We start from the raw sequence: 72,089 nt of genomic DNA, 5'->3' as shown, positions 1-72,089 counted from the left end.
TTATTAACCTCTGTCTCTCTTCCACAGCATGTCTTTATCCTGTCTTCCTTCTCTCACCCCAACCGGTCGCAGCAGATGGCCGCCCCTCCCTGAGCCTGGTTCTGCCGGAGGTTTCTTCCTGTTAAAAGGGAGTTTTTCCTTCCCACTGTCGCCAAAGTGCTTGCTCATAGGGGGTCATATGATTGTTGGGTTTTTCTCTGTATCTATGAAGCGCCTTGAGGCGACTTTTGTTGTGATTTGGCGCTATATAAATAAAATTGAATTGAATTGAATTGAACAGAAAAACCCCTCTGAGCAAGCACTTGGCGACAGTGGGGAAGAAAAACTCCCTTTTAAGAGGAAGAAACTTCCGGCAGAACCAGGCTCAGTGAGGGGACAGCCATCTGCCGCGACCGTTCCAAGGGGTTATCACAATTTTTTCTACAGTGCATCAGGGGCGATCGTGGCTCAAGACACTTCACCCTACGCCTACTGGTGGTGGTCAGAGGGCCCGGCGGCGCCAGTGTCCGGCAGCCTCGCCTCTGTCAGTGCGCCCCAGGGCGGCTGTGGCTACAACGTAGCTTGCCATCACCAGTGTGTGAATGTGTGTGTGAATGGGTGGATGACTGGACGTGTGAAGCGCTTTGGGGTCCTTAGGGACTAGGAAAGCTCTACACAAATACAGGCCATTTACCATTTTACAGTGCATCAACCTTGTTTTGTCTCCTGGTGAAACAAAACAGTCGGCCTATAGATGAGAAAAACCGACGTATGCAACTTGGCTTCTTCGAGAGTTTGGCTGCCTCTTCTGTGAAAATTTTAACAATCGTATTGTCGACTGTTGGTTCATTTAATTCCATGTTTCGCAGAACTACTTCTGCCTCTTGCCACTGTTTACACAGGGCTTTGAAAATCACCTTCTCAAAGTTTTTGAACTTCCTTAAGGGGATTTGATCAATTTCATCCCCGATCTTAGCCCAGATCTTTTTGCTAAGCCTCTTGTAGATGGCTAAAACTCTTTCTGGACTTATGACTTTACCTGATTTTTTTATAACCCGCTTAACTAGTTCTTCCATACATATTTCCACAAAAAATCTGTATTTTTCTTTGTTTTGAGGCAATTCATCCTTTGCTGCCAAAGGGTGTTTTTTGAATTGATTTTGCATGCTGGCTTCATGTTGAGCAGAGGAATTCTTTGGGGTTACATTATTTTCCAAAGAGGTTCCTGCTTTATCTACAGCCTGCGTGGTGTCACGGTTTTTCTTGTCTATTAGAGTTCTGGGCTCGTCAGTTGTATCAATGATATTTGTGGCAACATTTTCTGCTGTGTTGTTCATGTTGTCTGTTGTTTTCTGTTGTTCAGGAGCTGTCTGTGTCTCCTTTGAGGCCACTGATGTTGAACAAATCCCTTGTTTTCTGTAGAATCACAGCCTGAATTTGATCTGCCAGCGATGCATTATCCTCTGAGTTTTCAGGTCTTTCCGTGGTATTTTGGACATTAGTGATAAGTGTGGCACCAGCGGAATTTTCTGCTGTGCTGTTCACGTTGACTGTTGCTTTCTGTACAATAACAACTGGCACACAGATTAGATTTTCCATGATGCGGTCAACTGTGTTAGAGGTCTGTGCACGTTCAGGAGCTGTTTCTGTCTCCTTTAAGGCCACTGTTGTTGTGCTATTTTCTGGGATGTTTAACAAATCCATTTCTTTCTGTAGAATCACAGCCTGAATTTGATCTGCCAGCGATGCATAATCCTGTATAACTGAAGAAATCGACTTTCTCCCTGGAAGGGCAGGAAAAGTCTCCTGTATCGGTTACCTGTGTCCTCTGGGCTTTGCTGCATGTATTTAGTGATTTCATGCGAACACGAGGATCAATTATTGTCCTGTGAAGGTCTCTGTAGCTTACAAAGAAAAATGAATTAAAGAGACACACACACACACACACAGAGGCAGCTAGACGAGGTAAAAACACTCCTGACTTCCTCTGTGATTTGTGGACAGCTGCAGTGAAGAGCAGCGCTGTGTCTGATCAGACCACCTCAGTCGAGTTCAACACAAGTCCAGATCTGGAGTCGAGTATGAAGACCGAATGTATGAATCTCTACATGGCACCTCTCAGCGGTGCCTTGTAGAGATTTCTCAGTGGGGCTATTTTCCTGCTTTTTGATTGGACTGAACATGCTGAATGTTCACAAACTGTTTGTTTAGTCTGCTGCACAAATATCAGTAGCAGCTTCCACCCTAATAAAGACATGCAGAGACTCTGCTCTGATTCCAGTCATCTACAAACATGGGGCAAAGCAAGTTGTGGCTTATAGCAGAGCTTAGCATGAAGAAGGAAATGTGATCAGACCTGTTTGTGTTTCTGTGTCCAGGTGACCCTCAGCAGCTGTCAGGTATGCTCAAGTATCACCTGGGTGAGAGCATGCTGTTGAGCGGTGGCGTCTCTTCTCACACCAGATTCCAAACTCTGCAGGGGGAGAAGCAAGATGATCAGCCGGAGGCAGTAATGCTGCCAAGTGGGGGGACGAGAAGAAGAAAAGCAGAGGTTCTCTAGAGAGGGTCAAAGGTCATGTGTTAAATCCTCTGCTGCATTGCCATGAGAGGATCTGAAAGTGATTTTCTGGTGTCATTCATGTCTGGAGAAAAAGAAATGTGTGTGAAAACTTTTTAAATTGTTCCTTTTTTTGTTTAATCAAACCAATGTTGGTGTGTGTGTGTGTGTGTGTGTGTGTGTGTGTGTGTGTGTGTGTGTGTGTGTGTGTGTGTGTGTGTGTGTGAACAGGTCACATGACAGCACAGCATTTTCTACCCACAGTTTGAACTGAGTAAGAAATAACAAATGTATTTATTCAACTTATAGACAATAAAAAAACAGAAATCAGTGTAAAATTTAATAACTTTTATTGATGTTAACTTTTTTAAAAGTTATTAAAAAGAAAACCCCAACAGAAAAACCCCTCTGAGCAAGCACTTGGCGACAGTGGGGAAGAAAAACTCCCTTTTAAGAGGAAGAAACTTCCGGCAGAACCAGGCTCAGTGAGGGGACAGCCATCTGCCGCGACCGTTCCAAGGGGTTATCACAATTTTTTCTACAGTGCATCAGGGGCGATCGTGGCTCAAGACACTTCACCCTACGCCTACTGGTGGTGGTCAGAGGGCCCGGCGGCGCCAGTGTCCGGCAGCCTCGCCTCTGTCAGTGCGCCCCAGGGCGGCTGTGGCTACAACGTAGCTTGCCATCACCAGTGTGTGAATGTGTGTGTGAATGGGTGGATGACTGGACGTGTGAAGCGCTTTGGGGTCCTTAGGGACTAGGAAAGCGCTACACAAATACAGGCCATTTACCATTTTACAGTGCATCAACCTTGTTTTGTCTCCTGGTGAAACAAAACAGTCGGCCTATAGATGAGAAAAACCGACGTATGCAACTTGGCTTCTTCGAGAGTTTGGCTGCCTCTTCTGTGAAAATTTTAACAATCGTATTGTCGACTGTTGGTTCATTTAATTCCATGTTTCGCAGAACTACTTCTGCCTCTTGCCACTGTTTACACAGGGCTTTGAAAATCACCTTCTCAAAGTTTTTGAACTTCCTTAAGGGGATTTGATCAATTTCATCCCCGATCTTAGCCCAGATCTTTTTGCTAAGCCTCTTGTAGATGGCTAAAACTCTTTCTGGACTTATGACTTTACCTGATTTTTTTATAACCCGCTTAACTAGTTCTTCCATACATATTTCCACAAAAAATCTGTATTTTTCTTTGTTTTGAGGCAATTCATCCTTTGCTGCCAAAGGGTGTTTTTTGAATTGATTTTGCATGCTGGCTTCATGTTGAGCAGAGGAATTCTTTGGGGTTACATTATTTTCCAAAGAGGTTCCTGCTTTATCTACAGCCTGCGTGGTGTCACGGTTTTTCTTGTCTATTAGAGTTCTGGGCTCGTCAGTTGTATCAATGATATTTGTGGCAACATTTTCTGCTGTGTTGTTCATGTTGTCTGTTGTTTTCTGTTGTTCAGGAGCTGTCTGTGTCTCCTTTGAGGCCACTGATGTTGAACAAATCCCTTGTTTTCTGTAGAATCACAGCCTGAATTTGATCTGCCAGCGATGCATTATCCTCTGAGTTTTCAGGTCTTTCCGTGGTATTTTGGACATTAGTGATAAGTGTGGCACCAGCGGAATTTTCTGCTGTGCTGTTCACGTTGACTGTTGCTTTCTGTACAATAACAACTGGCACACAGATTAGATTTTCCATGATGCGGTCAACTGTGTTAGAGGTCTGTGCACGTTCAGGAGCTGTTTCTGTCTCCTTTAAGGCCACTGTTGTTGTGCTATTTTCTGGGATGTTTAACAAATCCATTTCTTTCTGTAGAATCACAGCCTGAATTTGATCTGCCAGCGATGCATAATCCTGTATAACTGAAGAAATCGACTTTCTCCCTGGAAGGGCAGGAAAAGTCTCCTGTATCGGTTACCTGTGTCCTCTGGGCTTTGCTGCATGTATTTAGTGATTTCATGCGAACACGAGGATCAATTATTGTCCTGTGAAGGTCTCTGTAGCTTACAAAGAAAAATGAATTAAAGAGACACACACACACACACACACAGAGGCAGCTAGACGAGGTAAAAACACTCCTGACTTCCTCTGTGATTTGTGGACAGCTGCAGTGAAGAGCAGCGCTGTGTCTGATCAGACCACCTCAGTCGAGTTCAACACAAGTCCAGATCTGGAGTCGAGTATGAAGACCGAATGTATGAATCTCTACATGGCACCTCTCAGCGGTGCCTTGTAGAGATTTCTCAGTGGGGCTATTTTCCTGCTTTTTGATTGGACTGAACATGCTGAATGTTCACAAACTGTTTGTTTAGTCTGCTGCACAAATATCAGTAGCAGCTTCCACCCTAATAAAGACATGCAGAGACTCTGCTCTGATTCCAGTCATCTACAAACATGGGGCAAAGCAAGTTGTGGCTTATAGCAGAGCTTAGCATGAAGAAGGAAATGTGATCAGACCTGTTTGTGTTTCTGTGTCCAGGTGACCCTCAGCAGCTGTCAGGTATGCTCAAGTATCACCTGGGTGAGAGCATGCTGTTGAGCGGTGGCGTCTCTTCTCACACCAGATTCCAAACTCTGCAGGGGGAGAAGCAAGATGATCAGCCGGAGGCAGTAATGCTGCCAAGTGGGGGGACGAGAAGAAGAAAAGCAGAGGTTCTCTAGAGAGGGTCAAAGGTCATGTGTTAAATCCTCTGCTGCATTGCCATGAGAGGATCTGAAAGTGATTTTCTGGTGTCATTCATGTCTGGAGAAAAAGAAATGTGTGTGAAAACTTTTTAAATTGTTCCTTTTTTTGTTTAATCAAACCAATGTTGGTGTGTGTGTGTGTGTGTGTGTGTGTGTGTGTGTGTGTGTGTGTGTGTGTGTGTGTGTGTGTGAACAGGTCACATGACAGCACAGCATTTTCTACCCACAGTTTGAACTGAGTAAGAAATAACAAATGTATTTATTCAACTTATAGACAATAAAAAAACAGAAATCAGTGTAAAATTTAATAACTTTTATTGATGTTAACTTTTTTAAAAGTTATTAAAAAGAAAACCCCAACAGAAAAACCCCTCTGAGCAAGCACTTGGCGACAGTGGGGAAGAAAAACTCCCTTTTAAGAGGAAGAAACTTCCGGCAGAACCAGGCTCAGTGAGGGGACAGCCATCTGCCGCGACCGTTCCAAGGGGTTATCACAATTTTTTCTACAGTGCATCAGGGGCGATCGTGGCTCAAGACACTTCACCCTACGCCTACTGGTGGTGGTCAGAGGGCCCGGCGGCGCCAGTGTCCGGCAGCCTCGCCTCTGTCAGTGCGCCCCAGGGCGGCTGTGGCTACAACGTAGCTTGCCATCACCAGTGTGTGAATGTGTGTGTGAATGGGTGGATGACTGGACGTGTGAAGCGCTTTGGGGTCCTTAGGGACTAGGAAAGCGCTACACAAATACAGGCCATTTACCATTTTACAGTGCATCAACCTTGTTTTGTCTCCTGGTGAAACAAAACAGTCGGCCTATAGATGAGAAAAACCGACGTATGCAACTTGGCTTCTTCGAGAGTTTGGCTGCCTCTTCTGTGAAAATTTTAACAATCGTATTGTCGACTGTTGGTTCATTTAATTCCATGTTTCGCAGAACTACTTCTGCCTCTTGCCACTGTTTACACAGGGCTTTGAAAATCACCTTCTCAAAGTTTTTGAACTTCCTTAAGGGGATTTGATCAATTTCATCCCCGATCTTAGCCCAGATCTTTTTGCTAAGCCTCTTGTAGATGGCTAAAACTCTTTCTGGACTTATGACTTTACCTGATTTTTTTATAACCCGCTTAACTAGTTCTTCCATACATATTTCCACAAAAAATCTGTATTTTTCTTTGTTTTGAGGCAATTCATCCTTTGCTGCCAAAGGGTGTTTTTTGAATTGATTTTGCATGCTGGCTTCATGTTGAGCAGAGGAATTCTTTGGGGTTACATTATTTTCCAAAGAGGTTCCTGCTTTATCTACAGCCTGCGTGGTGTCACGGTTTTTCTTGTCTATTAGAGTTCTGGGCTCGTCAGTTGTATCAATGATATTTGTGGCAACATTTTCTGCTGTGTTGTTCATGTTGTCTGTTGTTTTCTGTTGTTCAGGAGCTGTCTGTGTCTCCTTTGAGGCCACTGATGTTGAACAAATCCCTTGTTTTCTGTAGAATCACAGCCTGAATTTGATCTGCCAGCGATGCATTATCCTCTGAGTTTTCAGGTCTTTCCGTGGTATTTTGGACATTAGTGATAAGTGTGGCACCAGCGGAATTTTCTGCTGTGCTGTTCACGTTGACTGTTGCTTTCTGTACAATAACAACTGGCACACAGATTAGATTTTCCATGATGCGGTCAACTGTGTTAGAGGTCTGTGCACGTTCAGGAGCTGTTTCTGTCTCCTTTAAGGCCACTGTTGTTGTGCTATTTTCTGGGATGTTTAACAAATCCATTTCTTTCTGTAGAATCACAGCCTGAATTTGATCTGCCAGCGATGCATTATCCTCTGAGTTTTCAGGTCTTTCCGTGGTATTTTGGACATTAGTGATAAGTGTGGCACCAGCGGAATTTTCTGCTGTGCTGTTCACGTTGACTGTTGCTTTCTGTACAATAGCAACTGGCACACAGATTAGATTTTCCATGATGCGGTCAACTGTGTTAGAGGTCTGTGCACGTTCAGGAGCTGTTTCTGTCTCCTTTAAGGCCACTGTTGTTGTGCTATTTTCTGGGATGTTTAACAAATCCATTTCTTTCTGTAGAATCACAGCCTGAATTTGATCTGCCAGCGATGCATTATCCTCTGAGTTTTCAGGTCTTTCCGTGGTATTTTGGACATTAGTGATAAGTGTGGCACCAGCGGAATTTTCTGCTGTGCTGTTCACGTTGACTGTTGCTTTCTGTACAATAGCAACTGGCACACAGATTAGATTTTCCATGATGCGGTCAACTGTGTTAGAGGTCTGTGCACGTTCAGGAGCTGTTTCTGTCTCCTTTAAGGCCACTGTTGTTGTGCTATTTTCTGGGATGTTTAACAAATCCATTTCTTTCTGTAGAATCACAGCCTGAATTTGATCTGCCAGCGATGCATAATCCTGTATAACTGAAGAAATCGACTTTCTCCCTGGAAGGGCAGGAAAAGTCTCCTGTATCGGTTACCTGTGTCCTCTGGGCTTTGCTGCATGTATTTAGTGATTTCATGCGAACACGAGGATCAATTATTGTCCTGTGAAGGTCTCTGTAGCTTACAAAGAAAAATGAATTAAAGAGACACACACACACAGAGGCAGCTAGACGAGGTAAAAACACTCCTGACTTCCTCTGTGATTTGTGGACAGCTGCAGTGAAGAGCAGCGCTGTGTCTGATCAGACCACCTCAGTCGAGTTCAACACAAGTCCAGATCTGGAGTCGAGTATGAAGACCGAATGTATGAATCTCTACATGGCACCTCTCAGCGGTGCCTTGTAGAGATTTCTCAGTGGGGCTATTTTCCTGCTTTTTGATTGGACTGAACATGCTGAATGTTCACAAACTGTTTGTTTAGTCTGCTGCACAAATATCAGTAGCAGCTTCCACCCTAATAAAGACATGCAGAGACTCTGCTCTGATTCCAGTCATCTACAAACATGGGGCAAAGCAAGTTGTGGCTTATAGCAGAGCTTAGCATGAAGAAGGAAATGTGATCAGACCTGTTTGTGTTTCTGTGTCCAGGTGACCCTCAGCAGCTGTCAGGTATGCTCAAGTATCACCTGGGTGAGAGCATGCTGTTGAGCGGTGGCGTCTCTTCTCACACCAGATTCCAAACTCTGCAGGGGGAGAAGCAAGATGATCAGCCGGAGGCAGTAATGCTGCCAAGTGGGGGGACGAGAAGAAGAAAAGCAGAGGTTCTCTAGAGAGGGTCAAAGGTCATGTGTTAAATCCTCTGCTGCATTGCCATGAGAGGATCTGAAAGTGATTTTCTGGTGTCATTCATGTCTGGAGAAAAAGAAATGTGTGTGAAAACTTTTTAAATTGTTCCTTTTTTTGTTTAATCAAACCAATGTTGGTGTGTGTGTGTGTGTGTGTGTGTGAACAGGTCACATGACAGCACAGCATTTTCTACCCACAGTTTGAACTGAGTAAGAAATAACAAATGTATTTATTCAACTTATAGACAATAAAAAAACAGAAATCAGTGTAAAATTTAATAACTTTTATTGATGTTAACTTTTTTAAAAGTTATTAAAAAGAAAACCCCAACAGATTGAAGAAAATAAGAACAACCCTAGGTTTCTCTTCAGCACTGTAGCCAGGCTGACAAAAAGTCAGAGCTCTTTTGAGCCAACCATCCCTTTAACGTTAACTAGTAATGACTTCATGAACTTCTTCACAAATAAAATTTTTATCATTAGAGAAAAAATTACCAATAATCATCCCACAGATGTAATATTATCTACAGCTACTCTTAGTACCATTGATATTAAGTTAGACTCTTTTTCTCCAATTGATCTTTCTGAGTTAACTTCAATAATTACTTCCTCCAAACCATCAACGTGTCTTCTAGACCCCATTCCTACAAAACTGCTCAAAGAAGTCCTGCCATTAATTAATTCTTCGATCTTAAATATGATCAACCTATCTCTAATAATCGGCTATGTACCACAGGCCTTCAAGCTGGCTGTAGTTAAACCTTTACTCAAAAAGCCATCTCTAGACCCAGCAGTCTTAGCTAATTATAGGCCAATCTCCAACCTTCCTTTCATATCAAAAATCCTTGAAAGAGTAGTTGTCAAACAGCTAACAGATCATCTGCAGAGGAATGGTTTATTTGAAGAGTTTCAGTCAGGTTTCAGAGCTCAGCACAGCACAGAAACAGCTTTAGTGAAGGTTACAAATGATCTTCTTATGGCCTCTGACAGTGGACTCATCTCTGTGCTTGTCCTGCTAGACCTCAGTGCAGCGTTCGATACTGTTGATCATAATATCCTATTAGAGCGATTAGAACATGCTGTAGGTATTACAAGTACTGCGCTGCAGTGGTTTGTATCATATCTATCTAATAGACTCCAATTCGTGCATGTAAATGGAGAGTCCTCTTCACACACTGAGGTTAATTATGGAGTTCCACAGGGTTCAGTGCTAGGACCAATTCTGTTTACATTATACATGCTTCCCTTAGGCAGTATCATTAGAAGACATAGCATACATTTTCACTGCTATGCAGATGACACCCAGCTCTATCTGTCCATGAAGCCAGATAACACACACCAATTAGTTAAACTGCAGGAATGTCTTAAAGACATAAAGACCTGGATGGCCGCTAACTTTCTGCTTCTTAATTCAGATAAAACTGAGGTTATTGTACTCGGCCCTGAAAATCTTAGAAATATGGTATCTAATCAGATTCTTACTCTGGATGGCATTACCTTGGCCTCCAGTAACGCGGTGAGGAACCTTGGAGTCATTTTTGACCAGGACATGTCCTTCAACGCACATATTAAACAAATATGTAAGACTGCTTTCTTCCATTTGCGCAACATCTCTAAAATTAGAAATATCCTGTCTCAGAGTGACGCTGAAAAACTAGTTCATGCATTTATTACTTCCAGGCTGGACTACTGTAATTCATTATTATCAGGATGTCCAAAAAACTCACTGAAAAGCCTTCAGCTAATCCAAAATGCTGCAGCAAGAGTCCTGACAGGGACTAGAAAGAGAGAGCATATTTCTCCTGTTTTGGCTTCCCTTCATTGGCTTCCTGTTAAATCCAGAATTGAATTCAAAATCCTGCTCCTCACATACAAGGTCTTAAATAATCAGGCCCCATCTTATCTTAATGACCTTGTAGTACCATATCACCCTATTAGAGCGCTCCGCTCTCGCTCTGCAGGCCTACTTGTTGTTCCTAGAGTATTTAAAAGTAGAATGGGAGGGAGAGCCTTCAGTTTTCAGGCCCCTCTTCTGTGGAACCAGCTTCCAGTTTGGATTCGGGAGACAGACACTATCTCTACTTTTAAGATTAGGCTTAAAACTTTCCTTTTTTCTAAAGCATATAGTTAGGGCTGGACCAGGTGACCCTGAATCCTCCCTTTGTTATGCTGCAATAGATGTAGGCTGCCGGGGGATTCCCATGATGCATTGAGTTTTTCCTTTCCAGTCACCTTTCTCACTCACTATGTATTAATAGACCTCTCTGCATTGAATCATATCTGTTATTAACCTCTGTCTCTCTTCCACAGCATGTCTTTATCCTGTCTTCCTTCTCTCACCCCAACCGGTCGCAGCAGATGGCCGCCCCTCCCTGAGCCTGGTTCTGCCGGAGGTTTCTTCCTGTTAAAAGGGAGTTTTTCCTTCCCACTGTCGCCAAAGTGCTTGCTCATAGGGGGTCATATGATTGTTGGGTTTTTCTCTGTATCTATGAAGCGCCTTGAGGCGACTTTTGTTGTGATTTGGCGCTATATAAATAAAATTGAATTGAATTGAATTGAACAGAAAAACCCCTCTGAGCAAGCACTTGGCGACAGTGGGGAAGAAAAACTCCCTTTTAAGAGGAAGAAACTTCCGGCAGAACCAGGCTCAGTGAGGGGACAGCCATCTGCCGCGACCGTTCCAAGGGGTTATCACAATTTTTTCTACAGTGCATCAGGGGCGATCGTGGCTCAAGACACTTCACCCTACGCCTACTGGTGGTGGTCAGAGGGCCCGGCGGCGCCAGTGTCCGGCAGCCTCGCCTCTGTCAGTGCGCCCCAGGGCGGCTGTGGCTACAACGTAGCTTGCCATCACCAGTGTGTGAATGTGTGTGTGAATGGGTGGATGACTGGACGTGTGAAGCGCTTTGGGGTCCTTAGGGACTAGGAAAGCTCTACACAAATACAGGCCATTTACCATTTTACAGTGCATCAACCTTGTTTTGTCTCCTGGTGAAACAAAACAGTCGGCCTATAGATGAGAAAAACCGACGTATGCAACTTGGCTTCTTCGAGAGTTTGGCTGCCTCTTCTGTGAAAATTTTAACAATCGTATTGTCGACTGTTGGTTCATTTAATTCCATGTTTCGCAGAACTACTTCTGCCTCTTGCCACTGTTTACACAGGGCTTTGAAAATCACCTTCTCAAAGTTTTTGAACTTCCTTAAGGGGATTTGATCAATTTCATCCCCGATCTTAGCCCAGATCTTTTTGCTAAGCCTCTTGTAGATGGCTAAAACTCTTTCTGGACTTATGACTTTACCTGATTTTTTTATAACCCGCTTAACTAGTTCTTCCATACATATTTCCACAAAAAATCTGTATTTTTCTTTGTTTTGAGGCAATTCATCCTTTGCTGCCAAAGGGTGTTTTTTGAATTGATTTTGCATGCTGGCTTCATGTTGAGCAGAGGAATTCTTTGGGGTTACATTATTTTCCAAAGAGGTTCCTGCTTTATCTACAGCCTGCGTGGTGTCACGGTTTTTCTTGTCTATTAGAGTTCTGGGCTCGTCAGTTGTATCAATGATATTTGTGGCAACATTTTCTGCTGTGTTGTTCATGTTGTCTGTTGTTTTCTGTTGTTCAGGAGCTGTCTGTGTCTCCTTTGAGGCCACTGATGTTGAACAAATCCCTTGTTTTCTGTAGAATCACAGCCTGAATTTGATCTGCCAGCGATGCATTATCCTCTGAGTTTTCAGGTCTTTCCGTGGTATTTTGGACATTAGTGATAAGTGTGGCACCAGCGGAATTTTCTGCTGTGCTGTTCACGTTGACTGTTGCTTTCTGTACAATAACAACTGGCACACAGATTAGATTTTCCATGATGCGGTCAACTGTGTTAGAGGTCTGTGCACGTTCAGGAGCTGTTTCTGTCTCCTTTAAGGCCACTGTTGTTGTGCTATTTTCTGGGATGTTTAACAAATCCATTTCTTTCTGTAGAATCACAGCCTGAATTTGATCTGCCAGCGATGCATAATCCTGTATAACTGAAGAAATCGACTTTCTCCCTGGAAGGGCAGGAAAAGTCTCCTGTATCGGTTACCTGTGTCCTCTGGGCTTTGCTGCATGTATTTAGTGATTTCATGCGAACACGAGGATCAATTATTGTCCTGTGAAGGTCTCTGTAGCTTACAAAGAAAAATGAATTAAAGAGACACACACACACACACACACAGAGGCAGCTAGACGAGGTAAAAACACTCCTGACTTCCTCTGTGATTTGTGGACAGCTGCAGTGAAGAGCAGCGCTGTGTCTGATCAGACCACCTCAGTCGAGTTCAACACAAGTCCAGATCTGGAGTCGAGTATGAAGACCGAATGTATGAATCTCTACATGGCACCTCTCAGCGGTGCCTTGTAGAGATTTCTCAGTGGGGCTATTTTCCTGCTTTTTGATTGGACTGAACATGCTGAATGTTCACAAACTGTTTGTTTAGTCTGCTGCACAAATATCAGTAGCAGCTTCCACCCTAATAAAGACATGCAGAGACTCTGCTCTGATTCCAGTCATCTACAAACATGGGGCAAAGCAAGTTGTGGCTTATAGCAGAGCTTAGCATGAAGAAGGAAATGTGATCAGACCTGTTTGTGTTTCTGTGTCCAGGTGACCCTCAGCAGCTGTCAGGTATGCTCAAGTATCACCTGGGTGAGAGCATGCTGTTGAGCGGTGGCGTCTCTTCTCACACCAGATTCCAAACTCTGCAGGGGGAGAAGCAAGATGATCAGCCGGAGGCAGTAATGCTGCCAAGTGGGGGGACGAGAAGAAGAAAAGCAGAGGTTCTCTAGAGAGGGTCAAAGGTCATGTGTTAAATCCTCTGCTGCATTGCCATGAGAGGATCTGAAAGTGATTTTCTGGTGTCATTCATGTCTGGAGAAAAAGAAATGTGTGTGAAAACTTTTTAAATTGTTCCTTTTTTTGTTTAATCAAACCAATGTTGGTGTGTGTGTGTGTGTGTGTGTGTGTGTGTGTGTGTGTGTGTGTGTGTGTGTGTGTGTGTGTGTGTGTGTGTGTGTGTGTGTGTGAACAGGTCACAGGACAGCACAGCATTTTCTACCCACAGTTTGAACTGAGTAAGAAATAACAAATGTATTTATTCAACTTATCGACAATAAAAAAACAGAAATCAGTGTAAAATTTAATAACTTTTATTGATGTTAACTTTTTTAAAAGTTATTAAAAAGAAAACCCCAACAGAAAAACCCCTCTGAGCAAGCACTTGGCGACAGTGGGGAAGAAAAACTCCCTTTTAAGAGGAAGAAACTTCCGGCAGAACCAGGCTCAGTGAGGGGACAGCCATCTGCCGCGACCGTTCCAAGGGGTTATCACAATTTTTTCTACAGTGCATCAGGGGCGATCGTGGCTCAAGACACTTCACCCTACGCCTACTGGTGGTGGTCAGAGGGCCCGGCGGCGCCAGTGTCCGGCAGCCTCGCCTCTGTCAGTGCGCCCCAGGGCGGCTGTGGCTACAACGTAGCTTGCCATCACCAGTGTGTGAATGTGTGTGTGAATGGGTGGATGACTGGACGTGTGAAGCGCTTTGGGGTCCTTAGGGACTAGGAAAGCGCTACACAAATACAGGCCATTTACCATTTTACAGTGCATCAACCTTGTTTTGTCTCCTGGTGAAACAAAACAGTCGGCCTATAGATGAGAAAAACCGACGTATGCAACTTGGCTTCTTCGAGAGTTTGGCTGCCTCTTCTGTGAAAATTTTAACAATCGTATTGTCGACTGTTGGTTCATTTAATTCCATGTTTCGCAGAACTACTTCTGCCTCTTGCCACTGTTTACACAGGGCTTTGAAAATCACCTTCTCAAAGTTTTTGAACTTCCTTAAGGGGATTTGATCAATTTCATCCCCGATCTTAGCCCAGATCTTTTTGCTAAGCCTCTTGTAGATGGCTAAAACTCTTTCTGGACTTATGACTTTACCTGATTTTTTTATAACCCGCTTAACTAGTTCTTCCATACATATTTCCACAAAAAATCTGTATTTTTCTTTGTTTTGAGGCAATTCATCCTTTGCTGCCAAAGGGTGTTTTTTGAATTGATTTTGCATGCTGGCTTCATGTTGAGCAGAGGAATTCTTTGGGGTTACATTATTTTCCAAAGAGGTTCCTGCTTTATCTACAGCCTGCGTGGTGTCACGGTTTTTCTTGTCTATTAGAGTTCTGGGCTCGTCAGTTGTATCAATGATATTTGTGGCAACATTTTCTGCTGTGTTGTTCATGTTGTCTGTTGTTTTCTGTTGTTCAGGAGCTGTCTGTGTCTCCTTTGAGGCCACTGATGTTGAACAAATCCCTTGTTTTCTGTAGAATCACAGCCTGAATTTGATCTGCCAGCGATGCATTATCCTCTGAGTTTTCAGGTCTTTCCGTGGTATTTTGGACATTAGTGATAAGTGTGGCACCAGCGGAATTTTCTGCTGTGCTGTTCACGTTGACTGTTGCTTTCTGTACAATAACAACTGGCACACAGATTAGATTTTCCATGATGCGGTCAACTGTGTTAGAGGTCTGTGCACGTTCAGGAGCTGTTTCTGTCTCCTTTAAGGCCACTGTTGTTGTGCTATTTTCTGGGATGTTTAACAAATCCATTTCTTTCTGTAGAATCACAGCCTGAATTTGATCTGCCAGCGATGCATAATCCTGTATAACTGAAGAAATCGACTTTCTCCCTGGAAGGGCAGGAAAAGTCTCCTGTATCGGTTACCTGTGTCCTCTGGGCTTTGCTGCATGTATTTAGTGATTTCATGCGAACACGAGGATCAATTATTGTCCTGTGAAGGTCTCTGTAGCTTACAAAGAAAAATGAATTAAAGAGACACACACACACACACACACACAGAGGCAGCTAGACGAGGTAAAAACACTCCTGACTTCCTCTGTGATTTGTGGACAGCTGCAGTGAAGAGCAGCGCTGTGTCTGATCAGACCACCTCAGTCGAGTTCAACACAAGTCCAGATCTGGAGTCGAGTATGAAGACCGAATGTATGAATCTCTACATGGCACCTCTCAGCGGTGCCTTGTAGAGATTTCTCAGTGGGGCTATTTTCCTGCTTTTTGATTGGACTGAACATGCTGAATGTTCACAAACTGTTTGTTTAGTCTGCTGCACAAATATCAGTAGCAGCTTCCACCCTAATAAAGACATGCAGAGACTCTGCTCTGATTCCAGTCATCTACAAACATGGGGCAAAGCAAGTTGTGGCTTATAGCAGAGCTTAGCATGAAGAAGGAAATGTGATCAGACCTGTTTGTGTTTCTGTGTCCAGGTGACCCTCAGCAGCTGTCAGGTATGCTCAAGTATCACCTGGGTGAGAGCATGCTGTTGAGCGGTGGCGTCTCTTCTCACACCAGATTCCAAACTCTGCAGGGGGAGAAGCAAGATGATCAGCCGGAGGCAGTAATGCTGCCAAGTGGGGGGACGAGAAGAAGAAAAGCAGAGGTTCTCTAGAGAGGGTCAAAGGTCATGTGTTAAATCCTCTGCTGCATTGCCATGAGAGGATCTGAAAGTGATTTTCTGGTGTCATTCATGTCTGGAGAAAAAGAAATGTGTGTGAAAACTTTTTAAATTGTTCCTTTTTTTGTTTAATCAAACCAATGTTGGTGTGTGTGTGTGTGTGTGTGTGTGTGTGTGTGTGTGTGTGTGTGTGTGTGTGAACAGGTCACAGGACAGCACAGCATTTTCTACCCACAGTTTGAACTGAGTAAGAAATAACAAATGTATTTATTCAACTTATAGACAATAAAAAAACAGAAATCAGTGTAAAATTTAATAACTTTTATTGATGTTAACTTTTTTAAAAGTTATTAAAAAGAAAACCCCAACAGAAAAACCCCTCTGAGCAAGCACTTGGCGACAGTGGGGAAGAAAAACTCCCTTTTAAGAGGAAGAAACTTCCGGCAGAACCAGGCTCAGTGAGGGGACAGCCATCTGCCGCGACCGTTCCAAGGGGTTATCACAATTTTTTCTACAGTGCATCAGGGGCGATCGTGGCTCAAGACACTTCACCCTACGCCTACTGGTGGTGGTCAGAGGGCCCGGCGGCGCCAGTGTCCGGCAGCCTCGCCTCTGTCAGTGCGCCCCAGGGCGGCTGTGGCTACAACGTAGCTTGCCATCACCAGTGTGTGAATGTGTGTGTGAATGGGTGGATGACTGGACGTGTGAAGCGCTTTGGGGTCCTTAGGGACTAGGAAAGCTCTACACAAATACAGGCCATTTACCATTTTACAGTGCATCAACCTTGTTTTGTCTCCTGGTGAAACAAAACAGTCGGCCTATAGATGAGAAAAACTGACGTATGCAACTTGGCTTCTTCGAGAGTTTGGCTGCCTCTTCTGTGAAAATTTTAACAATCGTATTGTCGACTGTTGGTTCATTTAATTCCATGTTTCGCAGAACTACTTCTGCCTCTTGCCACTGTTTACACAGGGCTTTGAAAATCACCTTCTCAAAGTTTTTGAACTTCCTTAAGGGGATTTGATCAATTTCATCCCCGATCTTAGCCCAGATCTTTTTGCTAAGCCTCTTGTAGATGGCTAAAACTCTTTCTGGACTTATGACTTTACCTGATTTTTTTATAACCCGCTTAACTAGTTCTTCCATACATATTTCCACAAAAAATCTGTATTTTTCTTTGTTTTGAGGCAATTCATCCTTTGCTGCCAAAGGGTGTTTTTTGAATTGATTTTGCATGCTGGCTTCATGTTGAGCAGAGGAATTCTTTGGGGTTACATTATTTTCCAAAGAGGTTCCTGCTTTATCTACAGCCTGCGTGGTGTCACGGTTTTTCTTGTCTATTAGAGTTCTGGGCTCGTCAGTTGTATCAATGATATTTGTGGCAACATTTTCTGCTGTGTTGTTCATGTTGTCTGTTGTTTTCTGTTGTTCAGGAGCTGTCTGTGTCTCCTTTGAGGCCACTGATGTTGAACAAATCCCTTGTTTTCTGTAGAATCACAGCCTGAATTTGATCTGCCAGCGATGCATTATCCTCTGAGTTTTCAGGTCTTTCCGTGGTATTTTGGACATTAGTGATAAGTGTGGCACCAGCGGAATTTTCTGCTGTGCTGTTCACGTTGACTGTTGCTTTCTGTACAATAACAACTGGCACACAGATTAGATTTTCCATGATGCGGTCAACTGTGTTAGAGGTCTGTGCACGTTCAGGAGCTGTTTCTGTCTCCTTTAAGGCCACTGTTGTTGTGCTATTTTCTGGGATGTTTAACAAATCCATTTCTTTCTGTAGAATCACAGCCTGAATTTGATCTGCCAGCGATGCATAATCCTGTATAACTGAAGAAATCGACTTTCTCCCTGGAAGGGCAGGAAAAGTCTCCTGTATCGGTTACCTGTGTCCTCTGGGCTTTGCTGCATGTATTTAGTGACTTCATGCGAACACGAGGATCAATTATTGTCCTGTGAAGGTCTCTGTAGCTTACAAAGAAAAATGAATTAAAGAGACACACACACACACACACACACAGAGGCAGCTAGACGAGGTAAAAACACTCCTGACTTCCTCTGTGATTTGTGGACAGCTGCAGTGAAGAGCAGCGCTGTGTCTGATCAGACCACCTCAGTCGAGTTCAACACAAGTCCAGATCTGGAGTCGAGTATGAAGACCGAATGTATGAATCTCTACATGGCACCTCTCAGCGGTGCCTTGTAGAGATTTCTCAGTGGGGCTATTTTCCTGCTTTTTGATTGGACTGAACATGCTGAATGTTCACAAACTGTTTGTTTAGTCTGCTGCACAAATATCAGTAGCAGCTTCCACCCTAATAAAGACATGCAGAGACTCTGCTCTGATTCCAGTCATCTACAAACATGGGGCAAAGCAAGTTGTGGCTTATAGCAGAGCTTAGCATGAAGAAGGAAATGTGATCAGACCTGTTTGTGTTTCTGTGTCCAGGTGACCCTCAGCAGCTGTCAGGTATGCTCAAGTATCACCTGGGTGAGAGCATGCTGTTGAGCGGTGGCGTCTCTTCTCACACCAGATTCCAAACTCTGCAGGGGGAGAAGCAAGATGATCAGCCGGAGGCAGTAATGCTGCCAAGTGGGGGGACGAGAAGAAGAAAAGCAGAGGTTCTCTAGAGAGGGTCAAAGGTCATGTGTTAAATCCTCTGCTGCATTGCCATGAGAGGATCTGAAAGTGATTTTCTGGTGTCATTCATGTCTGGAGAAAAAGAAATGTGTGTGAAAACTTTTTAAATTGTTCCTTTTTTTGTTTAATCAAACCAAAATGAATGTCACGTGCAGCACCTTCCGCTGGTTCGATCTGAGTGATCACGTCCCCTACTATATGGCCCTTACGGTCAAACTGTCCAAGAAACAGAATTGGTTGGTAGCCCAGGGCATGTAGCTTTGAAACCTGCAAGAACAACAAAGAAAAACATGCAGCCAGTCTTTCATGTAAGCAAATTGATGTATAACAAACCTTTAAGTTTCACATCTTTGTTGTTTTATTGTTGTCGATAGTTAAAAAGTATTTATGGTGACCAAACCTGTAAGTGTATGATAAAATCCATCTTGAAATGTTTTGTCTCTCAGTTAATAGCCGATTAAATTAAAAATCAGAAGTAGCTTGAATAAAAATAGTTTTTAACAAGTTTTTTCTAGTTGGATGTCTTTAGTGTGATGATGTTATTCTGATGTGAATAACTTTTTTATTTATGCTCTTTTATAAATTAATATTTTATGTGTATATACATGTCTTGTTAGTCTCTTACTTCATGATATACATTTTGGAAAGACATGAGTGTTTTTCACTTTGTGGAAGAGTTTCTTCCTTTCTTTCTTTTTTTTCTGTTAGTGTATGGTGCTTCATCAGGAGCTCCTTCAGTTGTTGGAGGATGGAGAAGAGGATGCAGCCATGACTTGTGAGACGTCGTCTGAGTCAGCTGCTACTCACTGGGCGATCAGAAATATGGTGTCCTTGCAAAAGTGGAAAGAGGCCAGGCCTTGTCTTATAGACAATATGTTAGCTACTCTGGATCCACAGTCACACCGTGTGTGTCAGTGTGGCAAACAAGTAGTTGTGAGGTGTCTGGACTGCCTGCCTCTTCCATTCCTTTGTGCTGACTGTGATATTGCAGTTCACACACGCTTTGTCCTGCACAACAGAGAGGCAGTAACAGGAGGGTTTTTGCAGCCTTCATCAGAGTTTCACAAGCCAATAGGTACGGTTTTTAAGTCTTATGCATTTCTTGCTTTGTATGAGTATGAGTGGGTGCTGTTATTGTATATTTATTGGAGTGGAGTGGAGTGCTGTAAAGTTTGAGGTGGACAGGATGTGCAAGGAGCCATGCTTTAGCTGCCCTGCCTGCACTCCAGACATGCTTGCCGTCTCAGTTGATGGAAACCGCAAGCTTTATCGCTTTCAGTCAAATGCAAGGTACGTTATGCATTGTGTACATAAGTCAAATATGGATTTGTAGAAAAATGTATTTTAATGTTTCTTTTCAAACAACTGTCACTGTGTTCGTTCAGCACTTCAGAGCAGGGGGACTTTGAAGGTGTCTTCATTGAAAAAGATGAGGAAGTTGCTGAGTTTGTGAAATACATCCAGAGACACACAAATCATGTAAGATACACATATATATATATATATTAGTGCTGTTAGCGTTAATCTTGTTAAAATGACGTTAATGCCATAACCATATACACATACACGTATCCAGTGATGCCCTCATGCAGACCGATATTTGGCCCTGGCAGAGCACAAGTGAACGTAAGCTCTTGATATATAAATATCCTTTTTAAACAAACTCCCAGTATCTGAGCAGTAGTTGAATGTTTTGTTCTTGAATCATAATATGCTACTATGTTTTCCCATCTGATGTTGTTAAACTGTAGCTGCTGCTGACCTCCGGACAAAGAGAAAAGTCTTTGAGAAGGTGATGGCTGTGAGGCGCCTGAGAGAGGAGGAGATGATCCTTTGCAGGGAGATGCGGCATCACTGGACAGTGTTGCGAATGCCATCTGTGGTGTTGGGAACAATCTCCTCAGACTGTAAGCACTTTATTTATTTATTAATTTTTTGATGAATCGATTGAAAATAAGAGCAGATGCTAAAGTCTTACTGGATCTTTTACCTATATCTAGATTGCTAGCTAACACTGCCTTCTCCCTTTTAAAAAAATGTTTAATTACAGCATCCTAATTCCTTGTGTTTATGAGGTGAGGTTTTTTTTTTGTTTGTTTGTTTGTTTTTTAACTTTTCTCATATTTATTTGTTTTGTTCTTTTTACAGCCTCCTTTGTTGGCATGTCAGAGGATGCACAGAAGGGACTCTGTAGCCTGGTTTTAGAAAACAAAGTGAACTGAAAGCTGAAATGCTCAAAGTAAAGGACGTGTACAAGAGAATCCTCAGCCACCAACCACTCCTGGAAATGGACTCGGAGGAGGACATTCCAGACGATGCCACTGAGAGTGATTTGAGCACTTCTGCTGAAGACTGATTGTGTCATCATTGATGTTATGTTTGGTAAAATAAAAAGTTAATCACATCTCTGTTTAATGTGATTTTTCAACAGACATTTTACATTTTGAGAAGAAAAATGGAATTTCCTTGGTGCAGTTGTTTACCCTGAATCATTATTTCCCATCTAATTTAATGACTAGTGTACATGTTCAGATACGATAACATAATTTAATTTATGGGATGCTTTCTGGGCTGCTCAAATGATCACAAAATTTAAAAGCACCAGGCAGCACACTCACAAGTACATTTTTTGTTCAGTGTTTTGTCGAAGAAATCAACAAGTACAATTGAGATGTTTGCTGTAGTGGTGTGTTTGTTAAGAAGCATGCCAGCACACCGGTGAAGTGACAGTCCCAGAATGCACCCGAGCCAGTGACTCGCCCCAGAGCAAATGAAATTGCTTATCTAGAAAGACAACCGTCATCAAAGAAGAAGTAAAAGAGTAGGAAACAAATGGTAAGGGAAGGTACTGTGGGGTAGGAAAGAAAGGCCAGAGCTGTGCAAAATGACCTCCAGCAGGCTACAAATGTGCACGTCTGCTCAAACGGTCAGAAACCGACTCCATGAGGGTGGTATGAGGGCCCGACGTCCACAGGTGGGGTTGTGCTTACAGCCCAACACCGTGCCGGATGTTTGGCATTTGCCAGACAACACAAAGATTGGCAACTTTGCCACTGGCGCCCTGTGCTCCTCACAGATGAAAGCAGGTTCACACTGAGCACTTGTGACAGAGTCTGGGGACGCCGTGGAGAACCTTCTGCTGCCTGCAACATCCTCCAGCATGAGTTTGGCAGTGGGTCAGTTTTGGTGTGGGGTGGCATTTCTTTGGGGAGCTGCACAGCCCTCCATGTGTTCGGCAGAGGTAGCCTGACTGCCATTAGGTACTGAGATGAGATCCTCAGACCCCTTGTGAGACCATATGCTGGTGCGGTTGGCCCCGGGTTCCTCCTAATGCAAGACAATCCTAGACCTCATGTGGCTGGAGTGTGTCAGCAGTTCCTGCAAGATGAAGGCAATGATGCTGTGGACTGGCCCGCCCATTCCCCAGACCTGAATCCAATTGAGGACATCTGGGACATCATGTCTCGCTCCATCCACCAACTGCACCACAAAATGTCCAGGAGTGGGCAGATGCTTTAGTCCTGGAGTCTGGGAGGAGATCCATCAGGAGAGCATCTGCCACTTCATCAGGAGCATGTCCAGGTGTTGTAGGGAGGTCATACAGGCATGTGGAGGCCACACAGACTAGTGAGCCTCATTTTGACATGTTTTAAGAACATTACATAAAACCAAATTAATGATTCTGTATTGCATTGATCAAGGAACCAACCCAATAGGAGCTAAAGGAATCCTCTTGACATTACTTCACTCAGTAAGTTTATACTATGTTTAATGTGCATTTTCTTCATCAGTTTTGAACATAACATGTTAGCGCTCCCTGGTCCTTTTTGGAGACAGATCCTGAGACAGCAGGCAGCTATGGAGAACTCGTGTCAGCTGTGGTAATTAAGGAATACTTTGATTTAATATTGATTTCATGACAACTATCCTCAGGCACATATTCCTGGATATATATGATGACATAAGTAAAGTCCCATTTTACAATCATTGCCTTCTTTGATCTGACTTATTGCCTCAGACTTTGGCCCTGTGTCCCCAAAAGTATAGAAAATCCATGACACTGAGTAAGAGGCCTTTATCATGTTATAAGTGAGAGAGTTTGGTGTAACAGTGGTTGAACATGCCAAATCAATCCACAACATACTGCCATTCCCCAGCTGTAACCTGCATATGCATCAAACCAAAATCCAGTATCATAGACATAAAGATGAGGTTAAAGGGGTTGTATCATTTTGCCAGATAGCTTCATCCCAAAAAAGATAAACATTCTTCAAAAACAAAAGTTTGTGAATATTTGCTGTATTGCCAGGCCTAAACCAACCTGTTAAACTTATCAAATTATTGTCATAGATACGAACCTATTGATTGAAACAGAATAATCCATTGAAGCCTCCATCATCATCCACGATCACTGTTACTGTTCAGATTATTTTATCTCTGTTTTCCTCTAGAATGTTTTGAAAATCAGCATTTGATCAACAGACTTTTTAAAAGTTTATTTTGATCCTATTGTTTACGTGTGTAATTGCATTTTTATTGAAATTATGACAGGAAAACCCTTAATCAAATTGTATCTTTGATATCTAATAATAATATTAACAATAATGTTACATATGTAATATGTACACAATAATAATGTGCAAACAAACAAGAAAAATAGCAAAAAATGTCAATTTTTTTCTAATACCCTGTATATAAAAACCACATATGACCACAACTCCAAATGTGCAATTGTCACTGCATCTAAACATGACATATTACAAAAAGGTAGAAACATATAATATACAATATGTTCTGAAGCTGGTACTGGTGCAGTTAACTTTGCTTTAGGCTCCCATACACAGTAGGTGTTACTTACCTTACGTGCAGTGCAGTATTACTTTACCTTGTAATATGTTATAATAAGCAAGTCACTTCTATATTTATGAGGATGTAGACAATAATGTTGGCTGATATGTAAAACTATGAGATGTCGAGTGCAGGGAAGATATTATTGATGGATCAGATTCATGAATGTGTTAGGTACTTAAGCCACAATTAGAGAGTGAAACAGAGACTGACACTGGTTGAAATGTATAGTAAATATTTTATTTTGAACTTTTATGCTGAACTACAAGCTGTGAACTGTGCGATCTCTGCGACCTGTGGTGCCTGGTTTACTGTGTGTAAAACTGCGCAGGTTCCCATGTGTCATCCCACACTTTGCCACTGTCAGGAGAAAAACATAACAAAGAACAACCACACACAAAATAGGACAATTTAGGTTGTGACATATGACAATTTTTTAGGATGAAATATCTTCTATATTCATGTCATGCTTTATACACCTTCATTGTAATATAAATGAATCAAATCAAGTCAGACAGTAATAATATATGTAGTAGATGTCAAGCAGGACCACAGCAGCAGCCACGATCCATCGGAACCTGCTGGATGAGAGAGCACAGAAACTCCAGGGAAGAAGTTTAGTTAGTAACATGCATGAACTGCATTACTGAGACATGTATGTTTACAGATGGTGAGGGAGAGGGGGAGAGTTTTCAGTAAAACGAGACGCGACTGCATCTTCAACCAATACTGAGCCTGCATAACCCTGAAAGAGACAGACAGAGAGAGGGGGGGGGGGACACTAACCCCCAGCAGTCTGGTCCCATTACAGCATAACTAAGGGCTGAGCTGAACCAGCCCTAACTATAAGCTCTATAAAGAAGTAAAGTCTTATGCCTACTCTTAAAAGTGTTGACCATGTCCACCTCCAAATCTCATAATGGACTTTGGAGGTGGACAGCTATCAAGCTCCTCACAGAAGAGGAGCTCGATAGCTAAAAGCTCTCAATTTACTTTAGTCCAAATACATGAATTCAAATTGAGGTGATAACTATTTATCAACAATATGAATGTCTGTTCCTGTCCAACAAAGTTGTTACTACATACCATGTTGAGCAAGGCTTCCACTTGACTTTAACTTCTTCTTTTTCCTGAAAAACATGATATAAACAAACAATTAATTAAGAAAGACATGCAAGTTGCATACAAAAAGGAGCTTATAAACATTTGTGTACTATTGAATGGCTCAATAAAAACATAAGAACCACTACAATGCGTGTACTGCCAGCATCGAGTGCATGTTAGCAAAGCAACACTGCTTACATTGTGGCTCACAAGCAAAACTAACTGAAGCAGATGTTACTGAATGGGAAGGAGCACCTCCACATCAATCACTCCTTCTGAGCATGATGTCAGGAGGACTTTAAAGAACGTAAACATCAGGAAGGCAGCACGACCAGGTCGTATCAGGTGGTCTGTTCTTATTTAATGTCCTATTTGGAGTGAAATCCTGACTCAGTGGCTGAATTAGTGTAGATTCATCAAATACAAAAGCTTATGGATATTCAGTCAGGCACAGTTCAAATCCGGGAAGTCCAAAGACGCAAACAAATCTGCACAACAGCAGGCTAAATTACTTACATTTACAACTCTCCTGTCTACTATCTCTTCATATTTGAAAATCTTCTGTGTACGGTGTTTTCGGCATTCTGAAAAATAACAAATGAAATATTTACATGAGTTCTGTAAAACTGGAAAAAAATGCAAAAATTAAGAAAAAGAGATCTTAACAAACCTAACGAACATGTCATGTGTTTCGTACATTTACAATACCATAACGTCTAACCTTTCCTTGTCCTTTTTTTGTTTGGGACATCCGAGGTGTACACAGTAGAAATTGAGGGAGATGCAGGATGTGGAGATGAAGAGGAGGATGCAGGAGGAAGCAGAGATGAAGAGGAGGATGCAGGAGGAAGCAGAGACAGAGAGGAATATGCAGGAGGAAGCAGAGATGAAGAGGAGGATGCAGGAGGAAGCAGAGATGAAGAGGAGGATGCAGGAGGAAGCAGAGATGAAGAGGAGGATGCAAGAGGAAGCAGAGACGGAGAGAAGGATGCAGGAGGAAGCAGAGACGGAGAGGAGGATGCAGGAGGAAGCAGAGATGAAGAGGAGGATGCAAGAGGAAGCAGAGATGAAGAGGAGGATGCAGGAGGAAGCAGAGACAGAGAGGAAGATGCAGAGGAAGCACAGACGAAGAGGAGGAAGCAGAGATGGAGAGGAGGATGCAGGAGGAAGCAGAGATGAAGAGGAGGATGCAAGAGGAAGCAGAGATGAAGAGGAGGATGCAGGAGGAAGCAGAGACAGAGAGGAAGATGCAGGAGGAAGCAGAGACGGAGAGGAGGATGCAAGAGGAAGCACAGACGAAGAGGAGGAAGCAGAGATGGAGAGGAGGATGCAGGAGGAAGCACAGACAGAGAGGAAGATGCAGGAGGAAGCACAGACGAAGAGGAGGAAGCAGAGATGGAGAGGAGGATGCAGGAGGAAGCAGAGATGAAGAGGAGGATGCAGGAGGCTGACAGAGGGAAGATGTTGGTACAGGCTCTAAATGAAGAATAAATTCCTCGTTTAGAGCCTCTGGGTCTGGGACTGGTCCAGCATCGACACTGTCAGCAGAGGATGGTCCAGCTGCTGGTGTAGACCTTTTAGCAGGAGGTGAAGCTTGTAATTCTGAAAAATTTTAAATATTAAACATTCATTAAAATGGGTTGAAAAAATGTACAGTACACATAAACACATAATAAGTAGCCCAAACTTTAATAATATGTCTGCATTAGGTGCATAGTAATTACATAAATTGCAAAAAAGTGCAATAAACTACAAAAAAATTGAAAATCGTTTTTGTTTTTTTTTAACATATATTTCTAGTTAGAGAAATTTAAGAGGCTTATCCCTCAAAACTGTAAATACAAAAAAGTTACACAAACTAGTTTCCCACCACAGGAAATTTATTTTGAGTGTCTTCATAGTTTTATTTTTGAAATACACCAATTTTTATATACTGCAGGAAAAACGAAAATAAATATTATAGTGCAAATTTGCAAAATAACAGCATATGCATCAAAATAAACTATTTCCAGCAGTGCAATATGAGTCTTAAGCATCCCAGAAACGACACAGAAAGTCATAAAGTCAAACATAACTTTTTAAAACACATAACAAGTAAAACACAAGCTCATAAGGCCCCGATCGTAAAAAACTACATTTCCGCAAAATTACGTCACTTCCGGTTTCGGGCAGGTCATGCGGTCATGTGATAGTTCGCGCTGATGGACGTAGGAAGTGTTACAAACAGCTGATGGATCGGCGAAGCCTGTTTCTGGAATATCATGTTTTTGTTGCTGCAAGTGATTTTTATGCAGTTTTTGCAAAGCTATATGTGGAAGGAAACTGTGACCTAGGACAAGCTGATGGCATAAGATGTAAGTACAACTCCTCCAGTTTCATATGCAAAAAAAATTATTGCGCTAGCTTACTTGGTTGCAGAGCTACCGGGATTTAAAAATAGTTACGCAAAACAGAGCGTGCCCGCTCCGATCGGCTGTAAAGGGTTAATAAAGTTTAATATTTTGGAAAAAAAATGTTGGCAAAGAGAGGAAGTGACGTAAGATTTGCGCATGCGGGGTACCGATCGGGTTTCCGGTAAGGATCGGGTAGCGTTGAAACTCTGTCGTGCTAGCTAGCACGCAGTATGAGTCATTGTAACTGTCAGCACAACGAAAATAAACTACACCTAAACTCGGTTTATATCTGACCCAAATAGAGTGCAGTTCATAACTTCTTACCTGAAATTCAGTTCACCTCACGCTCCGACCGGCAGCCGCCTGCTTCTCCTGCCTTCGGTTTCCCTGATCCGGGATTGAGCTCTGCGTTAGCCACCACCGGTCGATCGGCGGCCGCCTCGCCGGTGGCTAGCTGCCCTGTGTTGTAGCTCCGCGTTAGCCACCACCAAAAAGCTCAGTTATTTTTTCCACATCGACCAGCATCATCGGCCCATATAAACGAAAAATAAGTCCAGCTAAGACAAACACTGTTTGCGAGCGATCGGGGGTGAAAGGAGCCTCACTGAAAGGGTGTTTTTTAGCGAAGGGTCGCTAGCCGGCTAGCATGAGAACGGGTTGGTACAGACAGTATTCTCCAAAGAGTTGTTGTGTTGTATAATTTGTCTCCTGTCCTAATTTCCTCTCTCCCTGAGGACACTCCAGGTCCAAGCGCAGCAATGGGTAACCAAGAGTTTCCCAAAAGTCAGCCGCCCACAACAGGGAGAAAGAGGAAAAGAGACCGAAATGATGAGCTGCTAGACCTCATCAGAGAGAAGAGCGCAACAGAACAGGTCACATGACAGCACAGCATTTTCTCTGCATTTTCTACCCACAGTTTGAACTGAATAACAAATAACACAACCTACACAAACTGAAAACAAACAGAAATCACAGAGTAAAATTTGAAAACTTTTATTGATGTTAATTTAAAAGTTATTTAAAAAAAGAAAACCCATATAAAGTAAAAAAAAAAGTAAAAAAAAAATCGTAAAAATAAATAAAAAGAAAGGAAAAAAAGAAAAGAAAACCCAAACAGACAAACCCCTCTGAGCAAGCAATAGGCGACAGTGGGAAGGAAAAACTCCATTTTAACAGGGAGAAACCTCCGACAGAACCGGGCTCTGTGAGGGGACAGCCATCTGCCTCGACTGGTCAATGGGTTCTCATAAGTGACTCGATCAATTTAAAAAGAGCCATTCTAATTGTAAAAATAACCAATTTAAAATCCAGTTAGTTTTCTAGGATTCAAGCAAACTACATTAAACCCGGAGGGAGCCCTAGCTGCAGATTGTTAAAGATATCAACTTGAATATTCCGGGCAGTATTTTCATTCCTGACATTAATGGTATTAGTGCCACCAAAGGAATTGTTTACTATGTTCACAACCGTACTTTGCTGTGAAATAGCAGGTTGCCCCTGGTTTGAATCTTCTGTGTCTGAGTCATCTGGGCTCCCCATACAGCACACACACAAGCATGCAAACAGGTTTTTGCAATTTTGATTGTTTGGCCTAGATTCAGGTTCAGGAGCTGGGTCCTGTGTTGGTGACGGTGTGTGGGTGACAGTTGATGCTTTATTGGCCATCAACTGGCCATCAACTTTGCATTTTTGATTATTGAATCTAGATTCCAGTTCAGGTGGTGTCTCCTGTGTTGGGCTGGTGACAGTTGATGCTTTATTGGCCATTGCGTTTTAATATCTATTTGCAGATAATTTGTTTTCTCCGTTTGTTAAAACTAGCGTGTTACGTTTCGGTGTTGTCAGTGTGTTGTTTTTGGCGTGACTGTTATGTGTTTCCTGTGTTACTTTGAAAGTCTGTGTTATCTTAGTCTTTTTAGTTTACGTTTCCCTGTCTCGTCAGTTCTGAGTTGCCCCAGCTGTGTTTCCCTCTTGTTGTCCATTTTCCTGATTGCTCCCTCTAGGTATTTAAACCCTGTGTTTCAGTGTGTCATGGTCGCGATCTCCCCCGTGTTGTAAATAGTTTGGTGTTTTGTTGTAAATAAATAGTTTGTTGTAAATAGATTTGTCGATACTTTCGTTTCGGGATTTTGGTGGTGAGCTTTAGTGGGGGTTTTTTGTGTGTGTTTTTTTTTTTCCTTTATTTTTACTTTTTTCGTGTTGCACTCCGGTTGCCTAGGCCGGGGTGTTCCTGCAGAGGGCTATTTATAGACTTAAATCCTTTGAAGTGTATGACGTCACTGAAGCCTTTGCTCTAAGCCCTGCCCATTTCGAGAAAAAAAAAGAATGCGCTCGAAGTGTGTGGCGTGTTTGTATATGACATATATCACTAATATCCATAATACCACGGAAACACCTGACAACTCAGAGGATTATGCATCGCTGGCAGATCAAATTCAGGCTGTGATTCTACAGAAAGAAATGGATTTGTTAAACATCCCAGAAAATAGCACAACAACAGTGGCCTCAAAGGAGACAGAAACAGCTCCTGAACGTGCACAGACCTCTAACACAGTTGACCGCATCATGGAAAATCTAATCTGTGTGCCAGTTGTTATTGTACAGAAAGCAACAGTCAACGTGAACAGCACAGCAGAAAATTCCGCTGGTGCCACACTTATCACTAATGTCCAAAATACCACGGAAAGACCTGAAAACTCAGAGGATAATGCATCGCTGGCAGATCAAATTCAGGCTGTGATTCTACAGAAAACAAGGGATTTGTTCAACATCAGTGGCCTCAAAGGAGACACAGACAGCTCCTGAACAACAGAAAACAACAGACAACATGAACAACACAGCAGAAAATGTTGCCACAAATATCATTGATACAACTGACGAGCCCAGAACTCTAATAGACAAGAAAAACCGTGACACCACGCAGGCTGTAGATAAAGCAGGAACCTCTTTGGAAAATAATGTAACCCCAAAGAATTCCTCTGCTCAACATGAAGCCAGCATGCAAAATCAATTCAAAAAACACCCTTTGGCAGCAAAGGATGAATTGCCTCAAAACAAAGAAAAATACAGATTTTTTGTGGAAATATGTATGGAAGAACTAGTTAAGCGGGTTATAAAAAAATCAGGTAAAGTCATAAGTCCAGAAAGAGTTTTAGCCATCTACAAGAGGCTTAGCAAAAAGATCTGGGCTAAGATCGGGGATGAAATTGATCAAATCCCCTTAAGGAAGTTCAAAAACTTTGAGAAGGTGATTTTCAAAGCCCTGTGTAAACAGTGGCAAGAGGCAGAAGTAGTTCTGCGAAACATGGAATTAAATGAACCAACAGTCGACAATACGATTGTTAAAATTTTCACAGAAGAGGCAGCCAAACTCTCGAAGAAGCCAAGTTGCATACGTCGGTTTTTCTCATCTATAGGCCGACTGTTTTGTTTCACCAGGAGACAAAACAAGGTTGATGCACTGTAAAATGGTAAATGGCCTGTATTTGTGTAGCGCTTTCCTAGTCCCTAAGGACCCCAAAGCGCTTCACACGTTCAGTCATCCACCCATTCACACACACATTCACACACTGGTGATGGCAAGCTACGTTGTAGCCACAGCCGCCCTGGGGCGCACTGACAGAGGCGAGGCTGCCGGACACTGGCGCCGCCGGGCCCTCTGACCACCACCAGTAGGCGTAGGGTGAAGTGTCTTGAGCCACGATCGCCCCTGATGCACTGTAGAAAAAATTGTGATAACCCCTTGGAACGGTCGCGGCAGATGGCTGTCCCCTCACTGAGCCTGGTTCTGCCGGAAGTTTCTTCCTCTTAAAAGGGAGTTTTTCTTCCCCACTGTCGCCAAGTGCTTGCTCAGAGGGGTTTTTCTGTTGGGGTTTTCTTTTTAATAACTTTTAAAAAAGTTAACATCAATAAAAGTTATTAAATTTTACACTGATTTCTGTTTTTTTATTGTCTATAAGTTGAATAAATACATTTGTTATTTCTTACTCAGTTCAAACTGTGGGTAGAAAATGCTGTGCTGTCATGTGACCTGTTCACACACACACACACACACACCAACATTGGTTTGATTAAACAAAAAAAGGAACAATTTAAAAAGTTTTCACACACATTTCTTTTTCTCCAGACATGAATGACACCAGAAAATCACTTTCAGATCCTCTCATGGCAATGCAGCAGAGGATTTAACACATGACCTTTGACCCTCTCTAGAGAACCTCTGCTTTTCTTCTTCTCGTCCCCCCACTTGGCAGCATTACTGCCTCCGGCTGATCATCTTGCTTCTCCCCCTGCAGAGTTTGGAATCTGGTGTGAGAAGAGACGCCACCGCTCAACAGCATGCTCTCACCCAGGTGATACTTGAGCATACCTGACAGCTCCAAGGTTTGGATGCCTATCTCCCCCTACCACCACTTCCCCTGCCAGTGGCGGACTCCCTCAGACATCGGTGCGTTGGTGGTTCTTTGTGTCCGGGGATGGGCGTCCAGGTACACACCGGCTCACTCCTTGGCGGCCGCTTATCGGGGCCTGGAGCCTGGGGCTCGCTCGGGCCACTTCGGAGGTGGGGTGCCCCCGGCCTCTCGGCCTGGGGCTCGGTCACTCAGGCACGGCTGGCTGCCGGCGGAGCTCACGGGCGCGTCACTGCAACTCCCCCTGGCTTCTGCTCCGCGGCTGCTGGGTGAGCCCTCATCTGGGACTCTCCTCAGCTCTTTCTGGGACAGTGGCGCGGCTGCCCCTCTGTTGGTCTTCCTTGGTGTCTTGTGTTCTGGGGGCCTCTGGATGTCTGGAGTTTTGATCTCCTCCATACCTGCTTCATGCCCTGGAGGACGGGGCTGTGGCCCCCCCCACACCCTCTAGCAGATCATTACATGAAGGAACCTTTTTAAAAAAAACAAGCGCATCCATGCTCACAGGTGTACACACGGGTGATCACACCCACAAACTACACCCTTTTTGGCTCCTACCTCAAAGCACACTGTGTTCTGTTGATCTTATGTGCTGCACAATAATGTTTAATATTTAGTATTTACTGTCATATTCCCATATATCATTGTGATGCTGTTTATTCTATTACTCTTGTTCTCTTCTGCTTGTTTTCTTTTTTCTTTCTCAGCAGGTGATCCAGGTGATTGATATATGTATTTTTTATTTCTTTTTTTTTTTCTGCTCATTCTGTTGGTTTTTGTTTTTTGCCCTTCTCCCCCGTCCCTCTTCTCAGCTGTTTCTCTTTCCCTCTTTCTTTCTCCCCTTCTTTCCCCCAGTCAAGTCTGTCCCGTATTCAGCAAGTGAAAATAAAATAAACAATAAAAGGTGAATCAAATGGACCATTACGGCAAGGCTGGGATGGTCAATTTGGTAAAGTAAATCCGTTGGGCATCTTTCTTTGCCTTTAGACAACAATTCTGATGGCAAAAGAGCCAAACGGGACAGGCCAAAAAAAAAGAAAAAAAGAAAAAAAAAGAAGTGGCTTTAGATCTGACTCTTACAGACAGGCATGCATGTCTCAGGGTGATTACACACTAACACATTGTGATTAATCACACACATTTGTATACATTTTATTAACAAGATAAAAAAAAAAACACTATACAAAATGTGTTTTTGTGACAGGCCGCTAGTAACAAAGTGCTTAAAGATTTCAAATTGGTTCTTTCCCAAGTTTTCTGTTATGTGTACACATATTCCTTGAATTAGGTGCTTTTTAATTCTCCAATAATGGTCAGTGCAAAGTGTTTACACAAACAAACAAACAAACAAACAAGTGTTTACACAAACAAACAAACAAAAAACATTACTCAGAAAATGGTCAGGTACAAGAACTGGATTAAAAAGGATTGGAAAAAACAGATAATGTCCAATGAAATACTTCAGCGTGTGGCTCATGACTTTTGCACAGTACTGTAAATGTTATTAATAATGAAAGATATAAAGATGTAGCTTTCCCATTTTTAAAAAATTCCCATACACATTATTCTTTTCTTCTAGTGAAGGTGCCTCCTCCTTCAGACCTTAGGATAACTAATTTCTCAGACAGTGACATCACGGTGCGCTGGGAAGCTGCAGATGATGATGATGTTTCTTACCTCATTAAGTGGATCTCCCTAAGTGGAGGCGACCTGAGGCAGGTGGGGAAGAACTATTGAGTTGTTGGAGTACATATTATGAAATAAAAAATACAATATCTCAATAAACTGTTGTCCTGTGTCTTAAGGAGTATCAGATATCACTGTCTGCACTCTATGGAGATGGAGCTCAGAGTGAAGCTGTGGCCGTACGCTATAGCACCTGTGAGTCACACATTTTAACTATATCAGCTGCTGGTGGGAGCAGGCTCTCATGGATCTTTCTGGATATTTGCAGCGGGGACATGCTGGGGTCATTTTGGAGCAGGTTAATTTGTGTGCGCCACGTGTCATAATCAGTTTTGTTGTTAGGTCTGGGAACCTTACCGGAGAAGGTACGGAGTCTAACTTGGGACTGGATGTGTTTGACATCTTGCCTTCGTACGATATGCTCTACCACGACCTTCTGAATGTCAGGTGGATTCAAATCACTTACTGAAAGGGATGCACAGGCTTAAGCAGACAAAGAAGGAAATCGGGTAAACCCTCCAGCACTCATTTCTGTGTCCATTTTGGGCTAAAAACAAAAACACCTCATAACTACCTGTGGATGCTGGCTGAGCCTCTGAAGGTTGAGTGATATGTCATTAAGCAGGTAGTCAGAGTTCTCATTGATCAGTTCCTTGAGGGAAGTGTATCCACAGGCCTTACTGATGTCCTACATGGAGCTCAGCGCCGCCTGGCTCACCAGCAGTGTCTCCTCACCAGCTTTCTCCAGCACAGGATACAGCGAGGCCATCAACAAGGCACAGAAATTGCGGCCCACTGGCTGAGCACAGCAGGCGATTCCCCCGAGTTGGATGCACAGCTGACAGATGTTGCTGTTGAGCTAATGGATCATGGATGCAGATGTTGATGATGAAGGAATCACTTGGAGAGAGCTTGTATTTGAGTTGCTGGCATCACTGTTGTATATCGAGGGGAGTCTGGATGGACCGAGCAGCTACGCAAAGAGACAAAACCTGTGTTAAAGCACTGCTTTCTAACCACTTTTACACATGCACTGCAGCTCTGAAGTTTTCAAGATATTGTCCATGCACGTGAGAACGCAAATGTCTGACACAGTTAGATCAAACATTAAACAGCCTTTAGCCTTCCTGCTCCTGAGTGAAAGCCTGTATTATATCTGACTGTGCTCATGTGGGGATAAGACAGATTAGCCTTTTCTCAAAGTGAAGAGTGGGGGCCAATTTAGGATCTTCACTCAAATTTAAAATACAAGGGAAACTGATGTATTTCCTTAAATGCATATGACCCGTCGTGTCCAGTAAATTTGCTAGGTAGAGACGCTCTGACAAAACTTAAGATAGCAGTCATGCCATTCTTTTCTGGTATTACACCTGAGTGCATGCTAAATGACACCCGCCACATCCACTTTCCAGAAACCGACCGAGTATCACAACATTCTGAGATTTAAACAAACTCCAGGCCCAGATCCACCTTATGATCAGCAAGTGTGGAAGCTAGGAGAACAGCATTTGACCTTACAGCACAGGCCGAAATTGTGTAGGTTACGCAGTAACCACAGATAGTAAAATAATAGAAGCAAAACCACTTTCTTCTTCATATTCTGCACAGAGCGCTGAGCTGTCAGCTGTGATTTGCGCATGTGAAATACACAAAGATAAACAAATAACCATTTATATAGACAGCCAGTATGTTTTCTCTGCTGTGCATCATTTTGCAAAAAATCTGGAAAACCAGAGGAATGATTACACCAACCGGAAAACCAGTTCAGCATGCCAACCTCTTACAACGCCTCTTTCATTGCTACAGGCAATAACTTTGCTGACAGAGCAGCAAAACAGGCGGCACAAAAGACAAACATCACATTGATGGCAGTAAACACACATCAGATTCCACTGGATGTGTTGAAAAATGAACATAAAGCAGCAAGCACAGCAGAGCAGGCAAAATGGCTAAAACACGGTGCAGTTCTGACAAACGACTTAATGATGTGTTATGGCAAGCCAGTGTTGCCAAAAATTCCTCCACAAGATGGCGGCATTAGTGACTCATGGCTATACGCATTTGTCATCGGGGGGAATGACCTGTATTGTCAACTCTCATTTCTACACTGTAAATTTTGAAACTTCAGCAAAACAATTTGTCAGAACGTGCATGACGTGTCAAAAATATAATGCTCAGGGAAATCTGCGACCAAAAAGAGGCCGTTTTCCCACTCCACCTTATCCTTTTCACACAATTCATATGGATTTTATTGAACTAAGCGAATGTCAAGGGTCAAAATACGCCCTAGTGGTTATAGACATGTTCTCAAAATGGCCGGAAATCTATCCAGTGAAAAAGGCAGATGCAATTTCAGTAGCAAAGTGCCTGTGCAATCACTTCATACCCACATATGGCATCCCAGCTTTGATACGGTCAGACAACGGCACTCATTTTGTAAATGATGTCATCACTAAGGTCTCTGAAGCACTCGGTTTCAGCATAAAACACCACTGTGCTTATCACCCTCAGAGCGCAGGCCTTGTAGAGAGAACTAACGGCACTATAAAACAAAGGCTCAGGAAATGCATGGCAGAAACAGGAAGGCCGTGGCCTGAATGTTTGGGTTTAGTGAAAATGTGGATGCGCTTAACGCAAGGCTCCCATAAACTAACTCCATTTGAAATCATTCATGGCAGGCCGTTCCCACTGCCGATCACCAGTCAACCAATAGACAAAGCAATCAGAGAAAACACATTAGCAGAATGGATGTCTAAGCTATTGGAAAACAAAGAGATCATTGTACATAATCAACAACCTGATGATGTCTCTCCAGTGTCTTGCAGACTAAAGCCCGGTGACGGGGTTCTGATCAAGGTGCTCCAAAGGAAAAACTGGAGCACACCCAGGTGGGAGGGGCCATACCAAGTCCTCCTCACTACACCGACCGCTTGCAAAATTGCGGAACGACCATCCTGGATCCATCAGAGTCACTGCAGGCGAGTAAGTGAAGCCATCTAAACACAGCTGACAGCAGGCTTGCCCACTTGTTGTGATCTCGCCCGGTGGAGGGGTCAGCTTTCCTGGCCGGGGGGTCTACTCGCGACAGGAGGGTGTGTCCCGTCGTCATGAGATGGTGGCTCTTAATAACTGCAGTGGCCCTGACCATGGCCGGGCTCCTCATCTTTGCTTCCGTGAGGGACAACAAGTCACGCAATATGAAGAAAAGGCAGACACTGTATGACAAAGGACAGTACACCAAGTTTCCCCATGGCTACGCCACTAACTTTTGGTGGCAGTTTATGAACACTACAGCTCACTGGAATAATAAAACTGACTGCTATGCATGTACCCATATGCCCCTATCCTCGCAGACGTCTGGCCTGTGGCCGTACAGCATACCTGAAGATCGCAGTTGGTGTCTGTTGGGCCTGGCAACACATCCAGGCTACGGTACTCTTTGGTCCAAGGCCAACTACAGCATCCCAGCAAAAGCAACCTGGAGGTCATCATCACCCACAAATGTGAACTGTTCCGGACAGACCTACCTACTGACCTGGCCCCAAGTCTCAGACCCACTGCCTGATGTAATTCTACTAAACAGACTGAACGCAGCGCAACTGCCAGTATGTGTGATGAACAATGGATCGCGGGCAGTGGGGGAGCTGCCTACTCACCTATCTACCGGATGCCACTACAAACAAAGACTCAGTACCAGACAGGATGTGCACGGACGGCACCAAGCAGTAAAGGAACCAGAGTTTCGCATCTGAGGAGGAGTGAAATTCTTACAGAGCTTGATCCCCGGCATTGGAGCTGCCGAGGTGCGGGATCATGTGGAGATCAACCGATATGCTCTGCTACGACGCATCAACTTTGACAAAGACCCTGGGACCGGCTTTAGCAGGAGAACAGAAGGCCATCAGAACGATGGTGCTGCAGAACAGACTGACTCTAGACCTGCTAACAGCATCACAAGGAGGAGTTTGCAAGCGGAGACATTTATGAAGCTTTGCAGAATTTGACCATTCTGCAGAAATATGTCACTGACCACACATCTGGAGCAGCTACACCGCCATGTCTAAGAGTAATGATTTCAAAGATGATAACAACTACAATGACTGCTTATGTTGCCGTGCCTCAAGAAGAACAGCATCCCGTTGCAATTCTGTTAGAGGAGAACTTGTAATAACTGCTAATGAATGACGTGGTGATTAAAAATGACTTGTCAAGTGATCATGCACTGATTAACACATTAGTAGTTTATGCAGGTACAATATAAGGTTTTCATCCTTTTATTTTTTGAAGTTTTCGTTTTACATATAAGGTTTTCATCCTTTTATTTGTTGTAGTTTTCATTTTAAATATAAGGTTTTCATCCTTTTATTTTTTGTAGTTTAGTTTTATTCTTTTTTCTTGTTTATTCCACTTGTTATTTCATTTACTATGATTTTCATTTACTATGATTTTCTTTGTTCTTTTTATTATTTTATTTTGTTTTATTCTTTAGACCAAATGATTTCCATTTCTGCTATGCTGACATTTTGAAAATTAAAAAATTGCTTAAGATACTTAATAAATAACCTTCACAGACAATTGTTGTATACATTTAAAATAAGTTAAAACAGGAGGGAATGTTACAGGAAAAATGATTCTATGTTTCTTTACCTTCTTTTAAATGTGCAAGCATGCCCTTTTGTCTATGGTTAGATTAGTTTAGAATTATCTTTTTAGACTTTCTCAGCAAAGACATACTGTTTTGGGACATATTGTTTTAGATTGTTTTATCTCTCACAGCTCTCTGCTGACGAGACTAGCGCCACATATGGAGTTGTTTATTTTATCTGTTTTGTATTTTCTTATCCTGTTCTCACTGTCTTTCCTATAAAAAGTGCCCAGCCTCTGTATACGTTGTGAGTTGTTCTGAACAGCTTACCCGTGTGCACGTTAAAGCATAAAAAGTGATCTTGTCTCATTGTGTCTTTATTTCTCCTGGGTCTTTTACAGAGTTTTCCCCCAACAACGGGGTACATAGAGACAAACAAGATGGTGAGGATGAGGATAGTTAACAGTCACCAGCTATTCTATTCTATTCTACTCTACTCTATTCTGTTCTATTCTATTATTCAGCCAAGGTTCAGACCAGTAACCTTCTTGCTGTGAGGTGACAGCTGCCCTACATGTCCTGTTGCTAACATGAAAATAGTGTTATATCTGCCTTATTACCTCCCCATGTGTCGGTCACATCACCAAAGCTAGTCATACTGAACCTGAAACTCCTAAGTCACAGTACTAGCTTGAAGTGTCAAATGTTATGCACTACAAAGTCAGGAAAGTAGTGTCATCAGAGGAAAAAAGTCATTAGCTATCTGGATTTATAGTCACACTCATTAATTTATTAATGTACAATGTAGAAAAGCACTACAGATGTCACACTACCCTAGAGGGCACTTGTACTGAATGATTTGGGTCAGTGAGTGTGCGAGATGACTTATTTGAGGCCAATATTTACCAGTTGTATCTTTAGTAAAAATTTAACTGAAAACATGCAAATCACTACTTATTATGTGTTTATGTGTACTGTACATTTTTTCAACCCATTTTAATGAATGTTTAATATTTAAAATTTTTCAGAATTACAAGCTTCACCTCCTGCTAAAAGTTCTACACCAGCAGCTGGACCATCCTCTACTGACAGTGTCGATGCTGGACCAGTCCCAGACCCAGAGGCTCTAAACGAGGAATTTATTCTTCATTTAGAGCCTGTACCAACATCTTCCCTCTGTCAGCCTCCTGCATCCTCCTCTCCATCTCTGCTTCCTCCTGCATCCTCCTCTCCATCTTTGCTTCCTCCTCTTCGTCTGTGCTTCCTCCTGCATCTTTCTCTCTGTCTGTGCTTCCTCCTGCATCCTCCTCTTCATCTCTGCTTCCTCCTGCATCTTTCTCTCTGTCTCTGATTCCTCCTGCATCCTCCTCTTCGTCTCTGCTTCCTCTTGCATCCTCCTCTTCATCTCTGCTTCCTCCTGCATCCTCCTCTCCATCTTTGCTTCCTCCTCTTCGTCTGTGCTTCCTCTGCATCTTCCTCTCTGTCTCTGCTTCCTCCTGCATCCTCCTCTTCATCTCTGCTTCCTCCTGCATCCTCCTCTCCATCTCTGCTTCCTCCTCTTCGTCTGTGCTTCCTCTGCATCTTCCTCTCTGTCTCTGCTTCCTCCTGCATCCTCCTCTTCATCTCTGCTTCCTCTTGCATCCTCCTCTTCATCTCTGCTTCCTCCTGCATCCTCCTCTCCGTCTCTGCTTCCTCCTGCATCCTCCTCTCCGTCTCTGCTTCCTCTTGCATCCTCCTCTTCGTCTCTGCTTCCTCCTGCATCCTCCTCTTCATCTCTGCTTCCTCCTGCATCCTCCTCTTCATCTCTGCTTCCTCCTGCATATTCCTCTCTGTCTCTGCTTCCTCCTGCATCCTCCTCTTCATCTCTGCTTCCTCCTGCATCCTCCTCTCCATCTCTGCTTCCTCCTGCATCCTCCTTTGCATCTCTGCTTCCTCCTGCATCCTCCTCTCCATCTCTGCTTCCTCCTGCATCCTCCTCTCCATCTCTGCTTCCTCCTCTTCATCTGTGCTTCCTCTTGCATCCTCCTCTCCGTCTCTGCTTCCTCTTGCATCCTCCTCTCCATCTCTGCTTCCTCCTGCATCCTCCTCTCCATCTCTGCTTCCTCCTGCATCCTCCTCTCCATCTCTGCTTCCTCCTCTTCGTCTGTGCTTCCTCTTGCATCCTCCTCTCCGTCTCTACTTCCTCTTGCATCCTCCTCTCCATCTCTGCTTCCTCCTGCATCCTCCTCTCCATCTCTGCTTCCTCCTCTTCGTCTGTGCTTCCTCCTGCATCCTCCTCTCCATCTCTGCTTCCTCCTGCATCCTCCTCTCCGTCTCTGCTTCCTCCTGCATCTTCCTCTTCATCTCTGCTTCCTCCTGAATCTTTCTCTCTGTCTCTGCTTCCTCCTGCATCCTCCTCTCCGTCTCTGCTTCCTCTTGCATCCTCCTCTTCATCTCTGCTTCCTCTTGCATCCTCCTCTTCATCTCTGCTTCCTCCTGCATCCTCCTCTCCGTCTCTGCTTCCTCCTGCATCCTCCTCTCCGTCTCTGCTTCCTCTTGCATCCTCCTCTTCATCTCTGCTTCCTCCTGCATCCTCCTCTTCATCTCTGCTTCCTCCTGCATCCTCCTCTTCATCTCTGCTTCCTCCTGCATATTCCTCTCTGTCTCTGCTTCCTCCTGCATCCTCCTCTTCATCTCTGCTTCCTCCTGCATCCTCCTCTTCATCTCCACATCCTGCATCTCCCTCAATTTCTACTGTGTACACCTCGGATGTCCCAAACAAAAAAAGGACAAGGAAAGGTTAGACGTTATGGTATTGTAAATGTACGAAACACATGACATGTTCGTTAAGTTTGTTAAGATCTCTTTTTCTTAATTTTTGCATTTTTTTCCAGTTTTACAGAACTCATGTAAATATTTCATTTGTTATTTTTCAGAATGCCGAAAACACCGTACACAGAAGATTTTCAAATATGAAGAGATAGTAGACAGGAGAGTTGTAAATGTAAGTAATTTAGCCTGCTGTTGTGCAGATTTGTTTGCGTCTTTGGACTTCCCGGATTTGAACTGTGCCTGACTGAATATCCATAAGCTTTTGTATTTGATGAATCTACACTAATTCAGCCACTGAGTCAGGATTTCACTCCAAATAGGACATTAAATAAGAACAGACCACCTGATACGACCTGGTCGTGCTGCCTTCCTGATGTTTACGTTCTTTAAAGTCCTCCTGACATCATGCTCAGAAGGAGTGATTGATGTGGAGGTGCTCCTTCCCATTCAGTAACATCTGCTTCAGTTAGTTTTGCTTGTGAGCCACAATGTAAGCAGTGTTGCTTTGCTAACATGCACTCGATGCTGGCAGTACACGCATTGTAGTGGTTCTTATGTTTTTATTGAGCCATTCAATAGTACACAAATGTTTATAAGCTCCTTTTTGTATGCAACTTGCATGTCTTTCTTAATTAATTGTTTGTTTATATCATGTTTTTCAGGAAAAAGAAGAAGTTAAAGTCAAGTGGAAGCCTTGCTCAACATGGTATGTAGTAACAACTTTGTTGGACAGGAACAGACATTCATATTGTTGATAAATAGTTATCACCTCAATTTGAATTCATGTATTTGGACTAAAGTAAATTGAGAGCTTTTAGCTATCGAGCTCCTCTTCTGTGAGGAGCTTGATAGCTGTCCACCTCCAAAGTCCATTATGAGATTTGGAGGTGGACATGGTCAACACTTTTAAGAGTAGGCATAAGACTTTACTTCTTTATAGAGCTTATAGTTAGGGCTGGTTCAGCTCAGCCCTTAGTTATGCTGTAATGGGACCAGACTGCTGGGGGTTAGTGTCCCCCCCCCCCCCCCCCCTCTCTCTGTCTGTCTCTTTCAGGGTTATGCAGGCTCAGTATTGGTTGAAGATGCAGTCGCGTCTCGTTTTACTGAAAACTCTCCCCCTCTCCCTCACCATCTGTAAACATACATGTCTCAGTAATGCAGTTCATGCATGTTACTAACTAAACTTCTTCCCTGGAGTTTCTGTGCTCTCTCATCCAGCAGGTTCCGATGGATCGTGGCTGCTGCTGTGGTCCTGCTTGACATCTACTACATATATTATTACTGTCTGACTTGATTTGATTCATTTATATTACAATGAAGGTGTATAAAGCATGACATGAATATAGAAGATATTTCATCCTAAAAAATTGTCATATGTCACAACCTAAATTGTCCTATTTTGTGTGTGGTTGTTCTTTGTTATGTTTTTCTCCTGACAGTGGCAAAGTGTGGGATGACACATGGGAACCTGCGCAGTTTTACACACAGTAAACCAGGCACCACAGGTCGCAGAGATCGCACAGTTCACAGCTTGTAGTTCAGCATAAAAGTTCAAAATAAAATATTTACTATACATTTCAACCAGTGTCAGTCTCTGTTTCACTCTCTAATTGTGGCTTAAGTACCTAACACATTCATGAATCTGATCCATCAATAATATCTTCCCTGCACTCGACATCTCATAGTTTTACATATCAGCCAACATTATTGTCTACATCCTCATAAATATAGAAGTGACTTGCTTATTATAACATATTACAAGGTAAAGTAATACTGCACTGCACGTAAGGTAAGTAACACCTACTGTGTATGGGAGCCTAAAGCAAAGTTAACTGCACCAGTACCAGCTTCAGAACATATTGTATATTATATGTTTCTACCTTTTTGTAATATGTCATGTTTAGATGCAGTGACAATTGCACATTTGGAGTTGTGGTCATATGTGGTTTTTATATACAGGGTATTAGAAAAAAATTGACATTTTTTGCTATTTTTCTTGTTTGTTTGCACATTATTATTGTGTACATATTACATATGTAACATTATTGTTAATATTATTATTAGATATCAAAGATACAATTTGATTAAGGGTTTTCCTGTCATAATTTCAATAAAAATGCAATTACACACGTAAACAATAGGATCAAAATAAACTTTTAAAAAGTCTGTTGATCAAATGCTGATTTTCAAAACATTCTAGAGGAAAACAGAGATAAAATAATCTGAACAGTAACAGTGATCGTGGATGATGATGGAGGCTTCAATGGATTATTCTGTTTCAATCAATAGGTTCGTATCTATGACAATAATTTGATAAGTTTAACAGGTTGGTTTAGGCCTGGCAATACAGCAAATATTCACAAACTTTTGTTTTTGAAGAATGTTTATCTTTTTTGGGATGAAGCTATCTGGCAAAATGATACAACCCCTTTAACCTCATCTTTATGTCTATGATACTGGATTTTGGTTTGATGCATATGCAGGTTACAGCTGGGGAATGGCAGTATGTTGTGGATTGATTTGGCATGTTCAACCACTGTTACACCAAACTCTCTCACTTATAACATGATAAAGGCCTCTTACTCAGTGTCATGGATTTTCTATACTTTTGGGGACACAGGGCCAAAGTCTGAGGCAATAAGTCAGATCAAAGAAGGCAATGATTGTAAAATGGGACTTTACTTATGTCATCATATATATCCAGGAATATGTGCCTGAGGATAGTTGTCATGAAATCAATATTAAATCAAAGTATTCCTTAATTACCACAGCTGACACGAGTTCTCCATAGCTGCCTGCTGTCTCAGGATCTGTCTCCAAAAAGGACCAGGGAGCGCTAACATGTTATGTTCAAAACTGATGAAGAAAATGCACATTAAACATAGTATAAACTTACTGAGTGAAGTAATGTCAAGAGGATTCCTTTAGCTCCTATTGGGTTGGTTCCTTGATCAATGCAATACAGAATCATTAATTTGGTTTTATGTAATGTTCTTAAAACATGTCAAAATGAGGCTCACTAGTCTGTGTGGCCTCCACATGCCTGTATGACCTCCCTACAACACCTGGACATGCTCCTGATGAAGTGGCAGATGCTCTCCTGATGGATCTCCTCCCAGACTCCAGGACTAAAGCATCTTCCCACTCCTGGACATTTTGTGGTGCAGTTGGTGGATGGAGCGAGACATGATGTCCCAGATGTCCTCAATTGGATTCAGGTCTGGGGAATGGGCGGGCCAGTCCACAGCATCATTGCCTTCATCTTGCAGGAACTGCTGACACACTCCAGCCACATGAGGTCTAGGATTGTCTTGCATTAGGAGGAACCCGGGGCCAACCGCACCAGCATATGGTCTCACAAGGGGTCTGAGGATCTCATCTCAGTACCTAATGGCAGTCAGGCTACCTCTGCCGAACACATGGAGGGCTGTGCAGCTCCCCAAAGAAATGCCACCCCACACCAAAACTGACCCACTGCCAAACTCATGCTGGAGGATGTTGCAGGCAGCAGAAGGTTCTCCACGGCGTCCCCAGACTCTGTCACAAGTGCTCAGTGTGAACCTGCTTTCATCTGTGAGGAGCACAGGGCGCCAGTGGCAAAGTTGCCAATCTTTGTGTTGTCTGGCAAATGCCAAACATCCGGCACGGTGTTGGGCTGTAAGCACAACCCCACCTGTGGACGTCGGGCCCTCATACCACCCTCATGGAGTCGGTTTCTGACCGTTTGAGCAGACGTGCACATTTGTAGCCTGCTGGAGGTCATTTTGCACAGCTCTGGCCTTTCTTTCCTACCCCACAGTACCTTCCCTTACCATTTGTTTCCTACTCTTTTACTTCTTCTTTGATGACGGTTGTCTTTCTAGATAAGCAATTTCATTTGCTCTGGGGCGAGTCACTGGCTCGGGTGCATTCTGGGACTGTCACTTCACCAGTGTGCTGGCATGCTTCTTAACAAACACACCACTACAGCAAACATCTCAATTGTACTTGTTGATTTCTTCGACAAAACACTGAACAAAAAATGTACTTGTGAGTGTGCTGCCTGGTGCTTTTAAATTTTGTGATCATTTGAGCAGCCCAGAAAGCATCCCATAAATTAAATTATGTTATCGTATCTGAACATGTACACTAGTCATTAAATTAGATGGGAAATAATGATTCAGGGTAAACAACTGCACCAAGGAAATTCCATTTTTCTTCTCAAAATGTAAAATGTCTGTTGAAAAATCACATTAAACAGAGATGTGATTAACTTTTTATTTTACCAAACATAACATCAATGATGACACAATCAGTCTTCAGCAGAAGTGCTCAAATCACTCTCAGTGGCATCGTCTGGAATGTCCTCCTCCGAGTCCATTTCCAGGAGTGGTTGGTGGCTGAGGATTCTCTTGTACACGTCCTTTACTTTGAGCATTTCAGCTTTCAGTTCACTTTGTTTTCTAAAACCAGGCTACAGAGTCCCTTCTGTGCATCCTCCGACATGCCAACAAAGGAGGCTGTAAAAAGAACAAAACAAATAAATATGAGAAAAGTTAAAAAACAAACAAACAAACAAAAAAAAAACCTCACCTCATAAACACAAGGAATTAGGATGCTGTAATTAAACATTTTTTTTAAAAGGGAGAAGGCAGTGTTAGCTAGCAATCTAGATATAGGTAAAAGATCCAGTAAGACTTTAGCATCTGCTCTTATTTTCAATCGATTCATCAAAAAATTAATAAATAAATAAAGTGCTTACAGTCTGAGGAGATTGTTCCCAACACCACAGATGGCATTCGCAACACTGTCCAGTGATGCCGCATCTCCCTGCAAAGGATCATCTCCTCCTCTCTCAGGCGCCTCACAGCCATCACCTTCTCAAAGACTTTTCTCTTTGTCCGGAGGTCAGCAGCAGCTACAGTTTAACAACATCAGATGGGAAAACATAGTAGCATATTATGATTCAAGAACAAAACATTCAACTACTGCTCAGATACTGGGAGTTTGTTTAAAAAGGATATTTATATATCAAGAGCTTACGTTCACTTGTGCTCTGCCAGGGCCAAATATCGGTCTGCATGAGGGCATCACTGGATACGTGTATGTGTATATGGGTATGGCATTAACGTCATTTTAACAAGATTAACGCTAACAGCACTAATATATATATATATGTGTATCTTACATGATTTGTGTGTCTCTGGATGTATTTCACAAACTCAGCAACTTCCTCATCTTTTTCAATGAAGACACCTTCAAAGTCCCCCTGCTCTGAAGTGCTGAACGAACACAGTGACAGTTGTTTGAAAAGAAACATTAAAATACATTTTTCTACAAATCCATATTTGACTTATGTACACAATGCATAACGTACCTTGCATTTGACTGAAAGCGATAAAGCTTGCGGTTTCCATCAACTGAGACGGCAAGCATGTCTGGAGTGCAGGCAGGGCAGCTAAAGCATGGCTCCTTGCACATCCTGTCCACCTCAAACTTTACAGCACTCCACTCCACTCCAATAAATATACAATAACAGCACCCACTCATACTCATACAAAGCAAGAAATGCATAAGACTTAAAAACCGTACCTATTGGCTTGTGAAACTCTGATGAAGGCTGCAAAAACCCTCCTGTTACTGCCTCTCTGTTGTGCAGGACAAAGCGTGTGTGAACTGCAATATCACAGTCAGCACAAAGGAATGGAAGAGGCAGGCAGTCCAGACACCTCACAACTACTTGTTTGCCACACTGACACACACGGTGTGACTGTGGATCCAGAGTAGCTAACATATTGTCTATAAGACAAGGCCTGGCCTCTTTCCACTTTTGCAAGGACACCATATTTCTGATCGCCCAGTGAGTAGCAGCTGACTCAGACGACGTCTCACAAGTCATGGCTGCATCCTCTTCTCCATCCTCCAACAACTGAAGGAGCTCCTGATGAAGCACCATACACTAACAGAAAAAAAAGAAAGAAAGGAAGAAACTCTTCCACAAAGTGAAAAACACTCTAGGCAGTATGTTTCTTAGGACTGCACAAAAGCCCTGCATAACTCAACTATAACAACAAATATAAAAGTAAACAGAAATCACAATAAATACAAGAAGGTAAAGTACCTTTTGTTGGGTTGACACTGGCAACATAACTAGGTTCTTCACGTGGACATTGATGCTGCTCTCTGGACACTGGAGGGGGAAAAAAATTGAAGAATATTTACTTACTGAAATTCTTTGGTGAAAACAAGTTGTGAGATAAAATCAATGGTTGTGTGAACACTGAGCACGTGGCATGCAACTAGTACTTCGAGTGGTTGATGATCTTTGAGGAATAAAAGCTCCCTGTCTGTCACGTTTTTTCCAGCGCACTGGTCTTGGCTGAGGTTCACTCTGTGCATCATTCTACGCAATTAACAAGGAAAAAAGGGAACGCCTAAAATACAGTCTATGATTAAAGCAAAGATTATCAAACAGCTTAAGTTAACCAACTTAATGTGACATAAACTTTAAAAAAAAAATTAAAATAATATAACGTTTACTCCGTACAAAATATTAGACAAGCGTGTTCCCTCTTTAACAACTGATTCCACTAAAAATGTTACCTGCATATCTTGAAGGAGTTCGTCAGCAGCCTGAAGCTCAAACTAACAGGAGTGGTGAATGAATCTATAAATGTTTTGCGTGTGAAATGAAAATAATAAACCTAACAAAGGATTATGTACGTTAGATCTGCACACTTTCAGATCGTGAATCAGTTTGGAAAACACTGTGTGGTGGCCAAAACATGAAGCGATTTTAATTCAATTCAATTCAATTTGATTTATATAGCGCCAAATCACAACAAAAGTCGCCTCAAGGCGCTTCATAGATACAGAGAAAAACCCAACAATCATATGACCCCCTATGAGCAAGCGACAGTGGGAAGGAAAAACTCCCTTTTAACAGGAAGAAACCTCCGGCAGAACCAGGCTCAGGGAGGGGCGGCCATCTGCTGCGACCGGTTGGGGTGAGAGAAGGAAGACAGGATAAAGACATGCTGTGGAAGAGAGACAGAGGTTAATAACAGATATGATTCAATGCAGAGAGGTCTGTTAATACATAGTGAGTGAGAAAGGTGACTGGAAAGGAAAAACTCAATGCATCATGGGAATCCCCCGGCAGCCTACGTCTATTGCAGCATAACTAAGGGAGGATTCAGGGTCACCTGGTCCAGCCCTAACTATATGCTTTAGCAAAAAGGAAAGTTTTAAGCCTAATCTTAAAAGTAGAGATAGTGTCTGTCTCCCGAATCCAAACTGGAAGCTGGTTCCACAGAAGTGGGGCCTGAAAACTGAAGGCTCTCCCTCCCATTCTACTTTTAAATACTCCAGGAACAACAAGTAGGCCTGCAGAGCGAGAGCAAAGTGCTCTAATAGGGTGATATGGTACTACAAGGTCATTAAGATAAGATGGGGCCTGATTATTTAAGACCTTGTATGTGAGGAGCAGGATTTTGAATTCAATTCTGGACTTAACAGGAAGCCAATGAAGGGAAGCCAAAACAGGAGAAATCTGCTCTCTCTTTCTAGCCCCTGTCAGGACTCTTGCTGCAGCATTTTGGATTAGCTGAAGGCTTTTCAGTGAGTTTTTTGGACATCCTGATAATAATGAATTACAGTAGTCCAGCCTGGAAGTAATAAATGCATGAACTAGTTTTTCAGCATCACTCTGAGACAGGATATTTCTAATTTTAGAGATGTTGCGCAAATGGAAGAAAGCAGTCTTACATATTTGTTTAATATGTGCGTTGAAGGACATGTCCTGGTCAAAAATGACTCCAAGCTTTTACTGTTGAATTATCAGTGATACTTTCATGTGTTTTTGTTGAGAAATGTTAACGATGTCATTAAAAGAAAGCATTAAATTAGGAAGAAAAACCCGTTCGCGGAGAGGGTCCCCGGTTCTCCAGTTAGATTGTGCTTCACGGTGTCATGTTTCGCCGTGACGGGGTTATTATTATTATTTTTTTTTTGCCTGTCCCATTTGGTTCTTTAGCCATCAGAATTGTTGTCTGAAGACCAACAAGGATACCCAATGGATTTACTTTGCCAAATGGATCATCGTGGCATTGCCGTATTGGTCCATTTGGTCGATCTTTGTTTTTATTATTTATTATATTTTATTTTCAGATGTTACAGATGGGACAGACATGAGTGAGGGATAGGAAAGGGAGAAAGAAAGAGGAAGGAAAGGAAAAACAGAAGGGGAGAGGGACAGTGAGAAAGGGGGGGAGAAAAAAAAATAAAAATCTCCTGGCTCACCTGTTGAGAGAAAAATAGAAAACAAGCAAAAAAAACCAAAGCAACATACTAAACACAACACCATCGCATTAATCTAGCTAAGTGTAAACAGCAGTAAATACTAAATATTCAATGTTGTTGTGCAGCACGCAGGACAGATGTGCTTCGAAGTAGCGGCCAAGAAAGGTGTAATTTGGGTCTACGAGCAGTGAACACCCGTGTGCATACCTGTGTGGATCAGCGCGCTTGTATTCCAAAGGTTTCTCCATGTAACGATCTGCTAGGGAGTGTGGGGGGGCCACAGCCCCGTCCTCCAGGGTGTGAAGCGGGTATGGAGGAGATCAAAACTCCAGACATCCAGAGGCCCCCAGAACACAAGAGACCATGGAAGACCAACAGAGGGGCAGCCGCGCCAAATGACTCCAAGCTTTTATTGTTGAATTATCAGTGATACTTTCATGTGTTTTTGTTGAGAAATGTTAACGATGTCATTAAAAGAAAGCATTAAATTAGGGAGAAAAACCTCTCTGTCTCTGCTTCCTCCTGCATCCTCCTCTTCATCTCTGCTTCCTCCTGCATCCTCCTCTTCATCTCTGCTTCCTCCTGCATATTCCTCTCTGTCTCTGCTTCCTCCTGCATCCTCCTCTTCATCTCTGCTTCCTCCTGCATCCTCCTCTTCATCTCCACATCCTGCATCTCCCTCAATTTCTACTGTGTACACCTCGGATGTCCCAAACAAAAAAAGGACAAGGAAAGGTTAGACGTTATGGTATTGTAAATGTACGAAACACATGACATGTTCGTTAAGATTTCTTTTTCTTAATTTTTGCATTTTTTTCCAGTTTTACAGAACTCATGTAAATATTTCATTTGTTATTTTTCAGAATGCCGAAAACACCGTACACAGAAGATTTTCAAATATGAAGAGATAGTAGACAGGAGAGTTGTAAATGTAAGTAATTTAGCCTGCTGTTGTGCAGATTTGTTTGCGTCTTTGGACTTCCTGGATTTGAACTGTGCCTGACTGAATATCCATAAGCTTTTGTATTTGATGAATCTACACTAATTCAGCCACTGAGTCAGGATTTCACTCCAAATAGGACATTAAATAAGAACAGACCACCTGATACGACCTAGTCGTGCTGCCTTCCTGATGTTTACGTTCTTTAAAGTCCTCCTGACATCATGCTCAGAAGGAGTGATTGATGTGGAGGTGCTCCTTCCCATTCAGTAACATCTGCTTCAGTTAGTTTTGCTTGTGAGCCACAATGTAAGCAGTGTTGCTTTGCTAACATGCACTCGATGCTGGCAGTACACGCATTGTAGTGGTTCTTATGTTTTTATTGAGCCATTCAATAGTACACAAATGTTTATAAGCTCCTTTTTGTATGCAACTTGCATGTCTTTCTTAATTAATTGTTTGTTTATATCATGTTTTTCAGGAAAAAGAAGAAGTTAAAGTCAAGTGGAAGCCTTGCTCAACATGGTATGTAGTAACAACTTTGTTGGACAGGAACAGACATTCATATTGTTGATAAATAGTTATCACCTCAATTTGAATTCATGTATTTGGACTAAAGTAAATTGAGAGCTTTTAGCTATCGAGCTCCTCTTCTGTGAGGAGCTTGATAGCTGTCCACCTCCAAAGTCCATTATGAGATTTGGAGGTGGACATGGTCAACACTTTTAAGAGTAGGCATAAGACTTTACTTCTTTATAGAGCTTATAGTTAGGGCTGGTTCAGCTCAGCCCTTAGTTATGCTGTAATGGGACCAGACTGCTGGGGGTTAGTGTCCCCCCCCCCCCCCCTCTCTCTGTCTGTCTCTTTCAGGGTTATGCAGGCTCAGTATTGGTTGAAGATGCAGTCGCGTCTCGTTTTACTGAAAACTCTCCCCCTCTCCCTCACCATCTGTAAACATACATGTCTCAGTAATGCAGTTCATGCATGTTACTAACTAAACTTCTTCCCTGGAGTTTCTGTGCTCTCTCATCCAGCAGGTTCCGATGGATCGTGGCTGCTGCTGTGGTCCTGCTTGACATCTACTACATATATTATTACTGTCTGACTTGATTTGATTCATTTATATTACAATGAAGGTGTATAAAGCATGACATGAATATAGAAGATATTTCATCCTAAAAAATTGTCATATGTCACAACCTAAATTGTCCTATTTTGTGTGTGGTTGTTCTTTGTTATGTTTTTCTCCTGACAGTGGCAAAGTGTGGGATGACACATGGGAACCTGCACAGTTTTACACACAGTAAACCAGGCACCACAGGTCGCAGAGATCGCACAGTTCACAGCTTGTAGTTCAGCATAAAAGTTCAAAATAAAATATTTACTATACATTTCAACCAGTGTCAGTCTCTGTTTCACTCTCTAATTGTGGCTTAAGTACCTAACACATTCATGAATCTGATCCATCAATAATATCTTCCCTGCACTCGACATCTCATAGTTTTACATATCAGCCAACATTATTGTCTACATCCTCATAAATATAGAAGTGACTTGCTTATTATAACATATTACAAGGTAAAGTAATACTGCACTGCACGTAAGGTAAGTAACACCTACTGTGTATGGGAGCCTAAAGCAAAGTTAACTGCACCAGTACCAGCTTCAGAACATATTGTATATTATATGTTTCTACCTTTTTGTAATATGTCATGTTTAGATGCAGTGACAATTGCACATTTGGAGTTGTGGTCATATGTGGTTTTTATATACAGGGTATTAGAAAAAAATTGACATTTTTTGCTATTTTTCTTGTTTGTTTGCACATTATTATTGTGTACATATTACATATGTAACATTATTGTTAATATTATTATTAGATATCAAAGATACAATTTGATTAAGGGTTTTCCTGTCATAATTTCAATAAAAATGCAATTACACACGTAAACAATAGGATCAAAATAAACTTTTAAAAAGTCTGTTGATCAAATGCTGATTTTCAAAACATTCTAGAGGAAAACAGAGATGAAATAATCTGAACAGTAACAGTGATCGTGGATGATGATGGAGGCTTCAATGGATTATTCTGTTTCAATCAATAGGTTCGTATCTATGACAATAATTTGATAAGTTTAACAGGTTGGTTTAGGCCTGGCAATACAGCAAATATTCACAAACTTTTGTTTTTGAAGAATGTTTATCTTTTTTGGGATGAAGCTATCTGGCAAAATGATACAACCCCTTTAACCTCATCTTTATGTCTATGATACTGGATTTTGGTTTGATGCATATGCAGGTTACAGCTGGGGAATGGCAGTATGTTGTGGATTGATTTGGCATGTTCAACCACTGTTACACCAAACTCTCTCACTTATAACATGATAAAGGCCTCTTACTCAGTGTCATGGATTTTCTATACTTTTGGGGACACAGGGCCAAAGTCTGAGGCAATAAGTCAGATCAAAGAAGGCAATGATTGTAAAATGGGACTTTACTTATGTCATCATATATATCCAGGAATATGTGCCTGAGGATAGTTGTCATGAAATCAATATTAAATCAAAGTATTCCTTAATTACCACAGCTGACACGAGTTCTCCATAGCTGCCTGCTGTCTCAGGATCTGTCTCCAAAAAGGACCAGGGAGCGCTAACATGTTATGTTCAAAACTGATGAAGAAAATGCACATTAAACATAGTATAAACTTACTGAGTGAAGTAATGTCAAGAGGATTCCTTTAGCTCCTATTGGGTTGGTTCCTTGATCAATGCAATACAGAATCATTAATTTGGTTTTATGTAATGTTCTTAAAACATGTCAAAATGAGGCTCACTAGTCTGTGTGGCCTCCACATGCCTGTATGACCTCCCTACAACACCTGGACATGCTCCTGATGAAGTGGCAGATGCTCTCCTGATGGATCTCCTCCCAGACTCCAGGACTAAAGCATCTTCCCACTCCTGGACATTTTGTGGTGCAGTTGGTGGATGGAGCGAGACATGATGTCCCAGATGTCCTCAATTGGATTCAGGTCTGGGGAATGGGCGGGCCAGTCCACAGCATCATTGCCTTCATCTTGCAGGAACTGCTGACACACTCCAGCCACATGAGGTCTAGGATTGTCTTGCATTAGGAGGAACCCGGGGCCAACCGCACCAGCATATGGTCTCACAAGGGGTCTGAGGATCTCATCTCAGTACCTAATGGCAGTCAGGCTACCTCTGCCGAACACATGGAGGGCTGTGCAGCTCCCCAAAGAAATGCCACCCCACACCAAAACTGACCCACTGCCAAACTCATGCTGGAGGATGTTGCAGGCAGCAGAAGGTTCTCCACGGCGTCCCCAGACTCTGTCACAAGTGCTCAGTGTGAACCTGCTTTCATCTGTGAGGAGCACAGGGCGCCAGTGGCAAAGTTGCCAATCTTTGTGTTGTCTGGCAAATGCCAAACATCCGGCACGGTGTTGGGCTGTAAGCACAACCCCACCTGTGGACGTCGGGCCCTCATACCACCCTCATGGAGTCGGTTTCTGACCGTTTGAGCAGACGTGCACATTTGTAGCCTGCTGGAGGTCATTTTGCACAGCTCTGGCCTTTCTTTCCTACCCCACAGTACCTTCCCTTACCATTTGTTTCCTACTCTTTTACTTCTTCTTTGATGACGGTTGTCTTTCTAGATAAGCAATTTCATTTGCTCTGGGGCGAGTCACTGGCTCGGGTGCATTCTGGGACTGTCACTTCACCAGTGTGCTGGCATGCTTCTTAACAAACACACCACTACAGCAAACATCTCAATTGTACTTGTTGATTTCTTCGACAAAACACTGAACAAAAAATGTACTTGTGAGTGTGCTGCCTGGTGCTTTTAAATTTTGTGATCATTTGAGCAGCCCAGAAAGCATCCCATAAATTAAATTATGTTATCGTATCTGAACATGTACACTAGTCATTAAATTAGATGGGAAATAATGATTCAGGGTAAACAACTGCACCAAGGAAATTCCATTTTTCTTCTCAAAATGTAAAATGTCTGTTGAAAAATCACATTAAACAGAGATGTGATTAACTTTTTATTTTACCAAACATAACATCAATGATGACACAATCAGTCTTCAGCAGAAGTGCTCAAATCACTCTCAGTGGCATCGTCTGGAATGTCCTCCTCCGAGTCCATTTCCAGGAGTGGTTGGTGGCTGAGGATTCTCTTGTACACGTCCTTTACTTTGAGCATTTCAGCTTTCAGTTCACTTTGTTTTCTAAAACCAGGCTACAGAGTCCCTTCTGTGCATCCTCCGACATGCCAACAAAGGAGGCTGTAAAAAGAACAAAACAAATAAATATGAGAAAAGTTAAAAAACAAACAAACAAACAAAAAAAAAACCTCACCTCATAAACACAAGGAATTAGGATGCTGTAATTAAACATTTTTTTTAAAAGGGAGAAGGCAGTGTTAGCTAGCAATCTAGATATAGGTAAAAGATCCAGTAAGACTTTAGCATCTGCTCTTATTTTCAATCGATTCATCAAAAAATTAATAAATAAATAAAGTGCTTACAGTCTGAGGAGATTGTTCCCAACACCACAGATGGCATTCGCAACACTGTCCAGTGATGCCGCATCTCCCTGCAAAGGATCATCTCCTCCTCTCTCAGGCGCCTCACAGCCATCACCTTCTCAAAGACTTTTCTCTTTGTCCGGAGGTCAGCAGCAGCTACAGTTTAACAACATCAGATGGGAAAACATAGTAGCATATTATGATTCAAGAACAAAACATTCAACTACTGCTCAGATACTGGGAGTTTGTTTAAAAAGGATATTTATATATCAAGAGCTTACGTTCACTTGTGCTCTGCCAGGGCCAAATATCGGTCTGCATGAGGGCATCACTGGATACGTGTATGTGTATATGGGTATGGCATTAACGTCATTTTAACAAGATTAACGCTAACAGCACTAATATATATATATATGTGTATCTTACATGATTTGTGTGTCTCTGGATGTATTTCACAAACTCAGCAACTTCCTCATCTTTTTCAATGAAGACACCTTCAAAGTCCCCCTGCTCTGAAGTGCTGAACGAACACAGTGACAGTTGTTTGAAAAGAAACATTAAAATACATTTTTCTACAAATCCATATTTGACTTATGTACACAATGCATAACGTACCTTGCATTTGACTGAAAGCGATAAAGCTTGCGGTTTCCATCAACTGAGACGGCAAGCATGTCTGGAGTGCAGGCAGGGCAGCTAAAGCATGGCTCCTTGCACATCCTGTCCACCTCAAACTTTACAGCACTCCACTCCACTCCAATAAATATACAATAACAGCACCCACTCATACTCATACAAAGCAAGAAATGCATAAGACTTAAAAACCGTACCTATTGGCTTGTGAAACTCTGATGAAGGCTGCAAAAACCCTCCTGTTACTGCCTCTCTGTTGTGCAGGACAAAGCGTGTGTGAACTGCAATATCACAGTCAGCACAAAGGAATGGAAGAGGCAGGCAGTCCAGACACCTCACAACTACTTGTTTGCCACACTGACACACACGGTGTGACTGTGGATCCAGAGTAGCTAACATATTGTCTATAAGACAAGGCCTGGCCTCTTTCCACTTTTGCAAGGACACCATATTTCTGATCGCCCAGTGAGTAGCAGCTGACTCAGACGACGTCTCACAAGTCATGGCTGCATCCTCTTCTCCATCCTCCAACAACTGAAGGAGCTCCTGATGAAGCACCATACACTAACAGAAAAAAAAGAAAGAAAGGAAGAAACTCTTCCACAAAGTGAAAAACACTCTAGGCAGTATGTTTCTTAGGACTGCACAAAAGCCCTGCATAACTCAACTATAACAACAAATATAAAAGTAAACAGAAATCACAATAAATACAAGAAGGTAAAGTACCTTTTGTTGGGTTGACACTGGCAACATAACTAGGTTCTTCACGTGGACATTGATGCTGCTCTCTGGACACTGGAGGGGGAAAAAAATTGAAGAATATTTACTTACTGAAATTCTTTGGTGAAAACAAGTTGTGAGATAAAATCAATGGTTGTGTGAACACTGAGCACGTGGCATGCAACTAGTACTTCGAGTGGTTGATGATCTTTGAGGAATAAAAGCTCCCTGTCTGTCACGTTTTTTCCAGCGCACTGGTCTTGGCTGAGGTTCACTCTGCATCATTCTACGCAATTAACAAGGAAAAAAGGGAACGCCTAAAATACAGTCTATGATTAAAGCAAAGATTATCAAACAGCTTAAGTTAACCAACTTAATGTGACATAAACTTTAAAAAAAAATTTAAAATAATATAACGTTTACTCCGTACAAAATATTAGACAAGCGTGTTCCCTCTTTAACAACTGATTCCACTAAAAATGTTACCTGCATATCTTGAAGGAGTTCGTCAGCAGCCTGAAGCTCAAACTAACAGGAGTGGTGAATGAATCTATAAATGTTTTACGTGTGAAATGAAAATAATAAACCTAACAAAGGATTATGTACGTTAGATCTGCACACTTTCAGATCGTGAATCAGTTCGGAAAACACTGTGTGGTGGCCAAAACATGAAGCGATTTTAATTCAATTCAATTTGATTTATATAGCGCCAAATCACAACAAAAGTCGCCTCAAGGCGCTTCATAGATACAGAGAAAAACCCAACAATCATATGACCCCCTATGAGCAAGCGACAGTGGGAAGGAAAAACTCCCTTTTAACAGGAAGAAACCTCCGGCAGAACCAGGCTCAGGGAGGGGCGGCCATCTGCTGCGACCGGTTGGGGTGAGAGAAGGAAGACAGGATAAAGACATGCTGTGGAAGAGAGACAGAGATTAATAACAGATATGATTCAATGCAGAGAGGTCTGTTAATACATAGTGAGTGAGAAAGGTGACTGGAAAGGAAAAACTCAATGCATCATGGGAATCCCCCGGCAGCCTACGTCTATTGCAGCATAACTAAGGGAGGATTCAGGGTCACCTGGTCCAGCCCTAACTATATGCTTTAGCAAAAAGGAAAGTTTTAAGCCTAATCTTAAAAGTAGAGATAGTGTCTGTCTCCCGAATCCAAACTGGAAGCTGGTTCCACAGAAGTGGGGCCTGAAAACTGAAGGCTCTCCCTCCCATTCTACTTTTAAATACTCCAGGAACAACAAGTAGGCCTGCAGAGCGAGAGCAAAGTGCTCTAATAGGGTGATATGGTACTACAAGGTCATTAAGATAAGATGGGGCCTGATTATTTAAGACCTTGTATGTGAGGAGCAGGATTTTGAATTCAATTCTGGACTTAACAGGAAGCCAATGAAGGGAAGCCAAAACAGGAGAAATCTGCTCTCTCTTTCTAGCCCCTGTCAGGACTCTTGCTGCAGCATTTTGGATTAGCTGGAGGCTTTTCAGTGAGTTTTTTGGACATCCTGATAATAATGAATTACAGTAGTCCAGCCTGGAAGTAATAAATGCATGAACTAGTTTTTCAGCATCACTCTGAGACAGGATATTTCTAATTTTAGAGATGTTGCGCAAATGGAAGAAAGCAGTCTTACATATTTGTTTAATATGTGCGTTGAAGGACATGTCCTGGTCAAAAATGACTCCAAGCTTTTACTGTTGAATTATCAGTGATACTTTCATGTGTTTTTGTTGAGAAATGTTAACGATGTCATTAAAAGAAAGCATTAAATTAGGAAGAAAAACCCGTTCGCGGAGAGGGTCCCCGGTTCTCCAGTTAGATTGTGCTTCACGGTGTCATGTTTCGCCGTGACGGGGTTATTATTATTATTTTTTTTTTGCCTGTCCCATTTGGTTCTTTAGCCATCAGAATTGTTGTCTGAAGACCAACAAGGATACCCAATGGATTTACTTTGCCAAATGGATCATCGTGGCATTGCCGTATTGGTCCATTTGGTCGATCTTTGTTTTTATTATTTATTATATTTTATTTTCAGATGTTACAGATGGGACAGACATGAGTGAGGGATAGGAAAGGGAGAAAGAAAGAGGAAGGAAAGGAAAAACAGAAGGGGAGAGGGACAGTGAGAAAGGGGGGGAGAAAAAAAAATAAAAATCTCCTGGCTCACCTGTTGAGAGAAAAATAGAAAACAAGCAAAAAAAACCAAAGCAACATACTAAACACAACACCATCGCATTAATCTAGCTAAGTGTAAACAGCAGTAAATACTAAATATTCAATGTTGTTGTGCAGCACGCAGGACAGATGTGCTTCGAAGTAGCGGCCAAGAAAGGTGTAATTTGGGTCTACGAGCAGTGAACACCCGTGTGCATACCTGTGTGGATCAGCGCGCTTGTATTCCAAAGGTTTCTCCATGTAACGATCTGCTAGGGAGTGTGGGGGGGCCACAGCCCCGTCCTCCAGGGTGTGAAGCGGGTATGGAGGAGATCAAAACTCCAGACATCCAGAGGCCCCCAGAACACAAGAGACCATGGAAGACCAACAGAGGGGCAGCCGCGCCAAATGACTCCAAGCTTTTATTGTTGAATTATCAGTGATACTTTCATGTGTTTTTGTTGAGAAATGTTAACGATGTCATTAAAAGAAAGCATTAAATTAGGGAGAAAAACCTCTCTGTCTCTGCTTCCTCCTGCATCCTCCTCTTCATCTCTGCTTCCTCCTGCATCCTCCTCTTCATCTCTGCTTCCTCCTGCATATTCCTCTCTGTCTCTGCTTCCTCCTGCATCCTCCTCTTCATCTCTGCTTCCTCCTGCATCCTCCTCTTCATCTCCACATCCTGCATCTCCCTCAATTTCTACTGTGTACACCTCGGATGTCCCAAACAAAAAAAGGACAAGGAAAGGTTAGACGTTATGGTATTGTAAATGTACGAAACACATGACATGTTCGTTAAGATTTCTTTTTCTTAATTTTTGCATTTTTTTCCAGTTTTACAGAACTCATGTAAATATTTCATTTGTTATTTTTCAGAATGCCGAAAACACCGTACACAGAAGATTTTCAAATATGAAGAGATAGTAGACAGGAGAGTTGTAAATGTAAGTAATTTAGCCTGCTGTTGTGCAGATTTGTTTGCGTCTTTGGACTTCCTGGATTTGAACTGTGCCTGACTGAATATCCATAAGCTTTTGTATTTGATGAATCTACACTAATTCAGCCACTGAGTCAGGATTTCACTCCAAATAGGACATTAAATAAGAACAGACCACCTGATACGACCTAGTCGTGCTGCCTTCCTGATGTTTACGTTCTTTAAAGTCCTCCTGACATCATGCTCAGAAGGAGTGATTGATGTGGAGGTGCTCCTTCCCATTCAGTAACATCTGCTTCAGTTAGTTTTGCTTGTGAGCCACAATGTAAGCAGTGTTGCTTTGCTAACATGCACTCGATGCTGGCAGTACACGCATTGTAGTGGTTCTTATGTTTTTATTGAGCCATTCAATAGTACACAAATGTTTATAAGCTCCTTTTTGTATGCAACTTGCATGTCTTTCTTAATTAATTGTTTGTTTATATCATGTTTTTCAGGAAAAAGAAGAAGTTAAAGTCAAGTGGAAGCCTTGCTCAACATGGTATGTAGTAACAACTTTGTTGGACAGGAACAGACATTCATATTGTTGATAAATAGTTATCACCTCAATTTGAATTCATGTATTTGGACTAAAGTAAATTGAGAGCTTTTAGCTATCGAGCTCCTCTTCTGTGAGGAGCTTGATAGCTGTCCACCTCCAAAGTCCATTATGAGATTTGGAGGTGGACATGGTCAACACTTTTAAGAGTAGGCATAAGACTTTACTTCTTTATAGAGCTTATAGTTAGGGCTGGTTCAGCTCAGCCCTTAGTTATGCTGTAATGGGACCAGACTGCTGGGGGTTAGTGTCCCCCCCCCCCTCTCTCTGTCTGTCTCTTTCAGGGTTATGCAGGCTCAGTATTGGTTGAAGATGCAGTCGCGTCTCGTTTTACTGAAAACTCTCCCCCTCTCCCTCACCATCTGTAAACATACATGTCTCAGTAATGCAGTTCATGCATGTTACTAACTAAACTTCTTCCCTGGAGTTTCTGTGCTCTCTCATCCAGCAGGTTCCGATGGATCGTGGCTGCTGCTGTGGTCCTGCTTGACATCTACTACATATATTATTACTGTCTGACTTGATTTGATTAATTTATATTACAATGAAGGTGTATAAAGCATGACATGAATATAGAAGATATTTCATCCTAAAAAATTGTCATATGTCACAACCTAAATTGTCCTATTTTGTGTGTGGTTGTTCTTTGTTATGTTTTTCTCCTGACAGTGGCAAAGTGTGGGATGACACATGGGAACCTGCACAGTTTTACACACAGTAAACCAGGCACCACAGGTCGCAGAGATCGCACAGTTCACAGCTTGTAGTTCAGCATAAAAGTTCAAAATAAAATATTTACTATACATTTCAACCAGTGTCAGTCTCTGTTTCACTCTCTAATTGTGGCTTAAGTACCTAACACATTCATGAATCTGATCCATCAATAATATCTTCCCTGCACTCGACATCTCATAGTTTTACATATCAGCCAACATTATTGTCTACATCCTCATAAATATAGAAGTGACTTGCTTATTATAACATATTACAAGGTAAAGTAATACTGCACTGCACGTAAGGTAAGTAACACCTACTGTGTATGGGAGCCTAAAGCAAAGTTAACTGCACCAGTACCAGCTTCAGAACATATTGTATATTATATGTTTCTACCTTTTTGTAATATGTCATGTTTAGATGCAGTGACAATTGCACATTTGGAGTTGTGGTCATATGTGGTTTTTATATACAGGGTATTAGAAAAAAATTGACATTTTTTGCTATTTTTCTTGTTTGTTTGCACATTATTATTGTGTACATATTACATATGTAACATTATTGTTAATATTATTATTAGATATCAAAGATACAATTTGATTAAGGGTTTTCCTGTCATAATTTCAATAAAAATGCAATTACACACGTAAACAATAGGATCAAAATAAACTTTTAAAAAGTCTGTTGATCAAATGCTGATTTTCAAAACATTCTAGAGGAAAACAGAGATGAAATAATCTGAACAGTAACAGTGATCGTGGATGATGATGGAGGCTTCAATGGATTATTCTGTTTCAATCAATAGGTTCGTATCTATGACAATAATTTGATAAGTTTAACAGGTTGGTTTAGGCCTGGCAATACAGCAAATATTCACAAACTTTTGTTTTTGAAGAATGTTTATCTTTTTTGGGATGAAGCTATCTGGCAAAATGATACAACCCCTTTAACCTCATCTTTATGTCTATGATACTGGATTTTGGTTTGATGCATATGCAGGTTACAGCTGGGGAATGGCAGTATGTTGTGGATTGATTTGGCATGTTCAACCACTGTTACACCAAACTCTCTCACTTATAACATGATAAAGGCCTCTTACTCAGTGTCATGGATTTTCTATACTTTTGGGGACACAGGGCCAAAGTCTGAGGCAATAAGTCAGATCAAAGAAGGCAATGATTGTAAAATGGGACTTTACTTATGTCATCATATATATCCAGGAATATGTGCCTGAGGATAGTTGTCATGAAATCAATATTAAATCAAAGTATTCCTTAATTACCACAGCTGACACGAGTTCTCCATAGCTGCCTGCTGTCTCAGGATCTGTCTCCAAAAAGGACCAGGGAGCGCTAACATGTTATGTTCAAAACTGATGAAGAAAATGCACATTAAACATAGTATAAACTTACTGAGTGAAGTAATGTCAAGAGGATTCCTTTAGCTCCTATTGGGTTGGTTCCTTGATCAATGCAATACAGAATCATTAATTTGGTTTTATGTAATGTTCTTAAAACATGTCAAAATGAGGCTCACTAGTCTGTGTGGCCTCCACATGCCTGTATGACCTCCCTACAACACCTGGACATGCTCCTGATGAAGTGGCAGATGCTCTCCTGATGGATCTCCTCCCAGACTCCAGGACTAAAGCATCTGCCCACTCCTGGACATTTTGTGGTGCAGTTGGTGGATGGAGCGAGACATGATGTCCCAGATGTCCTCAATTGGATTCAGGTCTGGGGAATGGGCGGGCCAGTCCACAGCATCATTGCCTTCATCTTGCAGGAACTGCTGACACACTCCAGCCACATGAGGTCTAGGATTGTCTTGCATTAGGAGGAACCCGGGGCCAACCGCACCAGCATATGGTCTCACAAGGGGTCTGAGGATCTCATCTCAGTACCTAATGGCAGTCAGGCTACCTCTGCCGAACACATGGAGGGCTGTGCAGCTCCCCAAAGAAATGCCACCCCACACCAAAACTGACCCACTGCCAAACTCATGCTGGAGGATGTTGCAGGCAGCAGAAGGTTCTCCACGGCGTCCCCAGACTCTGTCACAAGTGCTCAGTGTGAACCTGCTTTCATCTGTGAGGAGCACAGGGCGCCAGTGGCAAAGTTGCCAATCTTTGTGTTGTCTGGCAAATGCCAAACATCCGGCACGGTGTTGGGCTGTAAGCACAACCCCACCTGTGGACGTCGGGCCCTCATACCACCCTCATGGAGTCGGTTTCTGACCGTTTGAGCAGACGTGCACATTTGTAGCCTGCTGGAGGTCATTTTGCACAGCTCTGGCCTTTCTTTCCTACCCCACAGTACCTTCCCTTACCATTTGTTTCCTACTCTTTTACTTCTTCTTTGATGACGGTTGTCTTTCTAGATAAGCAATTTCATTTGCTCTGGGGCGAGTCACTGGCTCGGGTGCATTCTGGGACTGTCACTTCACCGGTGTGCTGGCATGCTTCTTAACAAACACACCACTACAGCAAACATCTCAATTGTACTTGTTGATTTCTTCGACAAAACACTGAACAAAAAATGTACTTGTGAGTGTGCTGCCTGGTGCTTTTAAATTTTGTGATCATTTGAGCAGCCCAGAAAGCATCCCATAAATTAAATTATGTTATCGTATCTGAACATGTACACTAGTCATTAAATTAGATGGGAAATAATGATTCAGGGTAAACAACTGCACCAAGGAAATTCCATTTTTCTTCTCAAAATGTAAAATGTCTGTTGAAAAATCACATTAAACAGAGATGTGATTAACTTTTTATTTTACCAAACATAACATCAATGATGACACAATCAGTCTTCAGCAGAAGTGCTCAAATCACTCTCAGTGGCATCGTCTGGAATGTCCTCCTCCGAGTCCATTTCCAGGAGTGGTTGGTGGCTGAGGATTCTCTTGTACACGTCCTTTACTTTGAGCATTTCAGCTTTCAGTTCACTTTGTTTTCTAAAACCAGGCTACAGAGTCCCTTCTGTGCATCCTCCGACATGCCAACAAAGGAGGCTGTAAAAAGAACAAAACAAATAAATATGAGAAAAGTTAAAAAACAAACAAACAAACAAAAAAAAAACCTCACCTCATAAACACAAGGAATTAGGATGCTGTAATTAAACATTTTTTTAAAAGGGAGAAGGCAGTGTTAGCTAGCAATCTAGATATAGGTAAAAGATCCAGTAAGACTTTAGCATCTGCTCTTATTTTCAATCGATTCATCAAAAAATTAATAAATAAATAAAGTGCTTACAGTCTGAGGAGATTGTTCCCAACACCACAGATGGCATTCGCAACACTGTCCAGTGATGCCGCATCTCCCTGCAAAGGATCATCTCCTCCTCTCTCAGGCGCCTCACAGCCATCACCTTCTCAAAGACTTTTCTCTTTGTCCGGAGGTCAGCAGCAGCTACAGTTTAACAACATCAGATGGGAAAACATAGTAGCATATTATGATTCAAGAACAAAACATTCAACTACTGCTCAGATACTGGGAGTTTGTTTAAAAAGGATATTTATATATCAAGAGCTTACGTTCACTTGTGCTCTGCCAGGGCCAAATATCGGTCTGCATGAGGGCATCACTGGATACGTGTATGTGTATATGGTTATGGCATTAACGTCATTTTAACAAGATTAACGCTAACAGCACTAATATATATATATATATATGTGTATCTTACATGATTTGTGTGTCTCTGGATGTATTTCACAAACTCAGCAACTTCCTCATCTTTTTCAATGAAGACACCTTCAAAGTCCCCCTGCTCTGAAGTGCTGAACGAACACAGTGACAGTTGTTTGAAAAGAAACATTAAAATACATTTTTCTACAAATCCATATTTGACTTATGTACACAATGCATAACGTACCTTGCATTTGACTGAAAGCGATAAAGCTTGCGGTTTCCATCAACTGAGACGGCAAGCATGTCTGGAGTGCAGGCAGGGCAGCTAAAGCATGGCTCCTTGCACATCCTGTCCACCTCAAACTTTACAGCACTCCACTCCACTCCAATAAATATACAATAACAGCACCCACTCATACTCATACAAAGCAAGAAATGCATAAGACTTAAAAACCGTACCTATTGGCTTGTGAAACTCTGATGAAGGCTGCAAAAACCCTCCTGTTACTGCCTCTCTGTTGTGCAGGACAAAGCGTGTGTGAACTGCAATATCACAGTCAGCACAAAGGAATGGAAGAGGCAGGCAGTCCAGACACCTCACAACTACTTGTTTGCCACACTGACACACACGGTGTGACTGTGGATCCAGAGTAGCTAACATATTGTCTATAAGACAAGGCCTGGCCTCTTTCCACTTTTGCAAGGACACCATATTTCTGATCGCCCAGTGAGTAGCAGCTGACTCAGACGACGTCTCACAAGTCATGGCTGCATCCTCTTCTCCATCCTCCAACAACTGAAGGAGCTCCTGATGAAGCACCATACACTAACAGAAAAAAAAGAAAGAAAGGAAGAAACTCTTCCACAAAGTGAAAAACACTCTAGGCAGTATGTTTCTTAGGACTGCACAAAAGCCCTGCATAACTCAACTATAACAACAAATATAAAAGTAAACAGAAATCACAATAAATACAAGAAGGTAAAGTACCTTTTGTTGGGTTGACACTGGCAACATAACTAGGTTCTTCACGTGGACATTGATGCTGCTCTCTGGACACTGGAGGGGGAAAAAATTGAAGAATATTTACTTACTGAAATTCTTTGGTGAAAACAAGTTGTGAGATAAAATCAATGGTTGTGTGAACACTGAGCACGTGGCATGCAACTAGTACTTCGAGTGGTTGATGATCTTTGAGGAATAAAAGCTCCCTGTCTGTCACGTTTTTTCCAGCGCACTGGTCTTGGCTGAGGTTCACTCTGCATCATTCTACGCAATTAACAAGGAAAAAAGGGAACGCCTAAAATACAGTCTATGATTAAAGCAAAGATTATCAAACAGCTTAAGTTAACCAACTTAATGTGACATAAACTTTAAAAAAAAAATTAAAATAATATAACGTTTACTCCGTACAAAATATTAGACAAGCGTGTTCCCTCTTTAACAACTGATTCCACTAAAAATGTTACCTGCATATCTTGAAGGAGTTCGTCAGCAGCCTGAAGCTCAAACTAACAGGAGTGGTGAATGAATCTATAAATGTTTTACGTGTGAAATGAAAATAATAAACCTAACAAAGGATTATGTACGTTAGATCTGCACACTTTCAGATCGTGAATCAGTTCGGAAAACACTGTGTGGTGGCCAAAACATGAAGCGATTATAATTCAATTCAATTCAATTTGATTTATATAGCGCCAAATCACAACAAAAGTCGCATCAGCATCACTCTGAGACAGGATATTTCTAATTTTAGAGATGTTGCGCAAATGGAAGAAAGCAGTCTTACATATTTGTTTAATATGTGCGTTGAAGGACATGTCCTGGTCAAAAATGACTCCAAGCTTTTACTGTTGAATTATCAGTGATACTTTCATGTGTTTTTGTTGAGAAATGTTAACGATGTCATTAAAAGAAAGCATTAAATTAGGGAGAAAAACCCGTTCGCGGAGAGGGTCCCCGGTTCTCCAGTTAGATTGTGCTTCACGGTGTCATGTTTCGCCGTGACGGGGTTATTATTGGAGTAAAAGGATGGCTGGAGCCTCTGCTCGAAGCGTCTCCGATCGCCGCGAGCGGGTTCATATTGGAATGAATTGACAACCCACAGCGTCACATAAAAATGTGGAAGGGTACCTTAGGTGTCAGCATGAGAAGTTAAGGGACGTGACAAATCGTCATTATTTTACGCGTCCGGAGTGAGAACGAGCTGTCTCAGCATAAGCTGCTGTAAAGAAGAGAGACGCTTTACACACGTGTGTGGAAAGTGTCCATGTGGATAAATTAAGAATGTGAATGAAGAGAAGCTGTGTAGTTGAATAAAACTCACACATCAGCCTGCTGAGTTCATCCTGCGGCAGTGCATTGAAGGCATCGTCGTTGGGAGCGAAGAAGGTAAACACCTTCTCCTGGTTCAAAAGCTCAGTCATACCTGCTGTCTGGATGGCACTGACCAGCATGCAGAAACAGCATTAAATGATGTCAGCTTCAATAGAAACTACACAACAACACACTAACACCTCTGTTTGCTTTCAGTCCATATGCTACACCTGTGGGAAGCAGAAAGCTTGATGTGGTCTGCAGAGTTCATTACTAAGCAGACAACCACCCACAAACCAGACCTGGGACATGCTTCCTTTAGTTAGTTTGCCAAGTTCACACAACACAATACACAGCAAACTACCACTGACAATAAAAAAAACCCAACTATTTAAAATATTTTAAATGAACTAACTGAGGCAAAATTGACTCCAAAACAACTATAAAACTATAAAAACAGACGATTCTGTCCACGGGTGCAAGAAGAACAACCTCAGGCCTTGAAATTAAAACAGGAGTACCAGAATTAAAAGCCAAACATCTAAAATCTTCAACGTAAAAACCAAAAAAAACAACAGGAAGTATAACTGAAGAAATCGACTTTCTCCCTGGAAGGGCAGGAAAAGTCTCCTGTATCGGTTACCTGTGTCCTCTGGGCTTTGCTGCATGTATTTAGTGATTTCATGCGAACACGAGGATCAATTATTGTCCTGTGAAGGTCTCTGTAGCTTACAAAGAAAAATGAATTAAAGAGACACACACACACACACAGAGGCAGCTAGACGAGGTAAAAACACTCCTGACTTCCTCTGTGATTTGTGGACAGCTGCAGTGAAGAGCAGCGCTGTGTCTGATCAGACCACCTCAGTCGAGTTCAACACAAGTCCAGATCTGGAGTCGAGTATGAAGACCGAATGTATGAATCTCTACATGGCACCTCTCAGCGGTGCCTTGTAGAGATTTCTCAGTGGGGCTATTTTCCTGCTTTTTGATTGGACTGAACATGCTGAATGTTCACAAACTGTTTGTTTAGTCTGCTGCACAAATATCAGTAGCAGCTTCCACCCTAATAAAGACATGCAGAGACTCTGCTCTGATTCCAGTCATCTACAAACATGGGGCAAAGCAAGTTGTGGCTTATAGCAGAGCTTAGCATGAAGAAGGAAATGTGATCAGACCTGTTTGTGTTTCTGTGTCCAGGTGACCCTCAGCAGCTGTCAGGTATGCTCAAGTATCACCTGGGTGAGAGCATGCTGTTGAGCGGTGGCGTCTCTTCTCACACCAGATTCCAAACTCTGCAGGGGGAGAAGCAAGATGATCAGCCGGAGGCAGTAATGCTGCCAAGTGGGGGGACGAGAAGAAGAAAAGCAGAGGTTCTCTAGAGAGGGTCAAAGGTCATGTGTTAAATCCTCTGCTGCATTGCCATGAGAGGATCTGAAAGTGATTTTCTGGTGTCATTCATGTCTGGAGAAAAAGAAATGTGTGTGAAAACTTTTTAAATTGTTCCTTTTTTTGTTTAATCAAACCAATGTTGGTGTGTGTGTGTGTGTGTGTGTGTGTGTGTGTGTGTGTGTGTGTGTGTGTGTGTGTGTGTGTGTGTGTGTGTGTGAGAGAGAGAGAACAGGTCACATGACAGCACAACATTTTCTACCCACAGTTTGAACTGAGTAAGAAATAACAAATGTATTTATTCAACTTACAGACAATAAAAAAACAGAAATCAGTGTAAAATTTAATAACTTTTATTGATGTTAACTTTTTTTTAAAAGTTATTAAAAAGAAAACCCCAACAGAAAAACCCCTCTGAGCAAGCACTTGGCGACAGTGGGGAAGAAAAACTCCCTTTTAAGAGGAAGAAACTTCCGGCAGAACCGGGCTCAGTGAGGGGACAGCCATCTGCCGCGACCGTTCCAAGGGCTTTCAAAAATATATAATCTATTTAAAGCCAATTTAAAGTCCCAATTTACTAGCCCCAGCAGGGGGGAGGTTATTACAGAGTGTTTTGATACAATTCATTCTTCACTGCCAAAATGTGTTCTTTGAAAACTAAGGCAACTAAAGCCATTACACCCTCTTCCCCAGATACAATTAATCTATTACAAAGATCAGTGGAAATGGCTTTAGCGATTCTGTCGCAATGTTCCTGGATTTCTGAGGGTAAATCTGTTCCCTGTAGTTCAGCCCTGATTGAATCCAAAAGACATTTTTGGAGAGAATCAGAAGGGTTGGACATTGATATCTTAGCAAGCTGTGAAATCACAGCCTGAATAAGATCTGTCAGCCATGCATTATCCTCTGAAGTCTGTGTAAGTTCTGGCGCTGTCTCTGTCTCCTTTAAGGCCAGTGCTTTTCTGCTATTTTCTGTGATGTTGAACATATCAGTGCTGGCTTCATGTTGAGCAGAGGATTTCTTTGGGGTTACATCCTTTTCCAAAGAGGTTCCTGCTTTATCTACAGCCTGAGTGTCATCACGATCTTTCTTGTCTACTGGAGTATTGGGCATGACAGTTATTTTTTCGGTTTTTCGTATTGAACTGAATTCCAGTTTTTTAAAGATGTTAAATTGAAAAACTTTGACATTATTGGTATTATGGATATTAGTGATATATGTGGCACCAGGGCAATTTTCTGCTGTGCTGTGAAAGTTGACTGTTGTTTTCTGTGAAATATCAGCTGGTATTTCCGTGTTACGGTCAACTGTGTTAGAGGTCTGTGCAAGTTCAGGAGCTGTCTGTGTCTCCATTGAGGCCACTGTTGTTGTGCTAGTGACAGCAGTGTCCTGGCAAAACCTCATTTCTGCACCTGCCGACAGTGAGCATAGGGCTATGACATTATCTACAAAATTACACAGCCTTCCTATGGTGCCATTTTCGGCGTAATCAGACCGCAACTGTTGCCACTGCTCATGTGTAACATTATTTAGCAATTCCTCTAGCAGTGGCCTAACATCATCTGCAGGAGTGGAATCACTCCTGACATTGTCTGGATTGCTCCTAGCTGTGCTGTTGTCCATTTTGCTTCAATAGCTATTTGTTTGCTGTTAATTTATTCTCTCCGTTTGTTAACGCTTGTGTTAGAAATTCAGAGTTGCAGAGGGCTATTTATAGACTTAAATCCTTTGAAGTGTATGACGTCACTGAAGCCTTTGCTCTAAGCCCCGCCCACTTCGAACCTTCCAGTTATTGGGAGGCTGTGATGAAATTAAGGGCGGAGACAAACACGCCACACACTTCGAGCGCATTCTTTTTTTTTCTCGAAGTGGGCGGGGCTTAGAGCAAAGGCTTCAGTGACGTCATACACTTCAAAGGATTTAAGTCTATAAATAGCCCTCTGCAGGAACGGATTTTCAAACGCTAGTTTTAACAAACGGAGAAAACAAATTATCTGCAAATAGATATTAAAACGCAATGGCCAATAAAGCATCAACTGTCACCAGCCCAACACAGGAGACACCACCTGAACTGGAATCTAGATTTAATAATCAAAAATGCAAAGTTGATGGCCAGTTGATGGCCAATAAAGCATCAACTGTCACCCACACACCGTCACCAACACAGGACCCAGCTCCTGAACCTGAATCTAGGCCAAACAATCAAAATTGCAAAAACCTGTTTGCATGCTTGTGTGTGTGCTGTATGGGGAGCCCAGATGACTCAGACACAGAAGATTCAAACCAGGGGCAACCTGCTATTTCACAGCAAAGTACGGTTGTGAACATAGTAAACAATTCCTTTGGTGGCACTAATACCATTAATGTCAGGAATGAAAATACTGCCCGGAATATTCAAGTTGATATCTTTAACAATCTGCAGCTAGGGCTCCCTCCGGGTTTAATGTAGTTTGCTTGAATCCTAGAAAACTAACGGGATTTTAAATTGGTTATTTTTACAATTAGAATGGCTCTTTTTAAATTGATCGAGTCACTTATGAGAACCCATTGACCAGTCGAGGCAGATGGCTGTCCCCTCACAGAGCCCGGTTCTGTCGGAGGTTTCTCCCTGTTAAAATGGAGTTTTTCCTTCCCACTGTCGCCTATTGCTTGCTCAGAGGGGTTTGTCTGTTTGGGTTTTCTTTTCTTTTTTTCCTTTCTTTTTATTTATTTTTACGATTTTTTTTTTACTTTTTTTTTTTTACTTTATATGGGTTTTCTTTTTTTAAATAACTTTTAAATTAACATCAATAAAAGTTTTCAAATTTTACTCTGTGATTTCTGTTTGTTTTCAGTTTGTGTAGGTTGTGTTATTTGTTATTCAGTTCAAACTGTGGGTAGAAAATGCAGAGAAAATGCTGTGCTGTCATGTGACCTGTTCTGTTGCGCTCTCCTCTCTGATGAGGTCTAGCAGCTCATCATTTCGGTCTCTTTTCCTCTTTCTCCCTGTTGTGGGCGGCTGACTTTTGGGAAACTCTTGGTTACCCATTGCTGCGCTTGGACCTGGAGTGTCCTCAGGGAGAGAGGAAATTAGGACAGGAGACAAATTATACAACACAACAACTCTTTGGAGAATACTGTCTGTACCAACCCGTTCTCATGCTAGCCGGCTAGCGACCCTTCGCTAAAAAACACCCTTTCAGTGAGGCTCCTTTCACCCCCGATCGCTCGCAAACAGTGTTTGTCTTAGCTGGACTTATTTTTCGTTTATATGGGCCGATGATGCTGGTCGATGTGGAAAAAATAACTGAGCTTTTTGGTGGTGGCTAACGCGGAGCTACAACACAGGGCAGCTAGCCACCGGCGAGGCGGCCGCCGATCGACCGGTGGTGGCTAACGCAGAGCTCAATCCCGGATCAGGGAAACCGAAGGCAGGAGAAGCAGGCGGCTGCCGGTCGGAGCGTGAGGTGAACTGAATTTCAGGTAAGAAGTTATGAACTGCACTCTATTTGGGTCAGATATAAACCGAGTTTAGGTGTAGTTTATTTTCGTTGTGCTGACAGTTACAATGACTCATACTGCGTGCTAGCTAGCACGACAGAGTTTCAACGCTACCCGATCCTTACCGGAAACCCGATCGGTACTTCCTCTCTTTGCCAACATTTTTTTTCCAAAATATTAAACTTTATTAACCCTTTACAGCCGATCGGAGCGGGCACGCTCTGTTTTGCGTAACTATTTTTAAATCCCGGTAGCTCTGCAACCAAGTAAGCTAGCGCAATACTTTTTTTTGCATATGAAACTGGAGGAGTTGTACTTACATCTTATGCCATCAGCTTGTCCTAGGTCACAGTTTCCTTCCACATATAGCTTTGCAAAAACTGCATAAAAATCACTTGCAGCAACAAAAACATGATATTCCAGAAACAGGCTTCGCCGATCCATCAGCTGTTTGTAACACTTCCTACGTCCATCAGCGCGAACTATCACATGACCGCATGACCTGCCCGAAACCGGAAGTGACGTAATTTTGCGGAAATGTAGTTTTTTACGATCGGGGCCTTATGAGCTTGTGTTTTACTTGTTATGTGTTTTAAAAAGTTATGTTTGACTTTATGACTTTCTGTGTCGTTTCTGGGATGCTTAAGACTCATATTGCACTGCTGGAAATAGTTTATTTTGATGCATATGCTGTTATTTTGCAAATTTGCACTATAATATTTATTTTCGTTTTTCCTGCAGTATATAAAAATTGGTGTATTTCAAAAATAAAACTATGAAGACACTCAAAATAAATTTCCTGTGGTGGGAAACTAGTTTGTGTAACTTTTTTGTATTTACAGTTTTGAGGGATAAGCCTCTTAAATTTCTCTAACTAGAAATATATGTTAAAAAAACAAAAACGATTTTCAATTTTTTTGTAGTTTATTGCACTTTTTTGCAATTTATGTAATTACTATGCACCTAATGCAGACATATTATTAAAGTTTGGGCTACTTATTATGTGTTTATGTGTACTGTACATTTTTTCAACCCATTTTAATGAATGTTTAATATTTAAAATTTTTCAGAATTACAAGCTTCACCTCCTGCTAAAAGGTCTACACCAGCAGCTGGACCATCCTCTGCTGACAGTGTCGATGCTGGACCAGTCCCAGACCCAGAGGCTCTAAACGAGGAATTTATTCTTCATTTAGAGCCTGTACCAACATCTTCCCTCTGTCAGCCTCCTGCATCCTCCTCTTCATCTCTGCTTCCTCCTGCATCCTCCTCTCCATCTCTGCTTCCTCCTCTTCGTCTGTGCTTCCTCCTG

At 42.2% G+C, this 72,089-nt stretch overlaps 5 long non-coding RNA genes across 6 annotated transcripts; all 5 read left to right on the top strand.

Annotated features, from left to right (window-relative positions):
- Positions 1-19,145: 19,145 nt before the first annotated feature.
- Positions 19,146-21,136, top strand: LOC146565479 (uncharacterized). 2 transcript variants are annotated; one of them, XR_014894017.1, is made up of 5 exons: positions 19,146-19,874; positions 19,970-20,063; positions 20,161-20,210; positions 20,336-20,491; positions 20,733-21,136. It is a non-coding gene; the product is annotated as an uncharacterized LOC146565479 (long non-coding RNA). The 2 variants fall into 2 exon arrangements; XR_014894018.1 differs by lacking the exon at positions 20,161-20,210 and having other exon boundaries at positions 19,171-19,874; positions 20,733-21,132.
- Positions 21,137-26,898: 5,762 nt separating this feature from the next.
- On the top strand, positions 26,899-28,037 carry LOC146565478 (uncharacterized). Its single transcript, XR_014894120.1, has 2 exons — positions 26,899-27,585; positions 27,674-28,037. It is a non-coding gene; the product is annotated as an uncharacterized LOC146565478 (long non-coding RNA).
- An 11,966-nt stretch (positions 28,038-40,003) lies between these two features.
- On the top strand, positions 40,004-41,744 carry LOC146565477 (uncharacterized). The gene is made up of 3 exons (XR_014894016.1): positions 40,004-40,384; positions 40,522-40,589; positions 41,080-41,744. It is a non-coding gene; the product is annotated as an uncharacterized LOC146565477 (long non-coding RNA).
- A 7,618-nt stretch (positions 41,745-49,362) lies between these two features.
- Positions 49,363-50,957, top strand: LOC146565476 (uncharacterized). The gene is made up of 3 exons (XR_014894015.1): positions 49,363-49,432; positions 49,561-49,628; positions 50,119-50,957. It is a non-coding gene; the product is annotated as an uncharacterized LOC146565476 (long non-coding RNA).
- A 7,434-nt stretch (positions 50,958-58,391) lies between these two features.
- On the top strand, positions 58,392-59,664 carry LOC146565475 (uncharacterized). Its single transcript, XR_014894014.1, has 3 exons — positions 58,392-58,461; positions 58,590-58,657; positions 59,148-59,664. It is a non-coding gene; the product is annotated as an uncharacterized LOC146565475 (long non-coding RNA).
- The last annotated feature ends 12,425 nt before the right edge of the window (positions 59,665-72,089 follow it).

Source organism: Mchenga conophoros, linkage group LG10 (assembly GCF_057382185.1).
Source record: "Mchenga conophoros isolate Kocher_MC1m ecotype Shallow Benthic linkage group LG10, M_conophoros_male_GT1.1, whole genome shotgun sequence".
Classification (NCBI taxonomy): domain Eukaryota; kingdom Metazoa; phylum Chordata; class Actinopteri; order Cichliformes; family Cichlidae; genus Mchenga; species Mchenga conophoros.
Note: the sequence above shows the minus strand (reverse complement) of the source record. Positions and strands in the feature narration are given on the sequence as shown.